Below are 72089 nucleotides of genomic sequence, written 5' to 3'. Positions count from 1 at the left end.
ATCGCCCCATGATTCCCTAGGTATCACTGATAGTGCCTGCAAGAACCAGTAGATTTTGGTTAGCGTAAAGTACGGTCCCTTCATCCATATATCCCGATCGAATCAACAACCATTGGTACAACGAGAGTCATTCGAGATTCGATAACTATGCAATGCATCTTGAAGATCAAATAGTGACATCGCATGTGATACTAGGAAACTAAGTAACCTAAAACACATCATGTACTCTGGCCAGAGATTCGTCACACTAATATCTCCTCAGATTGCATAGGATATCCACACTCGCAAGTGTGCGGTGAATCCTTGACAACAAAGCATCGACTCCTATATGTGTCGTAACTGTACCCAATCCCGACACCTGATGACCCTAATAAAGTCGGTAAACGAGTCAAAGCACAGTACTAGCATATAGAGTCTCAATGATGTTTCAAGTAATAAGGACTAATGGTGTATAACAAAAACCGCAGACTATATCCACTCGATAAGTGATAACCACTTGGAAAGTCCGAATAGGGTAGTTCGATCATTCATCATATGAATATCCATTTGCATGCTTCGAACATCTCTATGTTCCATACCAATGAAACATGGTACTCGGCATCGCAAATGCTAGTCTCAATCTCGAGCGATCCTTATCCTTATTTGTGGACGGCTCAATTGACTAGGAGCTGTTTAGAATATACAGTGAACATAAGATGTGTTTCATGACAGTGATCTCTCTATATTCACTATCTCATCTTACTTTAGTATATTCAAGGTCTTTATCAAAATAGCAATAGTATATCATTATATAATAATAAGATAAAGTGAACGCCATTTAAAGAACGTATATTATATTAAACAAAGATTTTTTACAAAAAAAGACTCTCAAAGCCCTTAGCCAAAAGTTGGCTAACGGGGCATCAACTCTTTCACGAGTTGTTTTTCTTTGTCATGTAATTTCAGGAGATGGTATTTCAGTGGATCCGAGTAAGGTTGAAGCTGTGATCAGTTGGCAGAGACCGACACCTGTGCCAGAAATTCGAAGTTTTATGGGCTTGACAGGTTATTACCGTCGATTCATTCGAGATTTTTCCTCGATAGCTAAGCCTATTACACAGCTTACACAGAAGAATGCACCATTTATTTGGTCTGAAGCATGTGAAAGGAGTTTTATCGAACTTAAGAAGAGATTGACTACAACGCCGATTTTAATAATCCCTACAGGTACTGGTGATTTTGTTGTTTATTGTGATGCTTCTCACCAGGGTCTGGGATGTATTTTAATGCAGAAAGGACATGTTGTCGCTTATGCTTCTCGACAACTAAAACCACATGAAGTCAGGTATCCGATTCATGATCTTGAATTGGCTGCAATTGTCTTTGCATTGAAGATCTGGAGATATTACTTATACGGCGAGAAGTTTGAAATCTTTTCTGATCACAAAAGTTTGAATTATCTGTTCTCACAATCTGAATTGAATATGAGACAATGACGATGGCTTGATTTGTTGAAGGATTTTGATTGTGAAATCAAATACTATCCGGGAAAATCTAATGCAGCGGATGCCCTGAGTAGAAAGGTATGTGCTTTATCCTTGTCTATGATAGGTGTATCTAATTTGATTGAAGATTGTTGTATTTTGGGGTATGTATTTGAGACAGATAGAAGGCCGATGAGAGTGTATGCAATCAGTGCTGAGCCAGAGTTATTGATTCGTATCAAAGAAGCACAAAAATCCGATCAGAATGTGCAGAAATCGATTGAAATGATCCGATCAGGACATCAGTCTGAGTACAAGGTTAGTGATGATGATATCTTGTATGTGAATGGCCGAATAGTTGTTCCCGATATTGCAGACTTAAGACAGAATATTTTGAAAGAAGCCCATTGTAGTCGCTTCAGTGTTCACCCTTGAGGCAGAAAGATGTACAACGACTTGAAGAGTCAGTACTGGTGGAAACAAATGAAGTCTGATGTGACTGAATTTGTATCTAAATGTTTGAATTGCCAACTGGTGAAGGCTGAAAGAAAGAAACCAGGTGTCTTATTACAGAGTTTATCGATTCTTGAATGGAAATGGGATCACATTCCCATGGACTTTGTAATTAAATTGTCATGATCATCTCGAGGATGCGATGCTGTTTGGGTGATCATCGACAGATTGACGAAATCTACGTGCTTTATTCCTTATCGAATGACTTATCGTCATGATCAAATGGCGGATCTCTATATTCGAGAAGTGGTAAGACTACACGGTGTACCAAAGTCGATTGTATCTGACCGAGATCCGAGGTTTACTTCGCACTTTTGGCATAGCCTACAGGAAGCTCTAGGTACGCGTTTACATTTGAGTACCGCTTATCATCCTCAAACTGACGGTCAATCTGAATGAACTATTCAGACGCTTGAGGATATGCTTAGAGCTATAGTACTTGATTTTGGGGTTACATGGCAAAATTCTATACCACTTGTGGAATTTTCTTATAACAACAGTTATCAGACGAGTATAGAGATGACACCATTTGAAGCATTATATGGAAAGAAGTGTCGATCGCCTTTGTATTGGGATGATGTTTCTGAGGTACCTGAGTTAGGGTCAGACATGATCAGACAAATGACTGAGAAAGTGAAATTGATACAGCAGAGAATGAGAACAGCGCAGCATAGACAGACGAGATATGAAAATGTACGACGGCCGTTATCTTTTGATCAGAGAGATAGAGTGTTCCTGAAGATTTCACCGTTCAGGGGCACAGTTCGATTTGGCAAACGAGGAAAATTATCTCCGAGGTATATTGGGCCGTATGAGATTCTCGAGAAGATAGACAATCTTGCTTATCGACTCGCTCTTCCTATGTATTTATCTGGGATACATGATGTCTTTCAAATATCGATGTTGAGGAAGTACATATCTGATGCATCTCATGTAATTCGCTCCGACGAAGCTGAGTTGGATGACACTCTTAGCTATTTCGAGCAACCTATTCAGATTCTTGATAGGAAGACAAAGCAACTCCGAACGAAGACTATTCCATTGGTGAAGATTCAATGGAGTAGACACGGAGTTGAAGAAGCGACGTGGGAAGTTGAAGATGATATGAATCAACGATTTCCTTATCTATTCCACTGATGTGAGTTCTTATTCAGTTTTCAGTTATTCTTTATTCTTATGAGCATGTAGTCTGCTTATCTATACTGTTTATGAATTTGAGGACGAACTCATGTTTTAGTGGGGGAGAAATGTAAGGCCCGGATTAATTAATATTAATCCGAATTTATTTAATTTTAATCCGAGTATATTTAATTTGGGAATATTTAGAGTTTCGATTTAAATTCTAATATTCTTAAATTATTTAGTATTGAAATTGAATTAAAATAAGGGCCGAGGACCGAATTGCAATTATTGAAGACTTAAGGGACTAACTGCAATTATGCTTGAAAGTTGTCAGATTCTAATTCTAACACTCAGCATGAATACGTGTTATTATCTAAGGAATTCACAATTTGAGCAGAGAAGTCGATTTCCTTCGCTTTGGTTTGATTTCATGATTTTGAATTGCCGTAACTTTTGCTCCGGTTATCCGATTTCGATTCCGTAAAGTGTTCTGGAATCCTTACGACGAGGGCTTTGATCTCGTGTAAGTTTTATGTTGTGTTATATGGATTTCGAAATCAATAAAGGGCAGATATCAGATTTTGAATCATTGATCATGTTTTTGAGTTTGTATCGTTTCTATTTTCGAAACCGGATGAAGAGCTTATGTTATTATGTTGAATCTTGATGCTAGCATGTTTTATGATTATTATGGCTGTTTGTGCTGAGGTTTTGAAGATTATATCAGCTGGTTTTCTTGATTGAGAGCACGTACACATGGTTTGAATAAAAGAAAGGATTTCGGGATTACGTTGGTTACCAATTTTGAATCGCTACGCCGTTGATTCGAGTTTTTGGATCGTTTTGATAGCCTATATCTGAGCTGAAGTTGTTATCTTGATGATGTGAATGTTATAGCATTTTTATTCTTCAATTTCATTTGAGTTTGAAGGCTAAACGACACAAGACGCCGACTTAAACTAACGAAGAAAGAGTTGAGGTTTGAAATGCGATTGATTGATGAATTCTTAATGGTTTTGACTCGTTTCTGAAATGATAGATTGATTTGAAGTTTGATATATGTATTTTGTTTATATCTCACAGATTTGAAGAGTTCAGAACCTCAATAAACGAAGGTATAATGACGACATCGCGAAGTAGGGACTTTGAAACTCAAGAATGACTAATCTTGAGTTGGCCCGCAAAAACCACATACTTGTTTATGTTTTTGATTTGATTGTGATGTTGTCGATCCATCTCAGGTAGTGGATCTTTATATTAGAGTTGATATGATGCTATATTGAATTGATTCTATGCCAAGGTTGCTGTTAACCTTATTTGCGAGTCGGTTACGAACTCGTTAGATGGATATCCATGTCAAGATCAGTTATGAATCTTGATGGCCTCGAAGTTATGTGAATCAATTCGTATTTGAAGCGTTAATTTACTCTATTTGTTGAGTCGAGTTAAATAGAGTCGATATGATGTATTTAACGCTTTCTATATATTTATTATACTGAGAATTGTTTCTCACCGGAGTTTATCTGGCTGTTGTCTTGTTTTGTATGTGTGCATGACAACAGATGGGGCAGGAGCTAGTCATCGACGTCATTGACAGCTGGGAGAGAGTCTAGCACGTGAGGACTCGGGTTGTAGATGATGTCTTGAACTTTAGAAGCACTAAACCTTAGTTATGTTGGTTTGGATTACATGTATGACACTTGAGATAATTGTTGTCGTTTATCGATCTTTAACGACTTGTGGATGTAATAAAATGCATGTATAAATGCTTGAGACCTTGTTTGTTTGTAGATGCAAGTTCCAGATCTTTTAAACCATGTTTTGCATTGATGTTGGTGATAGGAATTGATGGTGCACGGTTTGACAGCAAAATGTGATCTGCAGATTTTCTGGAAATTTGGAGGCCGCTCGATCCGCAGAAGTTGACGGATCGAGCGAGCCTTGTAATTTTGCAAACAGAGATTTTAGTTTTTGGCTCGCTCGATCCGTAGAAGTTGACGGATCGAGCGAGGCCAAATTGTGTTTCATCCGAGAGCTGAGAAATTGTGCTCGCTCGATCGGGTGTTTTTCCCCGATCGAGCGAGACACTGAATTTTAAAAAAAAATTTTTTTTTTTTACTTGGCTCTTGGTTTCTTAATTAATGTTTAATGAATGTTAATTGTTCATTAATTGCCCTAAGATGAGATTAGCAACCAGAGGTCCCCACAAGTTTAGAAGTCGATTTCAGTATGTCAACCTAGATATGTTAGAACATGTTTAGATATCGAACTTCGTCGTTATGTTGTTGTTGCTTGTCCTTTACTGTTGAACAGTTGTTGAACTCCAGAATTTTATGTATTAGTTTGAGGTTTTGAGTTGTAATGCATGTTTATGTTTTGAAGCATTGATTAGCTTGAATGGCTTGAATGGTATTGGATTGCCTAGCCTTTGGTTCTGTTCTCTTTTTCTGGGCAGCAACTTGGAAGTTTTGCGTGCGCTCGATCGCACGAGTTCGCTGCGATCGAGCGCAGCTTTTATTTTCCCCGGGCAGAACTTTGCACTCTTGGGCTCCGATCGATCGCACGAGTTCGCTGCGATCGAGCGGAGCACTATTCATTCAAAAAAAAAAAAAATTTCTTTGCTTTTTATCTTGGATATTGTATGTCTAATTGTTGTTTAATCCCGAGATTAGTTGTTTAGAACCGAGGTCTCACACGCATATTACAACGGTTTCGAACCGTTTTTATAGTTTTGTATTTAGGAACAGTTTCAGAGCGTTTAAAATGCGTGATGTATAAGAACGGTCTTACACCACTCCTACATGCCTTGAAAATAAGAGCGATTTAAAACCGCTATTAATATTAGAAATTCAAGAACGGTTTGAAACCGATTGTGCATATTGGACATATTACAACGGTTTTGTAACGCTCCTATAGTTGTGCATCTAGGAGCCACTTCAAAAGCGTTCTAAAATTAATAAGGTGTAAGAACGGTCATCTACTGCTCCTACACGCCATTCATTTAAGAGTGATTATCGAGCAGTGTTGATGGTAGCAATTAAAGAGCGGTTTGAAACCGATCGTACACTTCATGCATATCACAATGGTTTTAAAACGTTTCTATTATTTTTCCTTTAGGATCACTTTCAAAGTGCACTAAACATTGTGAGGTGTAAGAACAGTCTTACACCACTCCTACATGTCATAGATATGAATGCAATTTGCAACCGCTGCTGATGTTAGTTGTGTAAAAACGATTTCAAATGACTCCTATATTCCATCAATATAGGAACGAAAAATATATGAATGGTGTCAAATCACTTTAAAAACCGTTGGTTGTAAGAATGGTTTCCGTTGCTCCTATACGTTGTAGATATAGGAGCGATTTAAGACCGATCTTTAAGCTTTAAATATATAAGTTATTTTAAATCGTTCGTAAAATAACAAATATAAAAGCAAGGTTTTAGCTCACAATTTAGAACGGTTTAAATGAAATTATTTTAAATTGCTCTTAAATCTAATTTAGCAATCATTAAGTCTTTTATTGTATTTTTTAAAACAAATATACATTATTTCGAAATAATTCCTCAACCAATAAAATAGATAAATAATGCATATCAAATAAAAAATAAAAATCCCGATAAAAATAAATTAAATTGTTTCAAATTCATAAATAATACTCCAAATCCTAATAAAAAAATGAAAATGTTTCAAATTCATCAATAATACTCCAAATCCTAATAAAATTAAATGACAATTTTTCAAATTCAATGAATAAAATATAAAATGTTTTCACATTTCATCTAATCGTTGTCCGACTCTGTCCCTGGTGGATATCTTCGACTTTCATTGGCATTTTGTGAAGTATTTGTCTGTTGATGAATAACTTCTGCCATGATAGTTGCCATCTAGAAAAAAAATTTAATTTAATATTATGCAATTATACAAGTAATTTTGAATCAATTCATTAATATTCGATATGGGGCTACCTGCGCAGGTAATAATTCAGGCCCACGAGATCCTCCAGCAGTTCCAGCTATCATACTTTGAAGGACTCTTGTAAAATTTTGGAGTTGATGTTCATGCGTCCGTCTCATCCGCTCAATTTCTTCTTGACTTTTTTCTTCCATACTTTTCATTTTATCTTCCATTTCTCGTAACTTATTAGTAACATCAGATGGAGGAAGATTGCTCTGTGTTAAAAATAGTCTGGGCTTATACCGATCTGGAAATAATTGACTAGGTAATGCACCAGCTCCTAGACATCGTACTCGACCAAAATGTTCTGGTCCAAATATGTCACTGAAAAATATATGTATAATAAGTATTGTACAATGTATAATTATATTTAAAAATGAAATAAAGTATATGTACCAAAATGCTTTCTCATGCACTTCTGTTGGTTGTGTTCCCTCAGGCTTGTCCTGGAGGTGATGTTGCACTGCATTATTTAGCAAAGCATAAAAAAAATCTTGTCAATAAATAAAAAGAATATTGAGAAGCTATTTGAAAATGTTGAAACAATTATAACCTCAACTCGTATTGCTTCATCATCAACAAGAGCACCTCCTTTCTTTTTACTTTGACGGCTCAAATGTAATATTTCAATACGAGTTGGTTTTCTACCATTTTCTTGAAACTAAACATGGAAAAAAAACACTTTCAGATTAAATATTATGCAGGTTATGATAGCCCAAGACTCACATATTTAATTAGAATGACAAAAAATTGACAATATTTCCAAATAAGTATGAAAATTTCTTAACAAAATTGACTACCTAAATCATATATATATATATATATATATATATATATATATTCAACAATCACTCCCTTATATCTTCTTAATACATTCCATAAGAACAAAATAAAATAAATACATAATACAATAAATCAATAGTATGAAATTATTCGTGAAGAAATATTATGATCTAAAACTTACAAACTTATATTCCAAAGATGCAATATTTGTCTGTCCTTGTGCATGTATCCCTTTTTTTTACTCCCATTTTCTCGATTTATTTTTGAAGTATCCTGAAAAAAAATAATTATATCAAATTTATGCATTAAAACAATATTTAAAATAAACAATAAATACGAACCTCATTAGACTTCCAGTATCGACACAAAGTTTGCCAAACTTCTGGAGTAAGATCATGGGGAATGGGACGAATTGACACAAGCTCACTTAATGCAATATTTGAATCATAAGAAGTAGCTTTAACTTCGGCCTTCCATCGCCTCCATGAAACTCCCATCATCTGCATCACACTAGTTCTGTGTTGTTCGAGGGTATCAAAACTTGCCTGTAAACATTAAATAAGTTGTAATAATGTTTTAAATTAAGTGTTAAATATAATATTATCAATTTACTGTTACACATTCCCATGCATTATCCAAGCAACACTTATCCATTTTCCTCCAATCTAAGAAATCAAGGGGCAAGACATTTCCATTACGGGCAATAGTGCCCACAAAATTGGCAAGCGTCGGCTGCATTTCTCCATATGGTTGACCTCTTTCATTAAATGTTACTACTAAATGCTCACCGGGTGCCAATGAATGAACATCCTTCATAATAGTTTTCCCACGTGTCTTTCGTTGGACTTGGGATGAATGTATGATCTCGTTGTGACCTAAAAACATTTGTAAAACATAAATTTTATTTCAAGCTATAAGGATAACCAACAATTCATACCCAAAAAATTTCTTTACCTCCTTGATTATGCTCTTCGGTCTGTCTTGACTCCATTGTATTGTTTGGTGTTGCATTGTTTCGTGCGTCAAGTTCATCTTCACGTCCTCTGTTACTTGTGTCATCTCTACGAGATCGTTCACTTATATTTTGAAGCAACTTTCGCATTCTTTTGTTTGCCTTATTAAATATCAAACCTGAAAAACCATTGCATTAGTGCATTCAAAGATACAATTTAATACTCAAATCCAAAAAAATTCGGCGTCGCACCGAAAGACAAAAAGGTCAAAAAAATCCAATCTGATGACGAGTAAATTTGAAGAACTAAACAGTGAAGCAAACTCTTAGAAAAAATCTACATTGGACATAAATTCAAAACTAAACAAAATGTGTTTTTTTTAATATTTTATAGAATGTAGTACTTCTGCTATATATGCTTATAAATTCAAAACTAAAAATATAGAGGTAAATATATCTAAAGGGATGCATGGTCTGGTACATCAAAACCAACATGTTGAATTTAATGAAATTAATAAAACCTTTGGTAAAATTATTTTGTACACAAATTAATAAGGTTGGAAATGCAAGGATAAAAAAATGAAAGAACCAAGAATTTATCCGTAGAAAAATACTCTTTGGCAGTCAATATATATATTTACTGGAAGGCTAAAATATAGGAACTGACGCGGTTTGGATCGAGATTGAAGATGCCTATCCAGAAACCAATAACCAAGGTAAAATCTTGATCATAGGTATTGATGTCGTTGCTTGGGAATTTGGTTGTAGTGGATTTCTAGGTTCGATGGATATGTGTTGGTGGGCTTCGCTCAAGGGAAGAGCAGTACATATCTGAATGATATGAATGAACTGGCGACAATGTGTTCCTAAATGACTCGCGACGAACGAATATGAAACAATTTACATTACAATAATCTATAAATTTCAACCGATCAAGATTCAAAAAACCATAAAACCATGTAAAGAGTGTTCTACAAATTTTGATAGTGCAAGGAAGTAACCACATGTTGAAAAATAAATTACGTAAAAAAGGCGATAGAAAAAGCAGTGTCAGTGAAAGAGTAAATGACAGAATCTGAGAAAAGGACCGCCTTTATCTTTGCTTACGGCACTTGAATTGAATATGAAGGAAAAAGTTTAATAGAGATTAACTGATTAAGTCACTTTAAAATTTTAAATGGATGTTTATCTTTTTAGATTTTTTTGATTTGAAAAATTAAACTTTGATGGATTATCTTTTATCACTACAATTTTAATGTGGAGGGTACTTTTGGCGGAAATATTTTTGTAATTCAATTGGTGATGAAAATTTTGGAGGTAATTAAATATTTTAACGCCAAATTTTTTGTATTTATATGAAATTTAATATACTGTTGAATAGAAAAATTAAAGAAACAAACATATTATCTAATCAACTAAAAAAATTCAGATTGTACCGTGAAGAATGAGCTATATAAATTTATTATATCATTTTCAGATTTTATAAAATTTTCAGATTGCGAAAAAAAAAATTTATACCAAAAAATTAAAATTACATCCTATACAAAGCACCTTCTAGAATATTCATAAACAATTCAGATTTATTTGTACAGATTTAATAAATTATAATTAAATTTCCATATTACTAAAGAATATATTGTTTGTATTTTTTTTATTTGTGGATCATTTCAGTTTTGATTTTGGATTTTCATTCTCCTTTTTAAGCATTATATATATTTAGTAAGGTTAAAAAATATATATTTACTTGAAAATATTTTTAAGACCATGCTTTTAAAATGAATAGGAAAAAAATAAAAAAATTGAGTGGCAAAATGATATTTTGGGAATTATATATATATATATGTGTGTGTATAATAGTGAATAGAGTAGTTTTATTAAAAAATAAAATAAAATGAAAATCAATATAGAACGGAGAAAATAGAATTGAAATTGAAACATAAAATATGAAAACATTGTGTGATAAAATGGTGTTTATGGAATTATAAAAATTCTTACAAACATTTAAAAAATTTGTGCATTTGACATTCATTCTCCTTATATATTGTAAAATTATAGCATCCAAGAGAATTAGGATTGTCAAAAATCAATCCAACACGTCAACACGACAAAATCAAGCCGAAAAATATCGGTTAAGATTGAGGGCTTTGAGTTCGGATTGGATCGTGTTGACTTGAAAGCTAACCCGAAAAAATTTATCGAGTTCAGGTAAACCTGGTTTGACCCGAAATGATCCAAAACTTTTTATTATTGTTATTTTATATAAAATTAAGAAATTTTTGTTATATTTTATATGTTCTATTTTTTTAAAAAAATTATTCTATTTTGATATAACATATTTTCGTTATTTAATGTTTATTTCTACAATTATGATTTTTTAAAATAGTTTTTTATTTGTAACAAATATACTTTAACTTTTATATAAATAGACTTTAAATCTAAATTATATGTGAGTTTAATAATAGTATTATGTGAATAATACTATTATTTTTGTGTGTTTTGATTTTTTATTAAATTAATTTGTTAAATTTTTTTTTAAAAAAACAAATTGAGTTGGTTCAGGCTAGCTGGGTTTGAATTTGGGTTGAAAATTTTTGGGTTGGTTTGGATTTGGGTTGAGAATTTGTTAAATAATATCTTCTCCAACCCGAACCAATCCACCTACATTGACACCCTTTAGAGAAGTGAGTGACAAATATATGAAGGGTAGGGAGGTGGATAGGGGTACCAATTTGGGTGGATCAGGAGAGTTCAGGTCAAGTTGACACAAAAAACTAGTAAAAGATGTCTCAACACAAACCCGAATCAACTAGAACCCGGATAACCCAACTAACTCGATTTTATGTTATTTTTTATTTTATTTTTAACAAAATAATGAAATAAAAATAAAAAACACAGTAATATTCGAGGTTCTAAAAAGCCTGAAGTGCATCGAGACGTGAAGATCAAGCTTCAAAAGTTTCAAACGTAGAGAGTTTCGTATGATCTTAATTATGAAAAGATGTTTTTTTTTATTTTTACTATAGTTTTAATTATTTTAAGGCAAACATTAAATAAATTGATAAATTAACTATAAATTTAAGCTTTTAGATATTTCAAGTTATATACTACATGTTACGTCTTAAACACATACAAATCTTGTGTTTTGATATTAATATTTTTAATGCATTAACAAATCTCAAATATTATGTTTTGATGATTATAAAACTAAGTTAATTTGAATTTGAATCAGCTAAGTTCGGAGGCTCTGAATCCCTGATCAGACGGTCCGATCATACCCGATTCAACACTATAAAAAAAAACCTTTTGATTTTTTTAGTGAGTATATTTTAAATTTTCTATAAATAGACTTTTAGAAAATTTAAAATATACTCACTAAAAAAATAAAAAAAATTAAAAAAATCAAATTTTACAAAATAAAAATTAAATTGTGAAAACCTATATTATCAATATACAATAAGGGTTAATTTTCAATCACTCCCTAAACCAATTTATAACTTATTTATAAATCCTTACATAAATAAAACTTACTTTCAACTCCCTGGAGAGAGAAACTTTTGTTTATAAATACCAATTATACCCTTATCTCTTAAAATTCTTAAAAAAAAAAATGAGAGAATGAATCATAAAACAAAACTAATCCAAATAGTATATATAAAAATTCAAATTAAAATCAAAGAACATAAATCATATCATATACATGCTTATGTTGATACAGGAGCAAGTATGTGTTTAGGAAGCAAACATATACTTTCAAATCATTATTGGAAGAAATATGATAAAGGATTAAAAGTTCGAATAGGAGATGGATCAATAATCATGCTTGATACAGTAGCAGAAAAATTAAAAATAGAAATTGTGGAAACAAAATTTGTAATGCCCATTATATACCAAATAGAATCAGGAATGGATATTATAATAGGAAATAACTTTTTAAGAGAATATCTTCCTTTTACACAATTTGAAAATCACATAACTTTAAATAAAGGATCATCAATGATTTATATTCCTAAAATACGAACATCATTTCGTGTAGGAAATGAAGGATTTACAAAGAATTTTCATAAACGAAATACAAATCCAATAGAACTAAAAATAGAAAATATTTTAACAATTAATCATGAAAAAGAAATCATGAAGAAATTTCATGATATTTTTTCTGAAAATCCTCAGGACAAAATTAAGAAAAGAAAACAAGTCATTGCTTCAATAAAACTTAAAGACCCTAATATCACAATCCGTGAAGCACCAAGAAGATGCAACATGGATGATGTAAAAATATTCGAAAAAGAGGTTCAAGAATTACTAAAACTTAAGATAATCATCCCAAGAAAGAGTCCACACTCTTCACCAGCCTTTTATGTCAGTAAGAAAGACATTGATAAGAAAAAAATGGTAATTGATTATCAAAAAATGAATAATGCAACAATTATGGATGGATATTACATCCCAAACAAGAATGATTTACTATCTTATATAGGAGGAATGAAATATTTCTCCAGTTTAGATTGTAAATCAGGATTCTGGCAAATTCAGCTAGACCACAAACACAATTACTTACATCATTCAGTTGTCCAAAAGGACAGTATCAATGGACTGTATTACCTTTCGGACTTAAACAAGCACCAGGTATCTTTCAAAGATATATGGATGAATCTTTTAAATCATATGTAGATTTTTGTTGTGTTTATATAGATGACATATTAATTTATTCAAAAACACTAGATCAATATTATAAAGACCTCATGACAGTTGTCATAAAGATGGAATTATAGTTTCTGAAAAGAAAGCACAATTGTTTAAAAAAAAAATAAATTATTTAGGATTACAAATAGAAGATGGAAAACATTGTTTACAACAGCATATACTCAATAAAATTCACGATTTTCCTAGTGAAATCAAGGATAAAGATCAATTAAGAGGATTTTTAGGATTATTAACTTATTCTGGAAATTACATTAAGAAACTTGCAGAAATCAGAAAACCTCTTCAGGCAAAACTTAAACAAGACTATAAGTGGAAATGGTCTAAAGAAGATACTAATTATATTGACACTATTAAAAAGAAGATAATTAGTAATCTTCCCGAATTATATTTTCCTTCAAATAAAGACATAATAATAATTGAAACAGACGACTCAGATGAATACTTGGGAGCATGTTTAAAAGCTTATACAGGAGAAAGAATTTTAGAAGAATTTACTAAAACAGCTACTAGGAATAATGAAGAATTATGTAATTATACATCAGGAACTTTTCAAGATGCACAACTAAATTATCATTCAAATGAAAAAGAATTATTAGCTTTAATATATACAATTAGAAATTATGAGATTTATCTTATTTCTAAACCGTTTTTAGTAAGAACGGATAATATGAATTTAACATATTTCAAGACAAGAAAAATATCAAAAAATGTAGGGAGAAATGCAGCAAGGTTAATTAGATGGCAATTGGAATTGAACCATTATCAGTTCGAGATCCAGCATGTCAAAGGAACGACAGACAATTCATTACCCGACGCATTAACTAGATAAATTCATCCAAATTATACTATCCGTAGTACCAGAATAACAAAAGAGATCCTAAGTGATCCAGAAAATGACTGCGAGTCATCCGAACATGTCTTAAAAAGCATGGAAAATATAAATTGATGAAATGAGATTTATATTAAAAAACATGAATTATTTTATGACTTCAAGTCATCCGAACATGCCTTAGAAAGCATGGGGAATATAAATTGATGAAATGAGATTTATATTCAGAAACATGAATTACTCTATGAGTAAAATAATCAATCTCATGAAGATTGGTTCAATTCTTGCAAAAGAATTCATAAATGCAATGATACGCATAATAAAACTATCCGAATTACTCACGATAAAGAGTTAAATTTCTAACCATTTTATATATTTATATATATATATATATGTTTCTTGTGCAGGATGGAACAATTAGATCAATTAAAAGAACAATTGATTGAAATAGATGAAGAAATTCAGATTCTTCAACAAAGGAAAAAGAATATAAATGGAAAAATTCAGAGGATAAAAAAAAAGATGACAACCTCGTCATCATCATCCTCACCAAGAACATCAATCAAGTTAGCAACTCCATTTGACAAAATAATGGAGATGAATGAAAAACAATCAGTGGTCACAGCCAACATTGATAACAAAGAAAAAGAAAAAGGAAAAGAAAAAGAAAAGAAGAAAGAACCGGTGGTCACAGCCAACACCGAGAAAAATGAAAAAGAAGAAAGGAAGTTTAAAAGAGCCCTTGAAACAAGAGAAAGAAAGATGGTCAATCTGCGACCACAAAAACCAATTTTTGAAAAAACAAATTTTCCAGAAAAACTCAAACTGAATTCTTTGAAACACTAAACTATTTGAGAATAGTCAAACCATCTGTAGGATCTTGGCTACAAACTTGTGACACACAGAGCATATCAAGAGCAAGAACACTACAAGGTGCTCCAGCGCATGAAGTCTCAAGATTCTTTTCAAATGGATTATTAAGCGGATTAGAAGTCAGTCCCAACAATCAAGAGATAGAACTATTTCCATATCAACTAAGAAATAGTATTATCCAGTTCAAGAAAGCAGTCTTCAAGGACGAACCAGTGTTAACATTAAGTATTCATTCAACCCTTCCAGATTGGGAAAATGACAAATTCTATCAACCGATGATATACATTCAATGTCGAAAAAATAAAGACAAGTTCTTATTTGAAGGATCAAATGAAGAGAAACTAGTAATGGATATCTCAACACTTTCTGAGATAAGAATAAAGACATTGATTGACATGATCTCAAAGACAGGAAAGATTGATGGAAACTCAAAGGTTAAAATAAATTTTGCAACCAGTAAAATTTTATTAACCACTGGACACAAGGAGACAATCCAAAAGAAAGAACAAGCCATGTTAGCTCAATTTGAAGCTCCAATCTATGAAGCAAGAGTTGACATGACCCGAGAAACCCAACAAATGCTATGTCAAAGACTAAGAACAATGATTTCCACTCACAAATGTGGACATTGTCAACCCACTCAGACAGAAGAAGCATCTGTCAAAGAGGACAAACCAGCTGTCAAAGAAGACAAACCAATAAAGAAATGGTCCGAATGTACCAGTGATTCAGAAAGTAACACAATGTAAAAACAAATAAAATCGTGGACCACACCACATGTGAAAGGCATCCACTCAGATGTAAAATGAGCTATTTTCCATTATGTAGTATGGTCCCCCTCTTCCTTTATTTTTACTACTGTATGCGTTTCTCCACACATATAAAAGAAGATGTTTGTGTTGTAAATGAATAAGTGAAGTTTGAGTATCTCTCTCTTCTTAAGTTTCTTACAATCTGGTTAATACAAGACGTATGAAAACTATCAGAAACTAAGAAACAAAAAATCAGAAACAAAATTAAGCCTTATGGCTAATAACTAAACAAGCAGGGCGTAAGGAAGATAAGGTTGGAAGCCAACCATTGAAGATTCATGGTTAGAGTAAACCTGAAAATCCATAAAGCAAGTACCAGTTGATCAAGTGATCATTAAGGAAAAACAAGGATTTGGCCTGTGCTCAAAACCAAGACTCATTAAATCAAGGTAACCTTCCCAAATCTCCTGCAGCCCTTAATTTAAAGAAATAGTCAAAATACATTAATCATGTCATCATCCTTTATAAGAAATGGAAGATTAATAATAAAAAACTGGTTTGAAATAGAAGATGATCATGAATATGATACATTTCATGAATATCGTTTGAATACTTCTGATTTAACCATATTTGAATCAATTTATCAACTAAAATTTGTAATAATAACCTATGAATGGAACCAAATTAATCGGAAAACATTTATCTGTTATAAATGAATCAGATCTGTAAAAACATGAATGAGAAATTCATAGATCTGTAAAACATCATAGAACATGAATGAGAAATTCATAAGAATTCCGCAACCTGGTATCAGAGCGGTTAAATAAAGCAGATTATTAATTCCTGGATTAACTTTAGATATTGAGATTAAAAATTTATTTGATAAAATAATCTTACTAAAAGATTTACGTCAAATAGATCAATTATGGAATAAAATAAAAGATCTCCAAACCATTTATTTCAAAAATCATAAAAAAGAACATTTTTCAAGCAACTGGAAAATGATAATTCAAATTTCTGAAAACGATGAAATTGAAGACATAACAATATGTTATGAATAAGAACAAACTTTGTTATCGAAATCCGATCAACAAAAACAAAATAATAAAAGTAACAATTTTTACTAAATGGAAAATGTATGAAAATACAAAAATGAATATCTTTAATTTATATTCTCAAAATATAAATTTTGATATAGAAAATTGTGAAAACAATTTGAAACATCTTAAGAATTGTCAATCTTCAATTGATAGTTTCGAAGATTTTCAGAATTTATTAGAACAGATAGATTCAACAAAAGGCTTTTAATAGCCTTAAGAAAATTAAGAAGTTCTATCATCTGCTAAAATGACAGAAGTAACAATTCCAAATCAAAATAGTCATATTGATGAATGTAGCGACCCTACTCGGATCCACTACCTAATCAGAGTGATTAGCGCAAGCAACAATAATTAAAGCACTAAATAGCGAATAATTCCAAAGTACAACAAATCCAATCGGCAGAATACAACCGACGATAGAAACAGTGTATAATTCTTTATACAACCAAATCAAAATTAGGGTATCAGAATCCCTAACCAACTACCTCTGCACGGTAGCAACCTCAACCCTGCTGGGAACCACCAGGACCGTCCAGCCTCAGACCTGACCCGCCACAAGGTGTCCCAAAATACGAAACATAAAGGGCGTGAGCGACTACGCTCAATACGGAAGCAATGATATAAATACAAATATGAGCATGCACATGACTTTAAAAATCAGGGTTAAATCATTTTACTCATGGCGCCTGGAATACACAGTACCGGGCAAGAGAGCGACTCCGCGTGGTACTCGTATATTCCCAAGACACGAATCCTCAGGAAGAATCGCCTCGACTGATGGAAACTGTCATGACTCACATCATACCCGATGCAGTCTCCGTAAAAACATATGCATGTGCTAAAAACAGTAAAACATAGCCAATACAGCACATACATCATGCATCACACACATATGTATAAATATCATGCCGGCTATCTCGGTCAGTACTTACGTACCTCTAACACTGCAGGTCAAATCCTAGCACACCCGTCTAGGTCCAAAGCCTACAAGTCTGCTCTACTGCGTCTACACATGCAAAAGTCCATGCATCACTATAAACGCTCTAAAAGCCTTAACTAAGCTATTGCATACTCCTAAATATTTTTAGGAAGCCAAATTATACCTTCGTCCGTCGTCAGCCCGCTGGTGTAGAATCGCCTCAAAACTTAGGCACACCTCCGCTACGACGCCGGGATCGCTAGGCAACTTCCGGATTCCCAATAGGATGCCTAGAACTCCGTAGATCTAAGTAAGAAGGTTTGAAAACCAGAGGAAAAGGAGGGAAATTGATGCACAGAATGAGGGCTCGGACCCCTTATTTATAGACGGTGATCGGAACGTCCGATCCCTCATCGGAACGTCCGATCGCGAACGGAGCGTCCGATATCGGAACATCCGATGTCACCTCATGTGCGTAAGCAGTGACGTCATCTCGCTGACGTCGGTGATGATGCCAGCCCTATCCAGATCGGAACGTCCGATCCTCCAACGGAACGTCCGATCCCGATCGGAGCTTCCGATCCGTGATTCGGAGCTTCCGATCCACTTCGAATAATTTTAGGCAAAATTTAGTAATTAATTTCCTTAATTACCTTGATTAATTGCGGGCCACTACAATGAATCTGAAGAGAACCAAGAGTATAATTTGAATATTATATTTAATCAAAATAAGTTTGCTGAGATACAGAAAACAGGGTTTTCTAATTCAAAAACAAATCTAATAGACCAACCAGGAATATTAAGCAAGATTTCAAATTTTATTAATCTCAAAAAAAATTTAATTTATTATTCGATTCGTACAAAAGAACGATCTTGTAAAATAAATAACGAATCAAGGTCTAATACTCTGAAGTTATTAACAACTCAAGATATTGATGCCACATGGCAAAAGCCAGTGAAAAAGAACGATCTGAACTGAAATATGTTCACATTGGAGGAATCGAAATAATAGTATCAGCCCACTACCGAAAAGGAATAGATACACCAATTGAAATCACAGTTCGTGACAAAAGGATACGTAATTTTGAGGATTCTATCCTTGGAAAAATTGAAGGAAACTTATGTTACAAAAAGATGAAATTTTGTATTTATCCACAATACAATATATCTCTTTTTGATAAAAACATAAATGGCGTTTTAACATTAGATTATTACTTTTATAGAAATAATCTTATGTTAACAGGAAACCATCCGATCAATATAAACTATGTTGTCGATTTAGCAATAAGTAATAATTCTCAAACAGGAATAATTTCAACAAAACAACTATTTCTGTTGAAAGAATGTTTGAAAATATTACAAGAATTGAACACCCTCGAAAAGCATTTATTGAAGAAATAAATCCCTATAAAAGATGGAGTTCAGATGACCTCCAAATCACAAAACAGTCTGTACCAAGAAGATCATTATCATTTGCTAGAAATGATGAAGATATTCTTGAAAAGTTTGGAACCATGAATCAAAATATTCTTAAAATTAAACAAGCTATTGTTAATGAATCAACCTCATCGCATTGACGTCCTTAATAAAATTAGAAAAAGATCTAGGAGATTTAGAAAATAATATCAATAAGATCAATCTATCAATACAAGAATTAGAGAAGAATTTCAAAGAATATATTGATTTAGCAACGACTAGATTAATAATTGAACAGGAAAGACATAGTAATGAAATAATAAACTATCTTAAAGAAGTTCTTCCAATAGATAAAGGAAAAAGGAAAATGGAAGAAGAACCACCGTTCAAAATTGAATCATGGTATAGAAATCCCCTTAGTTATGGCAAACATAAGTATGGAGATGTTTAGTGAAACAGACTCATCCGATTTTGAACAAATAGGAGCAAATACAAAAGAATTATATCATTCACATCAGAAATCAAAAAAATACAGAGATATGGATATTTCAGAATCAGAATCTGAAGATGATTCTAGACCACGATTAAATCTATGAACGAATGTTAGAAGGTAGTGGTGGAAGAGATGATGAAGAATTTAAATATAACAGAGACCAATACTCTGGAGCTTATAAAGATGTTAGAGATATTCTTAGAGAATCAAAAACATCAGGATTTGTGAAACAGAATATCTTAGATTAGGTTGTTCAACAGCCAAATGAAAGAAAATCAAAGATAGATCATTGGGCAAATGAACTATCAGTACAAATTCAATTTAACACCATTACTAGACAAAAGTGAGAATATTCAAGTTTTAATTCATGGGATGATAAAAATGACACTGGTAGGAGCAGTAAGAACTTGGGCTAAAAACCTAGTAATTACTAATCTACCACAAGGAATGACAGGACATCGATATTTCGAACTATTTGTTGATGCCTTGTACCAAGAATTTTTAGGAGTTACTAATAATGACGCTAATTTAGTAGCCAAAAATATAGAACAAAATTGAGCAATTTTTATTCTGGATAATATAAAATTATGTAATCTATGTTATTCTAGAAGAATTTATATGTGATTATGAAACAAACTATTATCAGTTAATAGATGCTGATAAAAAAGAGCATTATAAATTAAGTATTTTTAATAAAATACCTAATATACCAATAAATAGTAAAGATGAATTCTTAACTAGTGCTTATGCCAAAACACTAGGAGGAGCTATTAAATTTATTAAAGACGTTAATAACAAAGAAATGTCATGAAGTAACATTAAATAAAAGAATATCCAAATCTTACCAAACAAAACAATAAACTTTGTTGTGATAAAATGGAATTCACAGTAAAAGAATACTTTGTAAAACAAACATGTCACACAAACATTTAAAACGACAGAAACATAATAAATTAAATAAACCTTATAAATCTCTTAATAGGAAATTTATTCCCTATAAGAAAAAGAAATTTAGAAGGAATTTCTTCAGAAAACCTTATAAAAGAAGATTTTATAAAAAGTTTAATAATAAAAAACCACATTGCCCAAAAGGTAAAGGAAAGAACTGCACATGTTGGTTGTGCAATGAAGAAGGTCATTATGCAAATGAATGTCCAAAACGAAACGAAAAGAAAAATAAAGTTAAACTTCTTGAAGAAATATATACTATTGGATTCTATCCAGTAGAAACAATTGAATTTTTCATCCGACGATGAAAATATTTATTATCTTGATGAATCAAGTGAATCAGATTTTGAATCCGATTCCAAATTTGATAATTCAAGAAATAATAATGATTAAAATAAAGACAAGGGCATTTTCGGAAAGACAAATATAGGAGTAAATTGAAACTTATGTTTGATTTAGGGAGTTATCTACAAGTTGCCCATACAATAACTGTTTCAGTATATAAAAATGATGTCAATATTTCTTAATTCTATATGTTAAATAATAATAATAATAATAATAACAATAATAATAATAATAATAATAATAATAAAAATAAGATTGTTAAATAATAATAATAATAATAATAATAAGATTGTTAAATAATAATAATAATAATTAGATTGTGAAATAATAATAATAATAATAATAATAATAATAATAATAATAATAATAATAATAATAATAATAATAATAATAATAATAAGATTGGTTGACGACCGTATTGATACGAACCCAACTAGAACTCGACGTTCCAAATAAATCATCATAAGATAACTACACGAAAATTTGTCAATAAATATGATCTCAATAATAATAATAATAATAATACGGCCACACTACGTAGGCCCGCAGATATATTAATGTTATTAGCAAGTGAACACAAACATTTTGTATATAAAATAATGTATAAATATATATCACACGTATTTTAGTTTTGATTTACGATTTTCATATATTATCTCGTACTATTTTAATTAACACAAAAATCTAATTAGATAATTAAAAATGTTCCATTTGAATTTTAAATGTGAGTACTCCACCGGTTGGAGGAATGTTTACGGCTTTTCATATTCTTTCGGGCCAAGCTCGAATACGCATTGAAGTACTCTTGAAAAACCACTCCTAAAAACCTTTTTTTTTGTAGTGTCAATTCTCTCTATCAACACTTTTTTGGACTAGTCTGTCCATACAGGGCTTGCCTAGTGTGGTTTATCTGGCTAGCGTAGTTTGCAGGCATATTATGTTAGTTCGTGGGGTTTACGGAAAGTGGCGCTACTCGAAAAGATAGTAGGCTGCGGGTTCCCACGTAATAAAAAATAAAATAAAATAAAATAAAATAAAAATTATAAAAGTTTTGTATGTTGATAATAAGAAACGTTATTTTTTTGGTCTTATATGTTTGTCACTTATATCCATATTTTCAGATTCAAGAATTTTAGGTTTTGCTTATCATTTGTTTTTTTTTTTTCGGAAATTTTTAGTTATTTTTTTCGAGCGTAACGCTGATGTGACACTTATGAGCCCAGGATGGTGATTGTGCGACGTTGACGTACATAATGTTCCTGCCACATAAACATTTTCGAAAAAAAATATTAAAATTATCAAATTGGAACATGTCACAGATTAAAAAATTGAAATCTGAGAAACACAAAATACCAAAATTATAAAAGTGACATAATTATCGAACCAATAATTGTAATTTTTCCCATTGATATTTAAAATGTAAAATTTAATAAATCAGAAAATTCTATAATTTTAGGCATATTCATGTATAAATCTGTTTCACATCATAATCTTGAAGTTGTCCACTCATCAAAAGGTATGTTTTAGATGTATTCAGAAGCTCCAAATAGACATAAATAATATTGTGGACGAAGGGTTTTTTTTTATATTTAATTTTTAAAAAAAAATTAAATTACAAAAGTAATTCTGCAATCAGGGGCGTTTATGCAAATATACATGCAAATACGCCAAACCTGCTAACTTGCGCGACGCTAAGGAATTTTAAATTCCCAGCGTGCGCTAAGCAGAGCAATGGACCGCGCGTGCCACACTAAGCAGCGGCCGCTGTGTCAAACATGGGGACTTTGCAATTCGCCCCCATGTGCATTCCTTTGTCTTTTTGTTAAAAAAAAAAATTAATTACTTTAGATTAATTAATATTTTATAAAAATAGTATTTATTTAGTATTAGTATAAATAGTTTTTTTCCAAAAATATAAAGTTTTTAATTTGTAATTTTTTGTAATTTGATGAACTACGTTTGAAAAAATTTATAAAAAAAAAAAAAGCAAAACCAAAAAATTATACAGTCTTAAAAAAATTAGATTGATCAAATAAATTTATTTTAATCAAATATATTTATAAAAACTTTAGTTAATTTAAAATTACATATTTACATAAAAGGGTTTATTTTATATTATATTTTTTAAATTGTAAATTTTATTATTTCAATTTAAAATTTTAGTTAGCAATAGTTCAATATATTTACTTTTTAATTCGTTATGAATTTTTGTGACAGGTTTCCTCGGTATCTCTAGATTAAACCTATAGACAGAAGATTTCAATTCAGATTCTTTTCTGGGCCAGAATTGATGCAAAAAGGCTATGGGTTTTCGTCCTTGAATACTTATCTATATATAATTAATGTTGTTTTTTTATTTATATCTGATCCAAAATAAAATTTATTTAATCAAGATAATTTTTTTAACTGTAAATTTTTTTGGGTTTTTTAAAAATTTTTCAACAGGGTCCATCAAGAAATTTAGAAAATAAAAATTAAAATTTAGATTTTTGAGAAAAAATTATCATACTAATACTAAATAAATAATACTTTTATAAAATATTATTAATTTTCTATATATCTTTAATAAACAAAAATTATATTTTAATAAAAAATTTCCTCCTCAAAAAAATAAATTTTCTTTAACAAAAAAATTAGTTAAACTAATGATTTTTTATAAATATAGCTGATCAAAATTGATTTCCATTTTAATCTCAAATTTAGATTTTTTTAACTATTAATTTTTTGTGGGGCCTCGGGTTTGCCTAATCTTCAATGATCTTAAGGCGGCAAATTAATGAATAAGCTTTCATTAATCTAAATAAGGAAAGAATAAGGATCAATACAAATTTTTATTTTTTTTTTCAAAGGGGGGTGGGCTCGTGTCTCGGTCATAAAACTACCGCCGGTGCGCCCCTGATTTTTCCTAAAACAGAATGGCTCGAGCTCCGGGCTGCTAAAAACTGCAGCTCGGGCGCTTCTTGGGCAGTAATTTTCACCCTGTTTTTCTAGCAGCCATTCTTGATCCATTTCCAATCACATTCCAATCTATCAAATTCAAGTCTAAAACGATGGTATTATAAGGTCCAAATCCATGTATATAAAAACTAAACAAGGTCTCGAAACATTATAACCATGTTATATTTGTTACATCGAAACACAGTCGCTAAAATAACGCAATTAAACGTCCATTAAACCGAATCTCAAGTTCATATCATGCAATACCGAAAACCTGAACAAGCTTCTAAGGTTTGAAGAACTTTTAGATCTCAAGACTTCAATCTACAACCCGACTTCCTCACGTGACTAGAACTCTCTCCCAGCTGTCAATAACATCGATGACCAGCTTCTTGCCCCATCTGTTGTCCGTGTCACACATACAAAAAACAAGGACAATCAGCCGTATAAACTCCGGTGAGAAGATCAATCTCAGTTATAACCAACATATAGAAAGCGTTAAATAAATCGTATCAACTCTATTTAAACTCGAAATCAACAAATAGAGTAAATTAATGCTTCGCATAAGAACTGATTCATATAACTTCGAGGCCATCAAGATTCATAATTGATCTTGACATGGATATCCATCTAACGAGTTCATAACCGTCTCGCAAATAAGGTTAACAGCAACCTTGGCATAGAATCAATTCAATATAGCATCTTATCAACTCAAATCTAAAGATCCACTACCTGAGATGGATCGACAACATCACAATCAAATCAAAAAACATAAACTAGTATGTGGTTTTTACGGGCCAACTCAAAAATAGTCGTTCTTGAGTTTCAAAGTCCCTACTTTGCGATGTCGTCATTATACCTTCGTTTAGCTCGATTCTGAACTCTTAAAATCTGAAAGATACAATCATAACACATATATCAAACTTCATTTCAATCTATCGTATCAAAAACGAGTCGAAAACACATAAGATTGTCAATCAATCGCATTTCAAACCTCACTCCTCTTTCTTCGGTTCAAAGTCGTTGTCTCGAGTCGTTGGCCTTCCAAACTCAACTGAAACTGAAGAATAAAATTTTATAACATCACATCATCAAGATAAGTGTTTCAGCTTAGTTATCGAATATCAAAACTGTCCAAAAAACTCGATTAAACGTTGTAGCGATTGAAAATCGGTAACCAACGTAATCCCGACTTTGAACTTGTAACTCAAATTTATATATCAGCATATACCTTATAAAACTCAGTAACATAACATCATATCAGCAGCTATACTCATCGATATACATGATAGAAGTCATATCCACAAAATTCCATCATCCAACTTTGATCCGGTACGAAAATAGAAGCGATACAAATGCAAGAACACAATCAATAACCAAAAATCTGTTATCTGCTCCATATTGATTTCGAAATCTAAATAACACAACATAAAACTTACACAAGATCGAAGCCCTCGTTGTAAGGATTCCAGAACAATTTACGGAATCAAAATCGGACAACCGGTTCAAAAGTTACGGCAAATTGAATCTCAACGTTCCAAAGGAAAAAGAAAAAGAAAGGCTCTCTGCTTCAAAACATCTGAAATACTAAGGCATGTACACGTATCATGCTGATAATAGAATTAACATCTGATAACTTTCAATAAAAATTGCACTTTTGTCCCTCAATTCTTCAATCTTTTCAATTTGGTCCTCGACCCTTATTTTAATTCAATTTCAATCCTAAATAATTTAAGAATATTAGAATTTAAATCGAAACTCTAAATATTCCAAATTAAATATACTCGGATTAAAATTAAATAAATTCGGATTAATATTAATTAATCCCGGGCCTTACATTTCTCCCACTAAGACATGAGTTCGTCCTCGAATTCATAAACAGTATAGATATGCAGACTGCATGCTCATAAGAATAAAGAATAACTGAAAACTGAATAAGAACTCACATCAGTGGAATAGATAAGGAAATCGTTGCTTCATATCTTCTTCAACTTCCCACGTCGATTCTTCAACTCCGTGCCGACTACATTGAATCTTCACCAATGGAATGGTCTTCGATCGGAGTTGTTTTGTCTTTCCTATCAAGAATCTGAATAGGTCGCTCTAAGTAGCAAAGAGTGTCATCCAACTCATCTTCATCAGATCGAATTACATGAGATGCATCAGATATATACTTCCTCAACATCGATACATGAAAGACATCATGTATTCCAGATAAAGACATAGGAAGAGCGAGGTCGAAAAGCTTAGAATTGCCTATCTTCTCGAGATATCTCATTACGGCCCAATTCTATCACTTCGGAGATAATTTTCACTCGTTTTCCAAATCGAACTGTGCCCCTGAACGGTGAATCTTCAGAAAACAATTTTTCTCCCTGATCAAAGATAATTGGCCGTCGTCTATTATATCTGTCCATATCTGGACTGTCTGTGCTGTGCTGTTCTCCATTCTCTGCTGTATCAGTTTTCACCTTCTCAGTCATCTGTCTGATTCATGATCTGGCCCCCTAACTTCAGGTACCTCAGAAGAAAACATTCATCCCAAATACAAAGGCGATCGACAATCTAGTTTTATCCATATATATGCTTCAAATGGTGTCGATCTCCTATACTAGTCTGATAAACTGTTGTTATAAGATAAATTCCACACAGTGGTATAGAATTCTTGCCATGTTGTAACAACCAAAATTTTCAAGTAACCTATCAGCTCTAAGCATATCCTCAAGCGTCTGAATAGTTCGGTTCAGATTATGTCCGTCAGTCTTGAGTCGATGGTGATAAGCGGTACTCAACATCTGTAAACGGCGTTAACTAGAGCTTCCCTGTAGGGCTATGCCAAAAAGTGAGAAAGTAAAACCTCGGATCTCGGTTCAAGCATACAGAATCGACCTTTTGGCACACCGTGTAGTCTTACCACTTCTCGAAATATAGAGATCCGCCATTTGAATTCATGACGATAAGTTCATTCGGTATAGGAAATAATTTAAAGCACGCAGATTTCGGGTCTCAATTCTGTCAATGGCCATCACTCCAAACAGCTATCAAATACCTCGAGATGATCGTGGTAATCTTCGCTTACAAAGTCCATGGATATATGTGATCTCCATTTCCAGTTCATGGAATCGACTAAATAAACTATCCTGTAATAAATGCACACACGGTTTCTTTCTTTCAGCCTTTCACCTGTTGGCAATTCAAATCATTTAGATTACAAATTCAGTCACATCAGACTTCAATTTGTTTCCACCAGTACTGATCTTCAAGTCGTTGTACATCTTTCTGCCTACCAGGGTGAACACTATAGCGAGACTGCATATGGGCTTCTTTCAAAATATTCTGTCTCATAGTCTGCAATATTGGGAACAATTATTCGGTCTTTTCACATACAAGAATATCATCGATCATCTAACCTTGTACTCAGATCTGATGTCCTGATACGGATTCATTTCAATCGATTTTTGTACATTCTGATCAGCCTAATTACTGTGCTTCTTTGATACGAATTAGCAATTCTGGCTCAGCACTGTTTGCATACACTCTCATCGGTCTTTTATCTGTCTCAAATACATACCCAGAACTACAACAATCTTCAATAAAATTAGATATACCTACCGTAGACAAGGATAAAGCACATACCTTTCTACTCAGGGCATCCGCTGCTGCATTAGATTTTCCCAGATAGTATTTGATTTCACAATCAAAATCCTTCAATAAATCAAGCCATCGTCGTTGTCTCATATTCAGTTCGGATTGTGAGAACAGATACTTCAGACTTTTGTGATCAGAAAAGATTTCAAACTTCTCGTCGTATAAGTAATGTCTCCAGATCTTTAATGCAAAGACGATTGCAGCCAATTCAAGATCATGAATCGGATACCTGACTTTATGTGGTTTTCAGTTGTCGAGAAGCATAAGCGACAACATGTCCTTTCTGCATTAAAATACATCCCAAACCCTGGTGAGAAACATCACAATAAACAACAAAATCACCAGTACCTGTAGGGATTTTCAAAACCGACGCTGTAGTCAATCTCTTCTTTAGTTCGATAAAACTCCTTTCACACGCTTCAGACCAAATAAATGATGCATTCTTCTGTGTAAGCTGTGTAATAGGCTTCGCTATCGATGAAAAATCTCGAATGAATCGACGGTAATAACCAGCTAAGCCCATAAAACTTCGAATTTTTGGCACAGATGTCGGTCTCTGCCAACTAATCACAGCTTCAACTTTACTCGGATCAACCGAAATGCCATCTCCTGAAATTATATGAACAAGAAAAACAAACTCTCTGCAACCAAAATTCACATTTTGGATAACTTGGCATACAATTTCTCTTCTCTTAATGTTCTCAGTACAATTCGAAGATGATCAGCATGTTCACACAGATTCTTAGAGTATATCAAAATATCATCGATAAAGATAATCACAAAGTCATCTAAATATCTTTGAAATACTCTATTCATCAATCCCATAAAAACTGCTGGTGCATTTGTTAGACCAAAAGGCATGACTATGAATTCATAATGGCCATACCTGGTTCTAAATGCAGTCTTAGGAATATCCTCATCTCTAACCCCCAACTGATGATAACCGGATCGTAGATCAATCTTCGAATATACCGACGATCCCTGAAATTGATCAAATAAATCATCGATACGAGGTAAAGGATAATGATTCTTTACCGTTGCTTTGTTCAATTGCCGGTAGTCAATACATAATCTCATCGATCCGTCTTTCTTCCTAACAAATAATACCGGAGTACCCCATGGGGATACACTCGGTCTGATATATCCTTTGGCCAACAAATCTTCGAGTTGGTCTTTCAGTTCTTTCAGTTCAATTGGTGTCATTCGGTAAGGTGCTTTAGAAATCGGTTGTGTGCCTGGCATCAATTCAATACCGAAGTCTACCTCTCTGTACGGTGGCAATCCTGGAATCTTGTCAGGGAATACATCCGCAAACTCATTCACCACTGGTAGATCAGTCAATTTCGGACTAGTCCTCAGTATATCGACTGCATAGATCAAAAATCTCTCTGCTCCCTTCTGTAACAAATCAGTCATAGCAATAACAGATATCAAAGGAATTCTGGCTCGTGATCCCTTACCATAGAATTTTCATTCATCAGTCATATCAGGTTTGAACTTCACGATCTTCTGAAAATAGTCAACTGTTGCTCTGTACTTGGTTAACATATCGATACCGATTATACAGTAAAAATCAGACAAACCAAGAACGATATAGTCAAGCTCAACTTCATTACCTTCGTACTGTAGTACACAGTTTCTAACAGATTTCACTGACACTATACCTTTTCCCAACGGTGAAGATATAGACACTACAATATTTAATGACTCAACAGGCAATGAATACAACGTAGCAAAGTGTTCAGATATGAAGGTATGTGATGCACCCGTATCGAATAAGACATAGGTAGGATAACCATAAAGAGAACAGTTACCTGCAATCACATCGTCTGGTGCCGCTTGTGCTTTCTCTTCAGTCAATGCAAACACTCTTGCTTGTTGCCTCGAAGGTTGATTCACTGACTGACCTCCTCCTCCTCCTGTTCTACCCTGTGCTGCTGGTTGTGACTGAAATGAATGCACAGAAGATCCTGATTGAACCACTGGTCTCAATGATCCAGCACCCTGTGCACCTCCAGAACCGCGTTGTGGGCAGACTCGTGCAAAATGACCTGTCTGATTGCAAATGTGACAAGTACCAAAAACTCCTCGGCATTGTTCACTGGTATGTCGACCTCCACACTTGGTGCAATATACATCGGACCTCTGTCCAGCTTGAGACTGTCGAGATCCACTGGAACTAGAAGAACTACCACCAGGACGTTTAAATTGTTTCCCTTTGCCCTTGAAGAAATTTTTCTTTCCACTACTACTTCCTCCAGCTTCAAATCGAGGTGGTGGTGGAATCTGTGGCTGCTCTTGCGGCTGTCTCACTGGCTGTGGCACAAACTGTGCTCCTCTTTGTCTCAGTATCCCTGCTTCAGCTCCCTTTGCACGATTCAGAGCATCGGCAAAGGTATTCAGTCTTCCCGAATTTACAAGTGTGAACACATCAGGATTCAAGCCATTGATAAATTGATCGGCTTGAGATTCATCACTAACAGCAATATGTGGAGCAAACTTCAACAGGCTAGTAACTTTGCAACACATTCCTCAATATTTAACTGTCCCTGTTGCAAACTCGCAAACTCTGCTCCTTTGTCCTTGCGATAAGACACAGGAAAGAAACGCTGATAGAAAGCAGTTCGAAATACAGACCAGGTAATAACAGTACCTTGGTTTTCCAATGCTCTCTTCGTCTCTATCCACAAACTCTTGGCAAGGCCATGTAATTGATGAATCACAAGTCTGACACGACGATCATCTATATAGTCGAGGGACTCAAATAACTGCTCAATATCTTCCAACCAATTTTCACATTCCACAGCATTCTCAGTTCCTTTCAATTTCGGTGGTTTGAATGATTGGAATCGTTTCAAAAGTTTTTCCATCGGATTAGCATCACTGAACTCATCAGTAGAAGTACTACCCTGTCCATGTTCAGTTGCTGTCACTGGGACCTGTGCAGCATTGGTCTGTTCTGGTTCATTCACTGCCAATGTATGTCTAACTCTCGGTGCTGGTCGGGGAGGCATATCTAATAATCAAATATATTAGTGTACAGTTCAATCTCAGATAGAACAAGTCTGTTTCAGTCCACAATGCCTTCTCAAAAGATTGAATCTGATTCAGTCTTAGTCATTCATGCTTCCAATCATATCAGATAATAGATAGCATGCAATTCTTAAAGCTGTAAAACAAGTCAGATAATAAACATGCTTCAAGAAGAACTAAATCAGAATAAAAGACTCGATCTACCCCGCTCATCTATTCTCAGTCCGAGAAACTTATGCTTTGATACCACCTGTTGTGGGGCCTTGGGTTGCTAATCTCAAATCTTAAGGGGCAATTAATGAATAAGCATCATTAATCTAATAAGGAAAGAATAAGGATCAATAATTTTTTTTTTTCAAAAGGGGGTGGGCTCGGGCGGTCAAAAACTACCGCCCGGGCGCCCCTGATTTTTTCTAAAACAGAAGGCTCGCGCTCGGGCTGCTAAAAACTGCAGCTCGGGCGCTTCTTGGGCAGAATTTCACCCTGTTTTTCAGCAGCCATTCTTGATCCTTTCCATCCATTCCAAGCTATCAAATTCAAGTCTAAAACATGTATATAAGGTCCAAATCATGCATATAACATACAAGGTCTCAAACATCTATACATGTATTTGATACATCGAACAAGTCGCTAAATAACGATAAATGACATAAACTATCTCAAGTTTCATACATGCATTCCAAACCAACAAGTTCTAAGGTTTGATGCTTTTAGATCTCAAGATTTCATCTACAACCCGAGTCCTCACGTGCTAGACTCTCTCCCAGCTGTCAATAACGTCGATGACCAGCTTCTACCCATCTGTTGTTATGCACACATACAAAACAAGACAACAGCCGGATAAACTCGGTGAGAAATCAATCTCAGTATAACCAACATATAGAAAGCATTAAATAAATCATATCGACTTTATTTAAACTCGACTCAACAAATAGAGTAAATTAACGCTTCACATAAGAACTGATTCATATAACTTCGAGGCCATCAAGATTCATAAATGATCTTGACATGGATATCCATCTATCGTAGCCATTCCGGGCTAGAAATAAGGTTAACAGCAACCTTGGCATATAATCAATTCAATATAGCATCATATCAACTCAAATTTAAAGATCCACTACCTGGGATGGATCGACAACATCACAATCAAATCAAAAACATAAACAAGTATGTGGTTTTTACGGGCCAACTCAAAAATAGTCGTTCTTGTGTTTCAAAATCCCTACTTCGCGATGTCGTCATTATACCTTCTAATATCTCGGTTCTGAACTCTTCAATCTGAAATATAACAACCAAAATACTCATATCAAACTTCATTCAAGACTATTATTTCATAAACGAATCAAAACCATTAATCGATCGTCAATCAAACTCATTTCAAACCTCAGCTCTTTCTTCTTCGGTTTAACTCGGCGTCTTGAATCGTTGGCCTTCAAACTCGACTGAAATTGAAGAATAAAAATGCCATAACATTCATAAAATCTAAATAACAACTTCAATTCAGATATAGACTATCAAAACGGTCCAAAAACTTGAATCGACGGCGTAGCGATTGAAAATCGGTAACCGACGTAATCCCGAAATCAGTTCTAACTTCAACACCAGTTATACGTGTATTCAATTCAACAAACCAGCTGATATATCATTCCAAACCTCATCTCAATAGCTATAACAATTGATATACATGCTGAAATCAAAGTTGAATACAAATAACACAAATTCATCAATCCGGTTTCGCAATAGAATCGCATAAACGTCGATATACATAATCAAGAACTCAAAATCTGTTATCTGCCATTTACTGATTTCTAAATCCGTATAACACAACATAAAACTTACACGAGATCGAAGCCTTCGTTGCAAGGATTCCAGAACACTTTTCGGAATCAAAAAACGGACGATCGAATCAAAAGATACGAGGATTTGAAAATCAAAACTCAAAAGAAAAGAAAAGATCTCGGCTCCTCTGTTCTTATTTCTGAATTCCTTAGACAATAACACGTTGACATGCTGAGTATTCAATTAAAATCTGATAACTTTAGCCAAAATTGCACTTTGGCCCCTCAATTCCTCATAATTGCAATTCAGTCCTCGGCCCTTATTTTAATTCAATTTCAATCCTAAATAATTTAAGAATATTACAATTTAAATCGAAACTCTAAATATTCCCAAATTAAATATACTCGGATAAAATTAAATAAGTTCGGATTAATATTAATTAATCCCGGGTCTTACACAAATAAATAAATAATTGAAAAACACATTAATTATGCACTATTAATGAAAAATGGTAGTCATGTAAATTCACAAATAAACTCACATATTTATAATATAATAAATTAAAATAAATTACTTAATTATTTTAATAGTCAAATAAATAAATAATTGAAAAACGCATTAATTATGCAGTATTAATGAAAAAGCGTAGTCATATAAATTCACAAATACACTCACATATTTATAATATAATAAATAATAATAATATAATATAATATAATATAATATAATATAATATAATATAATATAATATAATATAATATAATATAATATAATATAATGATAATAATAGATATGTAATAGATAATTAGTTGAATAGTCACATAAATAAATTATTGAAAAACCATATTAATTATGTAGTATTAATGAAAAAGGGTAGCTATGTAAATTCACAAATAAACTCAAAGTGCATATCAAATAAGAGAAAAATCAAATAATAAATAGTAGGTAGATAAAATTTTAATTTTTTATTTGAAATAATGCATTATATACTTTTTTAAATAAATTATTTAATTATTTGAATAGTCAAATAAATAAATAATTGAAAAATCACATTAATTATGTAGTATTAATAGAAAAAGGTAGTCATGTAAATTCACAAATAAACTAGCATATTTATATGTGTGTACGTAATAGAATAATATAATAAAATATATAATATATTTATATAAATAATATATATTAGATATATTATATTTATACTATATATAATAGTTGAGAACCTTAGAGTGAGAACACAATTTGTTTTTCAAAATTATCCTTAACACTATATAAAGAGGTAAAACTGATTTTATTTATATATATTAAGGAAAATAAGTTTTTTGGTCCAATAAATTTATCACCTTTGGGTTTTGGTCCATTAACTTTTTCGATGTGTGTTTTGGTACACTAACTTAGCATTTTCAATGTTTGAGTTATTTGCTCCAAACACCCTTGTGAAATATTGAAAATGCACATTTCTCCCCTGTGAAATTTTAATAGGCATTTTCAACCTTAATCTTTTAAAAAATTAGCACACTCGCCCCTTCAAATGATGATTGTTGCGCACGCGCCCCTCATGCGATTGGGCAAAAATTTTGATATTTTTTTTGCACCAAATACTCCTGTGAAATATTTAAAAAGCATATTTGAACCCTGTAAAAATAATTTTTAAATCTATTCGACTAATAATACACGGTTTTTATTAAAATCTAATTATAAAATATTTAGCAAATATTTTTGTTTTATTAATTTTATTTTTATTTTAATTTATTATGATTATATAATTGTTTTCTAAAAAATATTATTATTTTTTCTTGTTATCATTATTTTATTAAACTTTCTTCTTGTTTTCAACTTCTCTATTAAAAATGCATTCATAAACGAGATTTAAATACCTAAAGTATCAAAATATTAAATCAAAATGATAAGTGCATGATAAGTACCAAAAATTTTTATTTTTATTTTTATTTATTTTTATTTTTTATTTTAAATTTTTAATTAATTTATTTCTAAAAAAATTATTACTTTATCTCGGTATCATTATTTTAAGAAATCACTTCGTGTTTTCAACTTTTCCATTAAACATGATTTATAAATAAGGATTTAAATATCTAAAAATACCAAAATATTGAACCAAATGATAAGTTCATGAATGTTACTTTTTCGATTTAGAATTATATAAGCATGTTATTTGTTTATTATTTATTACAAATTGTGCAATGTATATTATCGAAAAATTTAAATTTTGGTTCAATAATATATAGTCCTAAATCGAAAAATCAATATGTTTAAACCTATCAGTTTAGTTCAATATTTTCGTACTTGAAATTATTTAAATACTTGTTTATGAATGCATGTTTAATGGAAAAGTTAAAAATACGAAGTGAGTTTAATAAAATAATGATAACAGGATAAAGTAATAATATTTTTTTGAAAATAATTAATTAATAATAATACATTTAAAATAAAAAATAATAAATAATAAAACAAAAAATGTTTTCTAAATATTTATAATTGGATTTTATTAAAAATTATGTATTATGGGCTGAATAGATTTAAAAATTATTTTCACAGGAATCAAATATGCATTTTTAATATTTCACAGGGGTATTTGGTCCAAAAAAAATATCAAAATCTTTGCCTAGTCGCATGAGAGGCGCGCGCGCAACATTCACTCATCTGAAAGGGCGAGTGTGCTAATTTTTTAAAAGGTCAGGGTTGAAGATGCCTATCAAAATTTCACAGGAAAAAAATGTGCATTTTCAATATTTCACAGGGGTGGTTGGTGCAAATAACTCTTCAGTGTTTTTTGGTCCAACTGCATACGTGTCAGCTTCTGATTGGTCCACGTCATCATTTTGGACCAATCAGAAGTTGACACGTATGCAGTTGGACCAACAAACACTAAAAATGCTAAGTTAGTGTAGCAAAACTCACATCGAAAAAGTTTTGGACCAAAACCAAAACATGGACAAGTTAATAGACCAAAAAAATTATTTTTCCTAATATTTACATATTTTTTTCGACTAACTATTATATATCGGATATAATGATAAATAACTTTTAAATTTATTTTATATTATTTTAGAAATTGAAAAAAAAATTATTTATAACATATGATACAAATATATTATATAATTTTATATACACACAGCACATATGTGCGGTTATGCTAGTAATATATATAGAGAGAGAGCTGCACACTACTAGAGTAATTATATTTGGATCACGTGCATATGTATTTTCGATCGATTTTCCGAAAATATTCAAAAAAAAATACAAAAAATATATATAGAAAGCATTGACTAAAACCCACTAGGGTGCATGTTTTAGTTGTTTTGTTTTTCAGAAACCTCTCAAGCAAAATAATAATAATAAGTACACCAAATTAAATTGACAACTTAATTGACATATATATATATATATATAAAAAACAAATAATAGATAGATTTTTGCGGTATGCCTATGTACATACACATGTTACATGTATGAACATTTATCACAAGTTAAACATGCATATTTATTTTCGATTATTTTCCCAAAAAAAAATATAAAGCATTGACTAATAGTGTACTTCCCTAATTTAAACATATACGTCTCAACATACTTCTTTAAACATGATGTACATCTCTCTATATATATTAATATTAGCACCCAAGAAAACTCTAGCATATCACAAAGGGTAATGCTACATGTACACGGAGGGTTACACTTTGGGTTACACAATACACTTAAAATTACATGATTATCCCTACACTTTATTTGAAAAAAAATCTTTCAAAAATGCATGTAGGATAATCATGAAATTTCAAGTACATTGTGTAACCCAACGTGTAACCCTCCGTGTAATTGTAGCATTACTCAACCCGAAAAAAGCAGCAAAATCCCGTAATCCGCCATCTCCTCGGGCCTCCCTATCATTGGAAACCGTCACCAATTTGAGTCATGCAATACTCACCTCTATCTATTCAAACTCGCCAAAAAATATGGTCCTCTCATGTCCATGAAGCTAGGCAAAGTTCAAGTTCTCATAGTTTCTTCAGCAAAAATGACAAAAGAAGTTCTAAAAACCCACGACCTCGCCTTCTGCAGCAGGCCGCCATATCTTGGCATGCAGAAATTAAGCTACGGAGGATTGGATATAGGTTTTTCCCCGTACAATGATTCTTGGAGGGAGTTGAGAAAGATCTGTGTTCTTCACCTGTTAAGCAACAAACAGGTCCAATCCTTCCAGTCGATTCGGGAAGAGCAAGTGTTTGCTATGATCAAAAGTATAGCAAACGTCACTAACTCATTAGATGGTGTCAATTTGAGTACCATAATGCTTGAATTGACTAGTACTTTGATCTGTAGGATTGCTTTGGCATGAAATCAGATGAAGATGAATCGAACAAACAGAGATTCATCGATCTTCTATTTCAAATCGAGGCCATGCAGGGAGGGTTCTTTGTTTCTGAATATTTACCTTTATATAGTTGGGTGGATAAGCTATCAGGGATGTTATCCAAGCTTGATAAGGCTTTTAGAGACATGGATGAGTTCAACGCAACCAACGATTGATTGATGAGCATCTGGATACAAGTTATAGGGATAAAATGATAAATCCCAACAATATTCTTGACTAGTTAATCCAACTTAAGGAAGATAAGTCGTGTTCTACTGTGAGGGCCCATGCTCCTGATTAATGTTTAATGACCAAACAACCAGGATTAATTAGTATAAACAGCGAAAACGAGTAAAAATTTTCCTTTTTGGGCCTACAGAACTATCGGCATGACCTCCCCATAAATAGGACATCCCGAAAAATCCAAACAACACAACACAACATTATATACTTGAAAATAGAGTCACATTCAACAAACACAATTCATACAGCCGCACTGGCCAGGACTAAACACAAGCAGAGCCGGCAATGCTCGATCGCTCCACAATCAAATCAAACCAACAATAGAGTATATAATACAACTACTCGGGGAATCTCCCCGAAAAAATACCAAACCAGACACAATACATATAAGTATATCTGGGAACACAACAACTACTAGCCGTCACTGGGCACCGCTACCTGATGCTCCAACAGACGCGTCAAAAGTCCCCGGAAATCCTGTCATGGCATCAAAAACAACCACGACATAAAAGAAAAACAGGGGTCGGACCCCAGTACGACAAACCAGTAAATTGCGATGTGAATAAATGACATGTAATAATACCAAGTAAATGAAATGCAATGCTATGCAATGCTTGAACGGCAACAAATGGAATAACGGATATCAAGTGGATTACTAACAAATAACGTCAACAACAGTGGCCACCCATTCCAGGAATGCAGCATCAAATCGCCGCTCGTCCATGCACGTAGCTCTAGAAATGCGGTTTGCAAGGCCGTTCGTCCCGAGCAGTCATCTGGGAATGTGGCTAAAACTATCCCACTCGTTCCTCTGATGACTCAACATACATCTCAAGAGTCCAACAAAATAGCCGTCAAAGGAGTCAAGGCTCAACATGCTATGCCATTCGATTAATGTGACTAGTTGACGAATATCCTTTTTTAATTTATTTAAAAAGAAAAAATATTATTTATTTAAAAATAAAAACTAGGGATAATTACTCAACTCAGCACATAATCTCAATTTATGTATGAATGCACATATAGTCATCCAAGGCACATAATAGCAATTAATAAGCACTTAATACAATTACATGACTTCATAAACATCGTAAAATACCGTTTTGAGCGTACCTCACTGAACACTTAAATTTACCACAATTCTTAAGGACTTTCTGAAAACTCCAAACCTGTGGCAAATATTTATTTCCAAAATTAACTTATATAAAATTCCAACAATTGACTTATTTAGCCTAAAATTCCAAAATAATTTCTAAGGCTAACATATGACAATCCTAAGGCATAATATGATGGAATAACCAATTTCTACAACCTTAGAATTTTCAAAAACCCAATTCATACTATTCTGAATTTTTCAGAAATTCCACAAAATTCCTAAAATTCATATTTACACTTTCTAATACTTCTAATCATCCAAACACAATTTATTAAGCACTAGAACTCGACAAATCCCAATTAATAAATCTGAAATTTTCGAATTAATGCTTAAATAAATTCCAAAAAATAACCAATACCTCAATTCGGCTCAAATATAGCACTTACAACCAAGAATTAAACTTATATCAATTATAGGAACTCGATTGAGCCAAAATAATCAAATTAAAACCCTAGTTCAAAAATTTTACCTCAAGGCTTCAAACTACAGGTCCAAACACTCGAAACAACCCTCCTCTAGACTCCGGCGGTGGTCGGCGGTAATAGGGGCGAACGGCTCTAGCTGCCCGAAATGGGTTCCGAAAAACAAGCTAAAAAATTGGGGAAATCGGTACCAAAACGAAGATCTCGTCGCGAGGATTCCGAAATTATTTTTGGATTTGAAATCGGGTGACCGACGGCGAAGATATAGCCGGTCAAAGGAACGAAATTGGAAATGGGAAAAGGAAACAGAAACGGGGCGTGAATAATGGAGAAGGAGATAGGAAAGGAATAATATTATCTTGTATGCATATGTGTGTGTCTATTTATTTAATTGAGTCCAGACTTGACCAGTCAATTTTATTCCAACTCCTGTGTGCCATAAAAATTAAATATGTACTTTTATATCGTCTATATTCCGATATTTTTGCTAATACATATTTTTAACACATAATTTATTATTTGGCTTAATTATTCTAATTTAGCACTTTAAAATAATTATTAACAAATCTTGCCAAATAACAGAGTAATTAGCATCGGGTCCTCACAATTCTCCCCCACTAAAATAAATATTTCGTCCTCGAAATCAAACACACACAAGACCACATACAAAGTGGTTTAAGCATCTACCACTGATAATACACGTACAGGAAATTCAGAGTACAAGAAGTAATTCGTCACACTCTCAAATAAATGAGGCCATTCCTGACGCATTCTCGCCTCTAACTCCCAAGTAGCCTCTTCTTTCCATGTCTACTCCACTGAACCAAAACTAAAGGAATCTTCTTGTTCCTCAGTTGTTTCTCCTTGCGATCCAAAATCTGCATTGGCTGCTCAACATAGCTAAGGGAACTGTCTAACTCCACATCTTCGGTCCTCAAAACATGAGATGGATCTGGCTCGTACTTCCGCAACATAGACACGTGAAATACATCATGTATCAAGGACAAACTTTGCGGCAAGTCCAAACGATAAACCAAAATACCAATATTCTCAACAATCGCATAAGGGCCGATATAACGAGGAGCTAACTTCCCTTTATGCCCAAATCTCATGGTACCACGAAACGGTGATACTTTCAAGAAAACAAAATCGCCAACTTGAAATTCTAAAGGTCTGCGCCTTTTATTAGCATAGCTGGCTTGATGATCTTGAGCTGCTTTCATCCTTTTTCTTATTAACTCAATTTTGTCTTTCATCTCTTGAAGAAATTCTGGTCCCGACATTAGTCATTCTCCTATCTCTTCCCAACTTATCGGAGACCTACACTTTCTGCCATATAAAGCTTCAAATGGTGCCATTCCAATTGACACTTGGTAACTATTATTGTAAGAGAATTCTACCAGAGATAAGGATTCTTTCCAACTACCACTAAAATCCATTACAACAGCTCGCAACAAATCTTCGAGTGTTTGGATGGTTCTCTCATACTGACCATCTGTCTGAGGGTGATAAGAAGTACTCATTGCCAACTTCGAACCCAAAGCTGATTGCAAATTACCCCAAAACTTTGAAGTAAATCGAGGATCACGATCTGACACTATAGTCACTGGCACACCATGCAATCTCACTATATGATCAATGTACAAATTGCCATTTTCTTATAGGTACTAGTACGATCATAAGGAATGAAATGGGCTGATTTAGACAATCTATCAACAATCACCCAAATTGCATCACAACCACGACTGGAACGAGGCAGGTGTGTCACAAAATCCATAGAAATGTGTTCTCAATTCCATTGTGGAACTTCCAAACTATGTAACATACCACCAAGTCTCATTCTTTCAGTCTTAACTTGTTGGCACGTCAAACACTTAGCCACAAAATTGGATATCTATTTCTTCATACCTTCCCACCAATAGTGAGATCTCAGGATATGATACATTTTTTTGATTTCTGGGTGAACGCTATGACGACTACAATGTGCTTCACGCAGCAAAGCTTCTTTCAAATCTATCAAATTTGGAACCACAATTCTTCCATTATAGCGCAAACATCCATCTGAAGAAACATTGAACTTGTCTGACTGTCTTGTTTGAGATAATTCTTTCAATCTATGGATGTGAGGATCAGTCCTCTGAGCTTCTTTGATGTTGGAAATTAACTGTGGTTCGACTTGGATAGATGAAACTATAAAGTAGTTACCACTCGGTTGATACGTCCATCCCGAAGTACCCAAATGTTCGTGAACCTTGTAGATGGTAAGAGATGCCATCATAGCATTCTGAACTTTTCTGCTGAGAGCATCTGCAACTTTATTCATTCGCCCTGGCTGATATTGGATCTCACAATCAAAATCCTTAAGTAATTCCATCCATCTACGCTGTCTCATATTCAAATCGGACTGTGTGAAAAGATATTTCAGAATTTTGTGATCAGAATAAATCACAAATTGTTCACCATACAGATAATGACACCATATTTTCAGTGTAAACACAATGGCCGCCAACTCTAAGTCGTGAACTGGATATCTGGTTTCATGTGGCTTTAACTGACGGGATGCATATGCAATCACTCGTCCGTTTTGCATCAATACACAACTCAGTCCAGTAAGAGAAGCATCTATACACACAACAAATCCACCTGAGCCTGAAGGTAAGGCTAACACTGGTGTTGTGGTCAATTTTTCTTTCAAGGTCTGGAAACAAGACTCACACTCCTTAGTCCACACAAAACGACAATCCTTTTGTGTCAGTTGGGTCATAGGCTTGGCTATACTAGAGAATCCTTCAATAAATCGTCTATAAAAACCAGCCAAACCCCAAGAAACTGCGAATTTCAAAAACATTGCTCGGTCTTGGCCAACTGATAACAGCCACAAATTTACTAGGATCAACGGAGACTCCTTGAGCTGATATAACATGACCTAAGAACACCACTCTTTCCAACCAGAATTCACACTTCGAAAACTTTGCATACAACTGAGCTGCCCTAAGCATCTGCAGGACAAGTTTCAAGTGTTCTTTGTGTTCCTTTTTCGACTTTGAATAAATCAAAATGTCATCAATAAAGACGATAACAAATTTGTCGATGAATTCTGGGAACAAATGGTTCATTAAGTCCATAAAAATAGCTGGCGCATTAGTCAATCCAAAAGGCATGACTAAAAACTCAAAATGTCCATAACGGGTACTAAAGGCTGTCTTGGGAATATCTTCTTCTCTAACTCTGAGCTGATGATAACCAGAACGAAGGTCGATTTTGGAATACACCGATGTACCCTGTAACTGATCGAACAGATCATCGATACGTGGCAGAGGATATTTATTTTTCACTGTAGCACCGTTCAACTGCCTGTAATCGATACACATTCGCATTGTTCCATCTTTCTTCTTCACAAACAGGATTGGAGCTCCCCAAGGCGACATACTTGGCCTGATATAGCCCTTATCCATAAGATCCTGCAATTGTTCCTTAAGTTCTTTCAACTCAGCTGGGGCTAAACGGTATGGTGCTATAGAAGTAGGATTCGTTCCTGGCATTAAATCAATGTTGAAATCTATTTCTCTTTGAGGTGGAAAGCCTGGAATATCATCTGGAAACACATCAAGAAAATCTCTAACAACAGGAATGTCTGACACTGTCAATCCTATTTCCTGGGTTGCGTCAAGAGCATAAATCATGAACCCTTCATTCTCAGCTGATAACAATCGGAACATTTCCATTGCTGATACCAATGGTATACGAGACTGCGAATCACTATCATAAAAATTCCATTTACTACCATAGAACGGCCTGAATCTCACAACTCCGTGAAAACAATCAACAGTAGCTCGATAATTAGTCAATGTATCCATACCCAGAATACAATCAAAATCGGACACATATAATTTGATTAGATTAGTTATCATAATATTTTCATCGAATCTAATCATGAAGTTCAAGACTATCTCATGAGACCTCAAATAGACGCCAGCAGGATTAGAAATAGACAAGGTATCCATCAAAGACGTAGTAGCAATCTCATACTCATCGATGAACTTATCAGATAAAAATGAATGAGATGCCCCAGTGTCTACTAAAATACGTGCAAGGTGATCAAAGATATAACAAATACCTGCAATAACACCTCCTACTGCATCTCTAGCTTGGTCTTGCATCAGTGCATGCACTTGAGCCTGTTGTGGCCCTGAAAATTGCTGCTGATAGGGACCACTAGGTGGTGGATGGCTGGACTGATGTGATGACTGAGCATGAACATATGGTCTGACTGTTGGTCCTCTAGGACCCTGACTATACTGTGAAGGCCGAAATTGTTGTTTCTCACCATTAGGACAGGCCCTAGCATAGTGCCCTGTCTGACCACAAACATGACAAGTCCCCTGGACTCCAATACACTGAGCAGTGAAGTGCTTACCACCACAATGGTCACAAAACACATCATTAGTTATTCCAGCTGATCCTCCAAATGAACCTCCTCCACGACCACTAGAGCTTGAGGAACTGCTTTGAGATTTCTTTTTAAACTGTTTCCCTTTGGCTTTGAATTTCTGCTGCCTTGGCTGCTGAGATGGTTGTGAAGGTGAATACGACAATAAAGGTCGGTATAGAGGCGCACCCAACGACATTGGAGCATTGCCCCCAAAGTTCTGAGGATACATATGATTATCCTGGGGTTCTTCCAATAGTAAACCTTCCTCTATTTCCTTTGCACTCTCAACAGCATCAGCATAATTAGTAGGCTTACTGGTCTTCACCAAAGTGTAAATGGTTCGGTTCAGCCCTTGCATAAATTGTGACAACTTGTTCTTGTTATTTGATGCAACATGTGGTACGTAAGCAAGAAGAGATGAGAACTTCGAGTGATACTCCCCCACTATGGAGTTCCCCTGAACTAGTCTGTTAAACTCAGCTTATTTGGAAGAGAAGTAAGACGGTGGTGCAAATTCTTGAACAAACTGAGCACAAAATGATTCCCAATTTATTTCCTGACATGCACCAATCAAGATAGCTTCTGTAGCTTCCCACCATAGCTGGGCTCTGTCCTTGAGTTGACAAATAGCCAAATCCAGCTTCTCCTCGGAGGTATATCCCATCACTCTAAACAGGATTTTCATGCATTTCATCCAACCAGCAGCTTTCTCACCATCTTCAGTACCAAAGAATCGAGCTGGACGCATACTCTGAAATCGTGCCATCATCAACTCCATTCCCCCAATTCTTCTAGTCAAAAGCTCTACATTGTGATCAAGTTCAACATTTCTGACTTCTTGTCTTACTCTTGGGATACGTGGTACTTTCTCAACTTCAGCCTCTTAAATCACAATATGAGCTGCCCCACCAGCTGGGCGACCACGCTTTCCCTTGATGATATCATCCAGTGCCCTAAAGTTATGAGCTCCAGATTCTTGTACCACTCGCTTGCCTTTACCACCTCTCATTCTAGGCGCCATCTAAAAAGATACAATGGTTAATCCTAAAACAGAAACGACTAAAAGCAGATCTTAGTCTAATAAGGCAAAATACTAAACTAAGAATTAAAACTTAAGTCAAATACTAGCTCTGATTATGCTGAGTCAATTAATATATAACAAATAAGCAGTCAAGAGTAAGTAATCAGCCACATGTGCAATCATTTATACGTGTCTAGACTCGAGTGTCTTAGACTCTAATTCGAGCATATCCCAGTTACGCTCTAATACCAAATGAGAGGGCTCGTGCTCCTGATTAATGTTTAATGACCAAATAACCAGGATTAATTAGTATAAACAGCGAAAACGAGTAACAATTTTCCTTTTTGGGCCTACAGAATTTTCGGCATGACCTCCCCGTAAATAGGACATCCCGAAAAATCCAAACAACACAACACAACATTATATACTCGAAAATAGAGTCACATTCAACAAACACAATTCCTACAGCCGCACTGGCCAGGACTAAACACAAGCAGAGCCGGCAAGGCTCGATCGCTCCACAATCAAATCAAACCAACAATAGAGTATACAATACAACTACTCGGGGCATCTCCCCGGAAAAATACCAAACCAGACACAATACATATAAGTATATCTGGGAACACAACAACTACTAGCCGTCACTGGGCACCGCTACCTGACACTCCAACAGACGCATCAGAAGTCCCTGGAAATCCTGTCATGGCATCAAAAACAACCACGACATAAAAGAAAAATAGAGGTCGGACCCCAGTACGACAAACCAGTAAATTGCGATGTAAATAAATGACATGTAATAATACCAAGTAAATGAAATGCAATGCTATTCAATGCTTGAACGGCAAAAAATGAAATAACGGATACCAAGTGGAGTACTAACAAATAACGTCAACAACAGTGGCCAACCATGCCAGGAATGCAGCATCAAATCGCCACTCGTCCATGCACGTAGCTCTAGGAATGCGGTTTGCAAGGTCGCTCGTCCCGAGCAGTCATCTGGGAATGTGGCTAAACCTATCCCACTAGTCCCTCTGATGACTCAACATACATCTCAAGAGTCCAACAAAATAGCCGTCAAAGGAGTCAAGGCTCAACATGCTATGCCATTCGATTAATGTGACTAGTTGACGAATATCCCTTTTTAATTTATTTAAAAAGAAAAAAATATTATTCATTTAAAAATAAAAACTAGGGATAATTACTCAACTCACACATAATCTCAATTTATGCATGAATGCACATATAGTCATTCAAGGCACATAATAGTAATTAATAAGCACTTAATACAATTAAATGACTTCATAAACATCGTAAAATACCGTTTTGAGCGTACCTCACTGAACACTTAAATTTACCACAATTCTTAAGGACTTTCTGAAGACTCCAAACCTGTGGCAAATATTTATTTCCAAAATTAACTTATATAAAATTCCAACAATTCACTTATTTAACCTAAAATTCCAAAATAATTTTTAAGGCTAACATATGACAATCCTAAGGCATAATATGATCGAATAACCAATTTCTACAATCTTAAAATTTTTGAAAACCCAATTCATACTATTCTGAATTTTTCAGAAATTCCACAAAATTCCTAAAATTCATATTTACACTTTCTAATACGTCTAATCATCCAAACACAATTTATTAAGCACTAGAGCTCGACAATTCCAAATTAATAAATCCGAAATTTTCGAATTAATGCTTAAATAAATTCCGAAAAATAACCAATACCTCAATTCGGCTCAAATATAGCACCTACAACCAAGAATTAAACTTATATCAATTATAGGAACTCGATTGAACCAAAATACTCAAATTAAAACCCTAGTTCGAAAATTATACCTCAAGGCTTCAAACTACAGGTCCAAACACCTGAAACAACCCTCCTCTAGACTCAGTGGCGGTCGGCGGCAATAGGGGGGCGAACGGCGCTAGCTGCCTGAAATGGGTTCCGAAAAACGAGCTCAAAAATTGGGGAAATCGGTACCAAAACGAAGATATCATCGCGAGGATTCCGAAACTATTTTTTGATTTGAAATCGGGTGAACAACGGCAAAGATATCGCCGGTCAAAGGAACGCAAATGGAAATAAGGAAAGAAAACAAAAACGGGGCGTGAATTGTGGAGGAGGATAGAGGAAAGTAATAATATTATTTTGTATGCATATGTGTGTCTATTAATTTAATTGAGTCCAGACTTGACCCGATCAATTTTATTCCAACTTCTATGTGCCATAAAAATTAAATATGTATTTTTATATCGTCTATATTCCGATATTTATTAATACATATTTTTAACACGCAATTTATTATTTGGCTTAATTATTCTAATTTAGCACTTTAAAATAATTATTAACAAATCTAGCCAAATAACAGAGTAATTAGCATCGGGTCCTCACATCTATTGACCTGACATGGGATCACATCAAGGTTGTGCTATATGTGAGTTATCCTATCTCATTTGCATCACCATATTCGTAATTCTTTGAAACCCTCAACTGACCATATTTATACTATTACTATTAGGGAAAAGTGCAATTTTAGTCTTTTATGTTTGTCACTTCGCAATTTCGGTCCTCTATATTTTCAAATTTCAGTTTTAGTTCTGTATGTTTCGATTTTTGGCAATTTCAGTCATTTTTATTCAAAAATGCTTACATGGCACTATACACGTCAGCTCCACATCAGCACTACATTGGTGCCACATCAGCGCCACATCAGAAAAATGACTAAAATTGCCAAAAAAATAAAGATAGCGGACTAAAACTGAAATCTGAAGATATAAAGGACCAAAATCGCAAAGTGACAAACATACAGGATTAAAAAATCAATTTTCTCATTACTATTATTTAGAGTTGTTAAAGTAGATTGAGCAGGTTGGGTTGGCCTACCCTGCCCCGCCATGCTATATATATATATAGGTGGGTTGAGTTAAAAATGTTCAACTTGCCCAAATGGTAGGTTGGCCCGCCTCGTCAAGTGGTGGGTTGTGTGTCAACCCACCCCAATCTACCAAATATAACTAAAAATTGGCGGGTCAGTTTCCCCGCACCGTCAAATAGACAGGTTGGGTTGATAATTTCCTAACCCACCTAAATGGAGGCCCGTCCCGCCCCACCAACTTGTTGGTTTTGGTGGGTTACGGGTTAGCCCACACCATCGACCCGTCTTGACAGCTATATTATTATTACTATTATTATTATTGATGAATATATTGGTACGTTATGTCTCATATGACCGACTCAATATTTTTCAAAATTTGTGGAGTAACATAAAATATTTAGCATTGAATTATTTATTTAAATTGAAATTTTTTATCTGAATGATAGTTTGTAAGAAACCTATTCATGTCTACCAATTTCGTACTTCACGAGGGCTGCATCAAACACAACATGTTTTGCTAACATTACTTATACCATACGCATTTGCACTTGTTTAAAAAAATTATAAATTGATGATAATAGTTTCCAGAAAATATGAAAATTACACAAATGAGATTATATAAATGTTTTTGCTAGATGTAATTACTAGTGAGTCCTTAATTATTTAGCAGGAAAACGAGACTGAATCTATTTCTTAAGCTTCATCTCTAGGATGTATTTATCGGTGGAATCGGCACAACTGCAGCTGCAATAACGTATATGGGCAATGACTGCAAATGCGATGAAGAAACTTCAACCGAAATCAGAGGAACCATTGGTGAAAAAGGTTCAGTAAATGAAGACGATTTGTCTCGACTTCCATATCTCAAAGCAGTGGTAAAGGAGACATTGAGATTGTATCCACCGGGTCCACTTCTAATACCTAGAGAAATTTCCAAATAATGCTACATAGAAGGTTGCACGATCCCGCCTAAAACTCTAGTCCACATCAATGCCTGGGCTATTGAAAAAGACCCGAAATATTGGAAAAACCCAGATGAATTCATGCCAGAGAGATTCTTGAATAGTTGTATCGATATAATCGGCCAAGATTTTAAGGCCATGCCTTTTGGTGGGGGAAGAAGGGGGTGTCCTGGGATATCGTTAGGGCTTGCAACTATGGAGCTTGCACTAGCCAATGTTTCAAGAAAGTGGACATAGATGTTGAAGCCTCACATGGGCTGACTTTGCACAAGAAAATTCAACTTTGCCTAATACCAACCAAATATATATATATTTGTGCTTGAACTACAAATATATGCACTTTGAGGTTTACCATGTTGTTCATCTACTTCACCAATCTTAATATTGCTCAACATAATGTGATATGATCATATGCTGGCATCAGTGAGAGAGCGACCAATACCTTTAATAAAGAATAATTGTGATGCATTTGAACTTGTATGTAACGTTGTTCAGGTTTCCTATATTGTAATAATACTACGAGTACTTGAACAAAAAAATGTGAAAGGGAAAATTAATTGAGCAAGTTCTACGTCTCGACACTGAATTTTTTATAACATTTTGAGAAATATAGTTCTACAGCATTTTAATGACGAAGAACGTCGAGCAAGTTAAAAATGGAATAAACAATTTATAAGCAGTTTCATTATATATCATGAGTGGATCTAAAATAATATATTAATTTGTATGCATTATTATTTTGATTGAATTTGTCAATCAAGTTTGTCAAAGTATAGCATTTAATATTTTAGGTTGTGTGAAGTGAGTGAATTGAAAAGTAGCTAGGCACACGCTTCATTTAATGTATTGCATGCGTAGAATTTGTGGTTTAAGTTTAGTGTATTGTAGGTAGAATTAATATATAGTGGTTCAGGTTTATTGAATCTCTCCCATGCTGCATACAATGCTCTCCATATTACTGGGTAAAACTCATGAATACTTGTCAATGGAACATCTCAAAGTATTACACCAGATGAATTCCAGCAAAAATAAAATAGAAAACGGTAGATCATGCAGGAATAAAATAGAATAAAGAAATAAAATAAAAAAATAACTAAAGATAACAAAAAGTAGAAATTGTCTATTCAATTCTCGGTAGCGGCGCCAAAAACTTGATCGAGCAAATACTACCACTGAAAATCAACCTAAATATATATATCAATTAAGCTCGAATATACGCAAATGCACGAGTCAAGTAAAAATATAGTGTATAGAGTACGAGTATCGTCCCACAGAGATTGATTCACGACAAAATTACTCAAGTATACTCTTTAGTTAATTATGATGAAATGGATAATAAAATAATTAATGAGAAAAATAAATATATGAAATAAAAGCAAAACAGATAAATTAAATTCAAAAAATAAATAAACGATTGTTAGGATCTCGGTTCACCTACCATTTTCATTCTCTAATGATTGAATTTCAATTCTAAAGTTGTGCTTTTGACGGAATTCCCTAATCTATCTAACAATATACTCTCTCGAGCTATAGTAATCTAATTAACGAATTGTAATAACCAAGTGTCCTTGTGTTATTTAACAATTATTTGCAATTGCATTAACGTTTTGTGGAATCCTCTAGCCTTCGCCCTATTGGACTATGACTATCAACATGTATCCAACCTCATATCTTTATGCAAGTTGTAGATCCATGGATTATATTACCCGATCATGTCATAAAATCTCTTCTGATCAGTATCAATTATAACACATAAAGTCATGCCAATAAGAAGTTGATCAATCTCCAAAATTACAATAAACACAATAATATTATAATCAAGAACGCTTAAAAACCAAATTCAATCTTCAAAAAGAAATTAAAACATAGTTTTGGGGGTAGGATCCCTTAAATCCCAACAAATAAAAGAAAAGTGAAAGAGAAAACTAGTTTGTGCGGTTCTTGAGTTCTTCAAGTTTTCTCCCTCTTTTCGTTCTTCTCCTTGGATGGCCGCCTCCTTTGTTCATTTTCTGATGATGTCCCCTCCTCAAAACGTAAGTCTTTCATCTATTGAGCGAAGGGGAGTGACGATCGATTGAGCAATTCGGAGAGACGGGCAACGATAGACAAATAAATTAAGAGCATGGATGAGGTTGAGAGAACAGAGAAGGCGTGGAGACTTGAGTGTTAATGGGATTTGGGAAAATGGCGCAATTTTTTTTTAATTTTATTTTAGTATTATTAACAGCGGTCAGAGCAAGCGATAAATAATAATTTTAACATCATTCTTTTAATTCGCTGCGGAAACAATTATTTACAGCGTGCTTTTACTGCATGCTGTTGTTTGTGTGAGATCTAATAATATTAAGAGCGTTCATGTACAAGCACGCCGTAACTAATAACATTAATAGCGTGCTTTTAATGTGTGCCGTAAATATTATGCAGTGAAAACTCATATTTCTTTTAGTGAGTTATTCTTTCCTTTCAAAAAACCAGAGAAAAATCCCATTTCTTCTATGCAAGAGCGCCCGGGCGGTAAGAAGTGGCAGCCCGAGCGCCATGGCACTCTGTCCCGGGGTGAAATTTCTTCGCAGGCGCGCCCGCGCGGCAAGAAATTTCCTCTCGGGCGCGGCCCTGTTTTGTCCCAGAGCGCATCATTTTTGAAAAATTCATAACTTTAGTTCTAACCGTCGGATCGAGCTAAAATTTTGACAGAAGCTTTAAACATCCTAAACTACAATCTGAACAATGGAGATTGGATTTTGTTCACGCTAGAGTCAAAATTAAATTTTGGACCATTAATGTTTTGCGATTCCTACTTGTGTTACTTCTCTGTGCTCAAACTCTTCATTTTCTCCATCTTTTGCCTACAACCAATCAAAAATCATGAGGAGTCATCCGAATACAACAAATATTCAAAGCCTAAATATGAATGACCTTAACAAAACAAAATCATGCAAAACAAATGCAAAATAATGCAATAAAACACGTAAAAACAACTCATTTCAATTGATCAAATAAATAAATTATTGAAAAAAACACATTAATTATGTAGTATTGATGGAAAAAGATAGTCATGTAAATTTACAAATAAACTCACATATGTAAGATGTAATAGATATATAGATAATAGAATAATATAATAAAATATATAGTATATATTACATAAATAATATATATTAGATATATTATATTATACTATATATAATAGTTGAGCACCTTAGAATGAGAACATCAACTTTTTTATTTCAAAATTATCCTTAACACTATATAAATAGGTAAAACTGATATTATTTATATATATTTACATATTTTTCTCGACTAACTATTATATATCGGATAAAATGATAAATGAATTTTAAATTTATTTTATATTATATTTTTAGAAATTGAAAAAAAATTATATATAACATATGAAACTAAATATATTATATGATTTTATATACACGCAGTGCATATATGCAGTTATGCTAGTTATATATATAGAGAGAGAGCTGCTCACTACTAGAGTAATTATATTTCGATCACGTGCATATGTATTTTCGATTTTCTGAAAAACCGAGAAAAATACAAAAAAATATATATAGAAAGCATTGACTAAAACCCACTTGGTTTCATGTTTTAGAGGTTTTGTTTTTCAGAAACCTCTCAAGCACATTGGTCGCTCATGAAAATATAATCTTGCACAAACATTTAATGAGAAAATGCAAAAATAAAATAATAATAATAATAATAATAATAATAATAATAATAATAATAATAATAATAATAATAATAATAATGACACCAAATTAAATTGACAACTTAAACTACATATTTATATATATATATGGAAAATTGATTTTTTTTTTGTCCTGTATGTTTGTCATTTTTCGATTTTAGTTCTTTAGATTTTTATATTTCAGTTTTAGTCTGCTATCTTTATGTTTTTTGCAATTTTAGTCATTTTTCCGGCGTGAAGCTGACGTGGCACAAATTTAGTGTTGATTTGGAGCTGATGTGTACAGTGTCACATAAGCATTTTCGAGTAAAAAAAACCAAAATTGCCAAAAATCGGAATATGGAAGATTAAAACTGAAATATAAAAAAATAAAGGACCAAAATTACAAAAAGACAAACATATAGGACCAAATTTGAAGTTTTCCCTATATATAAATAAATAATAATAGATAGACTTTTGCGGTATGCTTATGTACATATTTATTTTCGATTTTCCCAAAAAAATATAAAGTATTGACTAATAGTGTACCAGCTCCCTACTTCAAACATATACGTCTCAACATACTTTTTTAAACATGATATACATCTCTCTCTATATGAAAATGCTAGCAGATCACAAAACACTAAAGATGGCCGTTCTCCTCGTGACCTTGATCTTGCTCGTTGTCGTCTTCTTCCTCTTGAAAAACCGGCCGAAAAAAGCAGCAAAATCCCGTAATCCGCCATCTCCTCCGGAGCCTCCCAATCATTGGAAACCTTCACCAATTCGAGTCATGCAATACTCACCTCTATCTATTCAAACTCGCCAAAAAAATATGGTCCTCTCATGTTCATGAAGCTAGGCAAAGTTCAAGTTCTCATAGTTTCTTCAGCGAAAATGGCGAAAGAAGTTCTAAAAACCAACGACCTCGCCTTCTGCAGCAGGCCGCCATCTCTTGGCATGCAGAAATTAAGCTACGGAGGATTGGATATAGGTTTTTCCCCGTACAACGATTCTTGGAGGGAGTTGAGAAAGATCTGTGTTCTTCACCTGTTAAGCAACAAACAGGTCCAATCCTTCCAGTCGATACGGGAAGAGCAAAGTATAGCAAACGTCACTAACTCATCAGATGGTGTCAATTTGAGTACCATAATGCTTGAATTGACTAGTACTTTGATCTGTAGGATTGCTTTTGGCATGAAATCAGATGAAGATGAATCGAATAAATGGAGATTCATCGATCTTCTGTTTCAAGTCGAGGCCATGCAGGGAGGGTTCTTTGTTTCTGACTATTTACCTTTATGTAGTTGCGTGGATAAGCTATCAGGGATTTATCCAAGCTTGATAAGGCTTTTAAAGACATGGATGAGTTCAACCAAGGATTGATTGATGAGCATCTGGATTCAAGTTATAGGGATAAAATGATGAATCCCAACAATATTCTTGACTTGTTAATCAAACTTAAGGAACAGAGGATTTGTTCTATTGACCTGACACGGGATCATATTAAGGTGGTGCTATATGTGAGTTATCCTATCTCATGATTTGCATCACCATATTCGTAATTTTTTGAAACCCTCAACTGACCATATTTATACTATTACTATTATTATTGATTGATATATTGCTATCTCCTGCGCTAGTTGTAAAAACCACTTGTAGCTGACTTAGGGCCTCTCCTACGGACACTACACCATGATCCATATAAGGGTGCATGCATGGAGATTTTATCCATTGGAAAAAATAGCGACCTCATGACACGTATTGATAAATCTCCATCCTTAAATATACTTTGGGGGTAGTGTTTGTATAGGTAGCATCTCACTTGGAGGACTTTTGTAAGGCTTGTTGTCAGGGTTACCGATTTTTTCCCCCAAATTTCTAAAGTTAGGCCCCTCGAATAATAGACTATATAGGTCAAAATTGTTTTCATTGAAAATGATATTTTTCAAATTTTGTGTGGTAGAAAGTATAAACACAAAGTCAAAAATATTAATATATAGATCAACACAACAGATTTTATATATGTCTGCTCGTTCGATGTAATTAAGTCGTGGATTTTCGTACTTCACGAGAGTTGCAAGTATTGATCAACACAAAAGATATTGATAACAATTACGTACCTTACATTAATTGTTAGTCAGAGTTGCCAAAGAATAGTCACGTTTGAAAGTTCCCCAAATGTGATTCCATAATGGTTTCGGCGAGATCTAACAAGTACTTGAGACCGTATATAATAATAATAAAAAAAAATAATAGATGTACACTTTGGCTAACCCCCATTTACAATTCCCCTCATTAAATACAAAACTAAACATTTATCTAGTTAGCATAGTTTGCAGGCTATTACGTTAGTTCGGGAATTTATCCAATGCGCACCGAAAGGTAGCGATTGCTGAGTTCCCACGTCATTAAAAAAATGAGATTGATTTATTTCCTAAGCTTTTGAGTTTGATCAACACAACATAATTTCTATATGGAACATATATAATAAAATAATTCAATTTTATTTTTTTATGTTTTTGAAGTTCGAGCCGAGTAACTCGATATATATGTACGAGTCGAGCTCGAGTAACTCGATATGCCAAAGAATAATTACTTTTGGAAATTCCACAAATGGAATTACATAATGGTTTTTGCGAGATCTAACAAGTGAGACCATACAAATTTAGGGAGAAAAACGAGATTGATTTATTTCATAAGCTTCATCTCTAGGATATATTTGTGGCTGGAATCGGCACAAGTGCAGCTGCAATGATATGGGGAATGACTGCCCTCGTGAAATATCCAAATGCGATGAAAAAACTTCAGACCGAAATCAGAGGAACCATTGGTAAAAAAGGTTTAGTAAATGAAGATGATTTGTCTCGACTTCCATATCTCAAAGCATTGGTAAAGGAGACATTGAGATTGTATCCACCGGGTCCACTTCTAATACCTAGAGAAACTTCCAAAGAATGCTACATAGAAAGTTACACGATCCCGCCTAAAACTCGAGTCCACATCAATGCCTGGGCTATTGGAAGAGACCCGCGGGAATATTGGAAAAACCCAGATGAATTCATGCCAGAGAGATTCTTGAATAGTTGTATCGATATAATCGGCCAAGATTTTGAGGCCATCCCTTTTGTTGGGGGAAGAAGGGGGTGTCCCGGGATATCGTTAGGGCTTGCAACTATGGAGTTTGTGCTAGCCAATCTTGTTTACTCTTTCGACTGGGAGCTGCCAGAGGGTTTCAAGAAAGAGGACATAGATGTTGAAGCCTCACATGGGCTGACTTTGCACAAGAAAATTCCACTTTGCCTAATACCAACAAAATATAGATGTTGAGATATATGCACTTTGAGGTTTACCATGTTGTTCATCTACTTCACCAATCTTAATATTATATGATTATATGCTGGCATTAGTGAGAGAGCGACCAATACCATTAATAAAGAATAATTGTGATGCATTTGAACTTGTATATAACGTTGTTCAGGTTTCCTCTATTGTAATAATACTATGAGTACTTGACCAAAAGAATGTGAAAGGGCAAATTAGTTGAGCAAGTTCTACGTCTCGACACTGAATTTTTGGAATAAAAAATTTATAAGCAGTCTCAATATATGAGTCGATGCTGGCCCTAGGTTACTGCCCTAGGCCAGTCATCGCACGACACATGGCGTTGAGTTTTAAAATTTTTTTAAATAAGATAATGCATGAATTTTGGGCTCACTCTTGTCGTATGTCTAACCATGGTTAGGACCAAAAAATTGAAAAGATACGCCCTTCGCGCTCATCTCACCATCATCCTCCAAACGAAAAAATTGAAACAATCTGCTCGTTGCGCTCAACCCACCATCATCGTCCCAGCCCTAAATTTGATATCTTAGAAACGGGAGTAATATTTGGCGAATTACCGACCCTTTATCATGTTTGAGAGATTTCCAGATTTTTTGTGCCACCGAAGGAATTCCCATAGATGAGATGAACGAGAGAGAGTGGAAGAAACACTGGTTCTGGCGTAGGTTCTTCAGGAATGATCAACAAGAAGGTCACCAATCTTGTGTGGAATTTTGATTTAGTTCATTTTTTTAATTTTTTGGTTCCACTGTTTTACATCTTAGGATTTATATTTTGATTTTTTTTCTTAGGATTTATGTTTAGATATTTTTACATAGGATTTATGTTTGTTTTTTATTGGGTTCGGTTGTTTTATAGTTCTTAAGATTAATGTTAGATTATTTTATACGATTAAATATTTTGGATTAACGTTTAGATTTTGCTGTTCTATGCCGAACCTCTCCATCGATTTGATTACTATTTCAATTAAAAATACCATATAATTTTTCATTTGCTCTTTCTTTACAGAATTCATATTCATATCATAGAAACGGGGGTAATTTTTCGAACATTACCGGCCTGTTTGAGGGATTCTCAGATTATGAGAAATTGAGAAACGAAGTGAACAATATTAATCGAATTACTGATCCGCTACGAAGGACATAGAGAGTTCATTTTTGCTTTGAACTCGACTAGTGCACGCCGCAGCTGCTCATTCACGATCCCGCCACATTCGAAAGTTCTGTTCTTGGCACTCAACCCACCTTCATCCTCTATTTCACGATTTAAAAAAAATTTCCGCCAACAAAGATACTTCACCTAAGGTATCTTTCTTTGTAATTTCAGAAGTAATTTAGTTAAATGACGTCGTAATCGATTCGTGAAATTGTTTAATTAGCTTGGAACCACCTTGAAGCAATTTACTCATCACCGTTGAAAGTAAACCTTCATATTTTGACTACCGTTTTGGATATGCCTAGAATGTTAATTATTGGTCTTGCTTCATTGATCACTTTCTTTGAATTTAACATTGAAATATTTTGTTGACCAAGTATTAATTTGATTTTTGCTTCAGTTAGAAATTTTTGCAAATAGAGTATTGGAAAATTGTGAGTTATGACATTTTTTTAACATTTGAAGCGTTGTGAGTAAATTCTTAGAACATTGTTTTTTGGACAAATTATATCTCTTTATTTACTTTGAATCATTTTTCTTTAATTATAGACTTGATGGGAGACAACATTGAAGAGGTTGAAGTTGCAAATTCAGAATATGCGATTCCTGAAAATGTTGAGGTATTATCTACCAACTCTATTGTAGATCAATTGGAGAGTAAACTACTCATTGGTCAAGTAGTCAAAAGCGTCGAAGATGTGTATTTATTCTTTTGCAATTATGCGCATGCTAAAGGGTTCAACCTTAAAAAAGGTGACGAGGGACATAATGATCATAATTGATCTCTTTCACTTTTTTTTCCTAATTTTGGCAGGGACATGATAATTATGCGCATGCTAAAGGGTTCAGCGTTAAAAAAGGTGACGAGGGACATAATGATCATAATTGATTTCTTTCACTTTTTTTTCCTAATTTTGGCAGGGACTTGATGATCATAACCATAGGTAGTTCAGCGTTAAAAAAGGCGCTAACATTTTTTTTCGATCAATTCAAATCATAGGAAAGAAAGTCACATAATTTCAGATTCGAATCTCTTCTCCAACGAAATACTAGAGTTAACGTAACCAACTAGTTGTTGTCTTGGTTACTTCATCGTTGTTTTAGTTGCGGGAGTTGTGTTGGAACCAGTGTTTTCATAACCGGACCGATGATCGAACCGGTTTACTTAAAAAAATGGTCCAACCGGTCGGACCGTTTTAACCGAACGGTCGAACCGGAAAACCGTTTATATAAATTAATATAATAAATAATATATTTTGAAATTTTAAAAACTCAAAAATTATATAAATAGACATAAAATATATATTTAACATAGTTTAAAAGCTAAATAAATATGTAAATATATTTAAAATATCAATTATAGTTATAAATTATTTAAAAAATAAATTATTTATTTTTTAAAAACCAATAATTATTAAAATATATTTTTCAAATGAAGTAGAAGTTTCAAATAATAATTTATTTATATATAAAAATATTAAATCTAAGGTTTAAAAATAAAAAAAATTAAATTTTCAAAAAAAAAATAAAAAAATTTGAAAAACCGGTTCTTGACCGGTTTTGACCGGTTCTGACCGGTTGGACCGGTTTTCCGGTTTTTGGGGTCGGACCGGATCCGGTCCGGTTCCAAAAACACTGGTTGGAACTAGTTGGTTGTGTTAACTCTCGTATTTCTTTGGAACTAGTTGGTTGCTGTCTTGGTTTCTTCCTAGGTCAAGCCCAGGCGCTAACATTTTTTTTTCTTCCCTTCCTTTTCATTTTCCTTTTCCTTTCTGTTTTCAGAGCTTCTCTATGCTTAAATGCTTATCTTGTGATTTTGAAGGTTTTATGGAAACTAAGCCGCAACAAAGTTGAAAAAGGGATTCGTCATTTCAGATCTAATGTCAATGCAAAGCAATGCGAAGGAAGATGGTTTTGCTTGATTGAATCATAAGTTGTATTTATTCCAATTGGATCACTATCAAGTCATGCTTGATGCTTTAGACAGTAGATTATGTATTTTGTTTCTGGCCCTGATGCTTGCCATATCCCGTATTTTCAGTTTCTTATTCAGTTTAAAATTAGCTGGCATTGACAAGGAGTCTATGTATGAAAACCAAATATTTTGCATTGCATTAACATCTTTCATATATTGAAATGGTTAGATATTCTCCTACAATCATGTAAAAAGTTTAGAATTTGTAAGTAAATATCTTTTGCATTGAATAATGGCGTTCCAGTCATTGGTGAGCGGGAGAGGAATGAGGGAGAAGATAGCAGAAGCATGGGAAGTGCAGAAGCAGCGCAGGAGTAAAAATAAAAGAGCCTGCTATTGAGAAACTTAGTGTGTGGGATAAAAATGGAAGAGACTGTTGTTCAGTAGGTGGTTGTGGATTTGTTGCAATTACAAGAATCCGTTTTTATAAAAATTAGTTAGTTGTCGCTCATACAATACAGTGTCTTAAGATTTGCAATGAGAGTTTTAGTTTAAAAAAAAAATTATTATATTTTTTAATAAAACAGTTGAACAATGAAACAGTGGAGAATTTTTCAATTCTTGTTGTGAAAGTTTACTTTTCATAAAATTTAGTGACAAATCTTCGAATAAATGCCAATACACATTTATGATCATCTAAAATCTTCGAATAAATGTCAAATTAATACACATTCACGATAGTCTAATATATTCGAATAAATACCAAATCAATACAAATTTACGATCGTCTAAAATCTTCGAACAAATAGCAAATCTACAACCTAGGAGAAAATACGATGAAGTCTTCAACTTTCTAAACATCGCGATTCAATCGTATCTTTTGAACCAGAAATGCATGAGTATGGTTCTCACTTTCCTCACATTGCACTCGAAACCAGTGTTTTTGGAACCGAACCGGTTCGACCGGGAATCGGTCGCCGGACCGGTCCGGTCCGACCCCAAAAACCGGAAAACCGATCCAACCGGTCAGAACCGGTCAAAACCGGTCAAGAACTGGCTGGACCGGTCAAGAACCGGAAAACCGGTTCAACCGGTTGAACCGCTTTTTCGAATTTTTTTTATTTTTTTTTGAAAATTTAATTTTTTTTACTTTTAAACCTTAGATTTAATATTTTTATATATAAATAAATTATTATTTGAAACTTCTACTTCATTTGAAAAATATATTTTAATAATTATTGGTTTTTTAAAAAATAAATAATTTATTTTTTAAATAATTTATAACTATAATTGATATTTTAAATATATTTACATATTTATTTAGCTTTTAAACTATGTTAAATATATATTTTATGTCTATTTATATAATTTTTGAGTTTTTAAAATTTCAAAAAATATTATTTATTATATTAATTTATATAAACGGTTTTTCGGTTGGACCGTCCGGTTAAAATGGTCCGACCGGTTTGACCATTTTTTTAAGTAAACCGGTTCGATTACCGGTCCGGTTATGAAAACACTGCTCGAAACAAACAATTTCACTACTCCTCCTGCATCAACAATTAAAAAATATAAGGTACAAGTCGAATTAATATTTTTATCTTAAGAAATGCAAATAAATCTTACACAATACCGTACAAACTTTGTATCATAATATACCGAAAAAATCTTAATAATGTGCCTAACAAATTTTAATTAATGCTAACATTATCAATATATATTAAGACGAGACAAAAAAACACAGGAGACTTTTCATTTCTATGATTCAGAAAACCTTGTCCATTAAAATGTTTGTTGCGGATTTGGTTCCTAGATATTCGTTTTCTTATTCGAAAGATTGACAAGCGAGGTTTCGATTAGCAAGACAAACCAATAAATTAGATTCAAGCCCTCATATTACAGAACGTCCGAACAAACAATCATGACATGAGTTAAAAAGCCCTTACCTACATGCTTTCATAAACTAAAAATCAAGAAATGTAACAAACCTTCAAGTTCACAAGGGTTGAAGTCTAAAACAGTGACAAGTTCCAAATTAATACGCTTGCTACGGATTTGGTTACCACATATTCATTTTCTTTTTCGAAATATTGACAAGCAAGATATCGATTAGCAAGCAAGTGAAGAATATCGTTCAAAAAAAAAAATTTGCACCTCTTCGATGGCATGAGTTAAACTGTAAATAAGGGGATAAACAAGCCTTAAACACTAATTCATTCGAAAAATTACCGTTCAGAAATCAGTTGGCCCCCAAAAAATATCTGCATCAAAGAATACGGTAAAAAAAAAAGTCCACCTCTTCGATCTTTCAAACCAATACTATGTAAGAGGCTTTTTTGCACAACCTAAAAGAATATGGTTAGAAAAATACCGACTAATAATGGAGCCCTTGAATATCGATCTGCACCTCTTCGATCTGAGACACTAATCTTCCTCTTTAGATCTGCTATTTCTACTGCCTTCTTTTCCAAAGTAGAGTGGATTGAATAAAAATCAAAAAAATTCGTGAAACCGTTTTTTTCATCGTCGTGATTTTTCTTCCAAAAAAATGGAAAAGAATGTTAGGTAAATTTGAGAGAATGAGAGATGAATCGATTAAAAGATTCTCAGATCTAACCAACGAGTATACCATGGTTAACCATGGTCAAGGTGGATGAGTCTTTTTAATTTAAAAAATCCCCGTTTTATTAAAAGTGAGCCCAAAATTCGAGAATTTTTATTTTTTTAAAAAATTTAATACTCAACGCCACGTGTCGTTCGATTACTAGCCTATGGTAAGCATCGACTCATCAGTAAAAAAATATATTGATTTGTATGCAATATTATTTTGATTGAATTTGTCAATCAAGTTTGTCAAAGTAGCATTTAATATTTTAGGCTGTGTGAAGTGAGTGAATTGAAAAGTAGCTAGGCACATGCTTCATTTAATGTATTGCATGCGTAGAATTTGTTTGTGGTTTAAGTTTCGTATATTTTAGGTTGCATTATTGTAGTGACCCGCAATTAATCAAGGTAATTAAGGAAATTAATTACTAAATTTTGCCTAAAATTATTCGAAGTGGATCGGAAGCTCCGAAGCACGGATCGGAAGCTCCGATCGGGATCGGACGTTCTGTTTGAGAATCGGAGGTTCCGTTCTGGCTAGGGCTGGCGTCATCACTGACGTCAGCAAGATGACGTCACTGCTTACGCACGTGAGGTGACATCGGACGTTCCGATATCACGATCGGACGCTCCGTTCGCGATCGGACGTTCCGATGAGGGATCGGACGTTCCGATCGCCGTCTATAAATAAGGGGTCCGAGCCCTCATTCTGTGCACCGATTTCCCCTCCTTTCCTCTAGTTTTCGAACCTTCTTACTTAGATCTACGGAGTTCTAGGCATCCTATTGGGAATCCGGAAGTTGCCTAGCGATCCCGGCGTCGTAGCGGAGGTGTGCCTAAGTTTTGAGGCGATTCTACACCAGCGGGCTGACGACGGACGAAGGTATAATTTGGCTTCCTAAAAATATTTAGGAGTATGAAATAGCTTAGTTAAGGCTTTTAGAGCGTTTATAGTGATGCATGGACTTTTGCATGTGTAGACGCAGTAGAGCAGACTTGTAGGCTTTGGACCTAGACGGGTGTGCTAGGAGTTGACCTGCAGTGTTAGAGGTACGTAAGTACTGACCGAGATAGCCTGCATGATATTTATACATATGTGTGTGATGCATGATGTATGTGCTGTATTGGCTATGTTTTACTGTTTTTAGCACATGCATATGTTTTTACGGAGACTGCATCGGGTATGATGTGAGTCATGACAGTTTCCATCAGTCGAGGCGATTCTTCCTGAGGATTCGTGTCTTGGGAATATACGAGTACCACGCGGAGTCGCTCTCTTGCCCGATACTGTGTATTTCAGGCGCCATGAGTAAAGTGATTTAACCCTGATTTTTAAAGTCATGTGCATGCTCATATTTGTATTTATATCATTACTTTCGTATTGAGCGTAGTCGCTCACGACCTTTATGTTTCGTGTTTTGAGACACCTTGTGGCGGGTCAGGTCTGAGGCTGGAAAGGTCTCGATGGTTGCCAACAGGGTTGAGGTTGCTACCGTGCAGAGGTAGTTTGTTAGGGATTCTGATACCCTAATTTTGATTTGGTTGTATAAAGAATTATACACTGTTTTTATCGTCGGTTGTATTCTGCCGATTGGATTTGTTGTACTTTGGAATTATCCGCTATTTAACGCTTTAATTATTGTTGCTTGCGCTAATCACACTGATTAGGTAGTGGATCCGGGTAGAGACGCTACATTTATTGGTATCAGAGCGCATTGCAACTGGGAATTAGTAAAGCGGATTTTAAGATTTGTCTGTTGTTATTGACAGATGGCAGATGATGATTACGAGAGTCAGGCTAGCGGTGGTCGTTGGGGTGATCCACCAAGGAGACATCACCGTAGACATCATCATGAGGATCATAGGCATTTTAGTATGAACCGTTTTCTTCAGATGGCTCCTAAGCCATTGGTGGGTGGCGAGGCTCCTGCAGTTGCTGAGGACTGGTTGGAGCATATGGAGAGTTGTTTTCAGGAGTATCAGTGTACTGAAGCCCAGAAGATGGATACTTTAGCTTTTGTTCTAGAGGGAAATGCGAAGAGGTGGTGGAGAGCTACTTCTACTCCGTTTATTGCCGCTAGGGGTACCGCTACTTGGGCTGAGTTTAAGTCTTCCTTTGAGAAGCATTACTTTCCTCCAGCTTTGCGTCAGACGAAGGCGAGCAAGTTGCTGAGTTTGCGACAGGGTACTATGACCATTGATGAGTACCAGCAGAAATTCTTTGAGCTTCTTTCTTTCAGTCCCCATATTGCGAGTAGCTCAGAGACGATGCACGATCTATTTCTTCAGGGCCTTAACCCTGACGTACTTCTTCTTCTTCTTTCGGATCTGGCGGTGTTCATCGTTTTGGTGATTCACGACGTTGTCGTCAGTGCAAACGGAAGCATCACCCAGGACCGTGTCCTCATATCACTGGTGTTTGTTTTCAGTGCGGCCAGGAGGGTCACATGAAGAGATTGTCCCACTTTGGCCGGTACAGTGAGTGGTTCGGGGAGTATTGGTGGTTCTCAGACCACTATCTATCAGCCACCGCAGTATCAGCAGCAGCCTTCGCAGCAGCAACGTCAGCAGTCGCAGCCATCGCAGCGACATCATTCTCAGTCTTCTTCGAGAGGACAGTCATCGCGCCCGCGTGCTCAGGGGCAGGTGTTTGCGCTGAACCAGGAGCAGGCTCAGGCAGACAGTGAGAACATGATTGCAGGTACTTTTAGTTTGTGCGGTTTTCCTGCTTATCTTTTGATCGATACCGGTGCTTCGCATTCATTCATATCAGCTCGGTTTGTTAAGAGGCATAGATTACCTTTTGTTTCTTTAGACGTCTTGTTAGCGGTTTCGACTCCGATGGGTCAGGAAGTCTTAGATAAGCGTCTTGTTTTGGGTTGTATTTTGGGATTTGAGGGACATCTGTTGAGCGCTAACCTGATGGTTTTAGCGATGGATGACTTTGATGGTATCATCGGGATTGATCTTCTGACTTCATATCGAGCGGTAGTGGATTGCTACCAGAGATTTGTCCAGTTTCGCCCCGAGGCTGAGGATGCTTGGTATTTCTATGGTGAGGGAGCGCGACCCCCGATGCCAGTGGTTTCTGCTCTGAAAGCCCGACGTGCTTTAGAGTCTGGCGGGGAAGGCTACCTGATCTATGCGATTGATGCATCCTTAGAGGGTCCGGACATGGAGGAGATACCAGTAGTCAGTGAATTCCCGAATGTGTTTCCCGACGAGATTCCAGGGTTACCACCTGTGCGAGAGATCGAGTTTGGCATTGACTTGTTGCCAGGGACAGCACCGATTTCCCGAGCACCGTACCGATTAGCTCCATCTGAGATGCGAGAGTTGCAGCAGCAGTTGCAGGATCTTCTTGATAAGGGCTACATTCGACCCAGTGTTTCACCTTGGGGAGCCCCGGTTCTATTCGTCAAGAAGAAGGATGGTTCGATGCGTTTGTGCATTGACTATCGTCAGTTGAACAAAGTGACAGTAAAGAACAAGTATCCTCTCCCGCGGATTGACGATCTGTTTGATCAATTGCAGGGTACTTCTGTCTATTCCAAGATCGACTTGCGTTCTGGGTATCATCAGTTGCGAGTTAGAGACGAGGATGTTTCGAAGACAGCATTTCGTACTCGATATGGGCACTATGAGTTCTTAGTGATGCCATTTGGTCTGACGAATGCTCCAGCTGTTTTCATGGATTTGATGAACAGGGTTTTCCGAGAGCTCTTGGATAAGTTCGTTGTAGTGTTCATCGATGACATCCTTGTGTATTCTCGTAGCATGGATGAGCATGCCTTTCATCTTCGTACTATTTTACAGACCTTGCGAGAGCATCAGTTGTATGCTAAGCTCAGCAAGTGTGACTTTTGGATTGACCGAGTTGTATTCCTTGGTCATGTCATTTCTAGAGATGGAGTATCAGTGGATCCTAGCAAGACAGAGGCTATTCTTAATTGGTCGCGCCCAACGACAGCATCTGAGATTCATAGTTTCTTGGGTTTGGCCGGATACTACCGTCGATTCGTGGAGAAATTCTCTCAGATAGTCAGGCCTTTGACACAGTTGACGCGAAAGGATGTTTCTTTTGAGTGGTCTTCCGCGTGCGAAGACAGTTTTTGTGAGTTGAGACGTCGATTGACGACTGCTACAGTACTATCCTTGCCGACTGGATCTGGTGGTTTCGTAGTCCACACCGATGCTTCACTTCAGGGTTTGGGGTGTGTGTTGACTCAAAATGGGCATGTGATTGCCTATGCCTCCAGGCAACTAAAGACTCACGAGGGGAATTATCCCGTACATGATCTAGAGCTTGCAGCCATTGTCTTTGCTCTGAAGATATGGCGTCATTATTTGTACGGTGAACGATTCCAAATTTTTACTGATCATAAGAGTTTGAAGTACCTATTCACTCAGGCAGAGTTGAACATGCGACAACGCCGTTGGATGGACTTGCTGAAGGACTATGATTGCGAAATCAATTACCATCCAGGATCTTCTAATCCGGTTGCTGATGCGCTTAGTCGCAAGATTTATTTGAGTTCCCTTCGTACCAGTGCAGTGTCACGAATGGTCTAAGAGTGTTGTTCCTTGGGTTTCACTTTCCATCATAAGAAGTAACAACAGGGATTTCGTGTTGCATCTGTGCTTGCCGAGCCAGCCTTGTATAGACGTATTCGTGAGGCACAGGGTGTTGATCCCAAGATTCAAAGATTTGCCCGATTCACTGAGGGTGAGAATTCAGCTGGTTTTCATTTTCAGGCAGATGGTTTGTTGTGTCTTTCTGGCCGTGTGGTTGTGCCTGATGATTCCACACTTAGAGATGAGATCTTATCGCAAGCTCATCATAGTAGGTTCTCAGTACATCCTGGCAGCATGAAGATGTACAAGGATCTACGTACTCGATTTTGGTGGAAAGGAATGAAGCGCAGCGTTTATCAGTTCGTGTCCCGATGCCTTGTGTGACAGCAGGTCAAGGCAGACTATCGTCGACCCGGAGGTCTACTTCACAATCTCGATATTCCTGAGTGGAAGTGGGAGCATGTGACGATGAACTTTGTCACCCACTTGCCTATGTCTTCCAGGAATTGAGACGCGATTTGGGTTGTTGTTGACCGATTGTCGAAATCCGCGCATTTCTTACCATATAACCGGGATTTCACCTTCGACAGGATGGCACAGCTGTATATGCAAGAGATTGTCCGTTTGCATGGTATTCCACTGAGTATTGTGAGCGACAGAGATCCTCGTTTTACCTCAAGATTTTGGGGGAGTTTTCAGCGTGCTCTTGGTACCACTTTGAGTTTGAGCACAGCGTATCATCCAGAGACTGATGGGCAATCGGAGACGACTATCCGTACTCTCGAGGACATGCTTCGAGCTACCGTAATGGATTTTGGCCCAGCATGGCACGATCATTTTCCATTGGTGGAGTTCGCTTATAACAATAGCTACCATAGCAGCATTGGCATGGCACCATTTGAGGCCTTTTATGGACGTCGTTGTCGTACACCTTTGTTTTGGGATGAGGTTGGTGAGCGGCAGGTGGAGGGTCCTCAGATGATTCAGCAGATGACTGATGCAGTAGAATTGATCCGACGCAGGATTAAGGCATCCCAGGATCGACAGGCTAGCTACGCGAACACTCACCGCATGCCACTTCATTTTGAAGAAGGAGAGAGTGTATTCTTGCGTGTATCACCTTTCCGGAAGGTGATGAGGTTCGGTCTCAAGGGTAAGTTGTCACCAAGATTTATTGGTCCTTTTGAGATTCTCGAGAAAGTTGAAGACGTGGCTTATCGTCTAGCCTTGCCACCAAATCTTTCGGAGATCCATGATGTGTTCCACGTGTCCTTGTTGAGACAGTACGCGGCGGATCAGTCCCACATCTTGCGTCCGACTGAGGTGCAACTAGACCACAATTTGTCATATGTGGAGAAACCTCTCAGGATTCTCAATAGGAAGGACAAGGTGCTTCGTAACAAGCGCATACCGTTGGTGATGGTACAGTGGCAACGCAGAGGTAAAGAGGAAGCTACTTGGGAGTTGGAGAGTCGGATGTTAGCCGAGCACCCCGAGTTGTTTTAAAATTTTGTACTCTGTTGTATCGAATGTATATTGTTCAGTTGTAATAAGATCATAGATTTTGCGTACTATGTTTTCCTTAAGATGTAATTTTGAGGACGAAATTTCTTAAGTGGGGGAGAATGTAGTGACCCGCAATTAATCAAGGTAATTAAGGAAATTAATTACTAAATTTTGCCTAAAATTATCCGAAGTGGATCGGAAGCTCCGAAGCACGGATCGGAAACTCCGATCGGGATCGGACGTTCCGTTGGAGAATCGGAGGTTCCGTTCTTGCTAGGGCTGGCATCATCACCGACGTCAGCAAGATGACGTCACTGCTTACGCACGTGAGGTGACATCGGACGTTCCAATGTCACGATCGGAAGCTCCGTTCGCGATCGGACGTTCCGATCGCCATCTATAAATAAGGGGTCCGAGCCCTCATTCTGTACACCGATTTCCCCTCCTTTCCTCTGGTTTTCGAACCTTCTTACTTAGATCTACGGAGTTCTAGGCATCCTATTGGGAATCCAGAAGTTGCGTAGCGATCCCGGCGTCATAGCGGAGGTGTGCCTAAGTTTTGAGGCGATTCTACACCAGCGGGCTGACGACGGACGAAGGTATAATTTTGCTTCCTAAAAATATTTAAGAGTATGAAATAGCTTAGTTAAGGCTTTTAGAGCGTTTATAGTGATGCATGGACTTTTACATGTGTAGACGCAGTAGAGCAGACTTGTAGGCTTTGGACCTAGACGGGTGTGCTAGGAGTTGACCTGCAGTGTTAGAGGTACGTAAGTACTAACCGAAATAGCCGGCATGTTATTTATACATATGTGTGTGATGCATGATGTATGTGCTGTATTGGCTATGTTTTACTGTTTTTAGCACATGCATATGTTTTTACGGAGACTGCATCGGGTATGATGTGAGTCATGACAGTTTCCATCAGTCGAGGCGATTCTTCCTGAGGATTCGTGTCTTGGGAATATACGAGTACCACGCGGAGTCGTTCTCTTGCCCGGTACTGTGTATTCCAGGCGTCATGAGTAAAGTGATTTAACCCTGATTTTTAAAGTCATGTGCATGCTCATATTTGTATTTATATCATTGCTTCTATATTGAGCGTAGTCGCTCACGCCCTTTATGTTTCATGTTTTGGGACACCTTGTGGTGGGTCAGGTTTGAGGCTGGACGGTCCCGGTGGTTCCCAGCAAGGTTGAGGTTGCTACCGTGCAGAGGTAGTTTGTTAGAGATTCTGATAACCTAATTTCGATTTGGTTGTATAAAGAATTATACACTGTTTCTATCGTCGGTTGTATTCTGCCGATTGGATTTGTTGTACTTTGGAATTATCCGCTATTTAACGCTTTAATTATTGTTGCTTGCGCTAATCACTCTGATTAGGTAGTGGATCCGGGTAGGGTCGCTACAATTATTGCCTATGAATGGGCTTGATAGAATGAACAAAAACAGATTTTCATTTCCTCATTAAATTTCTAGTCTTACTTGTTCTTCATATTTCTTCTCTTGTTCATTATTCATCCTAATTCAACGTTTCCAACATTATATTATTTACTCGTCATAATATATCTTAATCAATGTCCTTGCATACGGTTGTTACTGGATCCAATACATACAATGATAGATCTAAGATGAAAACGGATCACCACACCAAGAACAACACAACATATAATGAACCGATCAATCACCAAAGGCAAGAAAAGAAAAAGGAGCACAAAACGATATATAGTGGTTCAGGTCTATTAATTGATCCAACAAACACTTGGCCCAAGGCTCATATCCACTAAATCCATGAATAAAAAAATGTTCAATGTTTATATTCACCATTCACTACTTATGCTTCTATCATTTAATTTGCATGCAATGATAAAATTTGGAGATACAAGACTCTCATCATGAAGATCAATCCACTGATCTAATAGCCCTAGGAAGATTACAAAGAAAGGAGAAAATAATGTGAATGCATCTGGTAATCGATCACACATGCAGAGTGTTGCATCATCTCTCTTTTCTCCTCTAATCTTCACCGCAACAGTGCTTCAGGTTTTTATCATGTGGCCATTAGATTAGTTACAATGAGCTCTTATATATCTTCTGCATGCATCCAGTTCCTTGCCTTTCTTGTGCACCTTAGGTAGTCGTCCACTCACGTGAATAATAAATCCAACACATCAAAACTCCACCTTGGATTTCTCATGAACCTTGGGCCTATCTTCCAGCATCTAAGGAACATCTTCAAGTTCTCCAGCATTGATAGGAAATGTTGGAATTTCATGCTAGGGACAGATTTATTTAGCATATCCGCAGGGTTATCTTTAGTTGATATCTTCTCCATCTCAACTTCTCCGTGCTCCACCGGATCCCCAATAAAGTGCAATTTGATGTCTATATGCTTAGTCCTCTCATGATGCATGGGATTCTTAGTCAAGTGTAAAGAAATTTGTCTATTGGTGAAGATTTTATTTCCTACTCTTTCTCCCAGTAGCTCTGTCAAAATCCCTTTCAGCCAAATCCCTTTGTTTGCTGCTTCAAAAATGGAAACATATTCTACCTCTGTGGTGGATAGTGCCACTATGGCTTGTTGTTAAGATATCAAATATCTAAGTTTTAGTGTTTAACAAAAATTAGGTATTTCAGACATCAACTTGATATATAAAAAATTGGAAGCAGTTTGAGAAGAGCAAAAGCAGAAGCAGAAGAGTAGATGCTCTCCATGAAAGAATTAAAGCTATTAACCAAAGGTCTTTAGTACACTGATTAGACTCAGATATACACAGCTAAAGTGTACCTTCTTACAGTGAACTAAAAGACAAGAAAACGACTAGTTACCAACGGATGCATTTGAATAAAAGATGATTGTTATCTTGCAGATATAAATTGAGATCACATCCAAACGGAAGAACTGTCCGGCTCCCAAGAACTCACAATTACTTACAACTTATCAAAGGACTACGGAACACTTTTAGTTGTTCATATCCACAGAAAAAGAGTTCAAATGCTTACATAGAAGATCATACATAAGCCGAAGAACACCAACACACGCATCAAGTCTATCAGATCTTTTGGGATCATATTGTGCTAAGTGTTAAACTGTACAAATATTGTATTTATAACCGTTGAGGTACTGTAAACCTCAGTAACCTAATTTCAGCAAAGGGCCTGAAAACAATAGATTAACTAGGAGTCTCAACAGTAAGAAGTCAGGTAAGTCCTGTCTGAGGTGGGCCGTTGTGTCAAATTCTTCTAGTGATACCTTCTGGAAACAGATGAAGGGGTGACGTAGGAGCAGTTGAATCTCCGAACATCTAAAAACAAATTGTTGTGTTGATTACTTTTCGCTGAACACACAAACACAACCAGTAGAGCCAGCTGATGCAAGTTCAATCTCCTAGTTTACTTTTTTCCGCACATCCGTATAGTTGTTGGTTGACTCTTAGAGATCCAAGAGAAAAGAGAATTTAGCGGCTAACACTACTGAACTCACTAGTAGCAGTCAGGTACTAATTCATGCAACAAGTTCTAGAACAGTAGTAGCTCACTACTCGTTCTACCTCAGTAGCAGTAGCTCATCGATCCTGACACTTGTAAACTTGATTTCCATCACACTTCCAATATAGGTTAATGTGTATCCAAATAGTTTAACTCCATCTGTGGGGACTCGGGTTGCTAATCTCATCTTAGGGCAATTAACGATTAATAAATAATTAATCAAACAATAAAAGAATATTCAAACCAAGAGCTAAATTTTTTTTAAAAAAAAAAAACTGAGCACCTCGCTCGATCGGGTAAATTCACCCGATCAAGCTGGCAAGAAAGTCCAGCTCTCGGGTCTGAAACAATTTTGGCCTCGCTCGATCGGTGGAAATCACCCGATCAAGCGAGCCCAAAAGCTCAATACTCTGTTTTTGCAAACACAGGCCGCGCTCGATCCGTGGAGTTTACCCGATCGAGCGGGCACTCTGTCCAGAAAAATAAAATGAATCTTGTTGCACAAAGTGATTCCAAATCTCATACAAACTTCATATAAACTTCTCAACATAATTCTAGATAATTTACATGCATTCAAACTAATATCAAGTGATCTAGAATACATGAACTCTCAAGTATAAATCAATACTTGACAAAAACAACATATAAAAAAGTTCTTGCTTTCTAACATGTTTACCAAATCATAAATACATGTCATCTGCTTAAAACCCGAATCATCACATGCTATCTCTCTTCTCAAGCTATCCAAGCCAACTCTAGCTTGATCATGCCCCAACCTGATGCAATGCACACATACAAATAAAGCAACAACCGGATAACTCCGATGAGAATAAATCTCAGTATGAATAACATGTATATACATCATTTAAGCATATAACTCATTCATATCATGAACGTTACATAATAACATAACATGCTAGCATTTATAAACGCATATTCTAAACCATAAAAATCTCTAGGTTAATGCATAAATGCAATGCATGTGCCAAGGCTGTAAGAGTGGGTGCCCAGTGAGCCAACCGTGTGGCTCTGGGCTTTGATGACTCTTTGTATAAACAATCTTTTGTTTAATATTATTTACACTTTTATTAATGGCAATGACTTTATATTACTTCATATTGTTATATTGTGATATACTATTGTTGTTTTGATAAAGACCTTGAATATACTATAGTGTATGTAAGATGTGGTAGAACATGGGGATGTCTATCATGAAATACATCTTATAGTCACTGTATATTCTAAAACCGTTCCTAGTCGATTGAGCCGTCCGATAATAAGGATAAGGATCGCTCGAGTTTGAGACTAGCATTTGCGATGCGGAGTACCACGTTTCATTGGTAGGGAACATGGAGATGTTCGAAGCATGCAAATGGATATTCATAGGATGAATAATCGAACTACCCTATCCGGACTTTCCAAGTGGTTATCACTTATCGAGTGGATAAAGTCCGCGGTTTTGGTTGTACACCATTAGTCCTTACGACTTGAAACATCATGGAGACTCTATATGCTAGTGCTGTGCTTTGACTCGTTTACCGACTCTATGGGGGTCATCAGGTGTCGAGATTGGGTACAGTTACGACACATATAGGAGTCAATGCATTGTTGTCAAGGATTCACCACATACTTGCGAGTGTGGATATCCTATGCGATCTGAGGAGATATTAGTGTGACAAATCTCTGGCCAGAGTACTTGATGTGATTTAAGAAATGGTTTCTTAGTAGCACATGCGATGTCACTAATTTGATCTTCAAGATGTATTGCATA

General features: G+C 35.1%; 1 protein-coding gene, 4 long non-coding RNA genes and 2 pseudogenes across 5 annotated transcripts; 3 read left to right on the top strand and 4 right to left on the bottom strand.

Moving 5' to 3' along the window:
• Positions 1-6764: 6764 nt before the first annotated feature.
• LOC140893473 (uncharacterized) lies at positions 6765-9186 on the bottom strand. Its single transcript, XM_073302539.1, has 8 exons — positions 8793-9186; positions 8627-8713; positions 8180-8383; positions 8020-8111; positions 7609-7716; positions 7452-7518; positions 7067-7379; positions 6765-6985 (listed from the first exon to the last, which is right to left on the bottom strand). The coding sequence occupies exons 2-5, from the start codon at positions 8645-8647 to the stop codon at positions 7668-7670; spliced, it is 366 nt and encodes a 121-aa protein (XP_073158640.1). The 5' UTR covers positions 8648-8713; positions 8793-9186; the 3' UTR covers positions 6765-6985; positions 7067-7379; positions 7452-7518; positions 7609-7667.
• A 27159-nt stretch (positions 9187-36345) lies between these two features.
• On the top strand, positions 36346-48373 carry LOC140888996 (6,7,8-trihydroxycoumarin synthase-like; annotated as a pseudogene).
• LOC140886236 (uncharacterized) lies at positions 37574-38950 on the bottom strand. Its single transcript, XR_012151485.1, has 3 exons — positions 38798-38950; positions 38286-38341; positions 37574-37649 (listed from the first exon to the last, which is right to left on the bottom strand). It is a non-coding gene; the product is annotated as an uncharacterized lncRNA (long non-coding RNA).
• On the bottom strand, positions 44918-46328 carry LOC140893298 (uncharacterized). Its single transcript, XR_012153091.1, has 3 exons — positions 46049-46328; positions 45938-45961; positions 44918-45592 (listed from the first exon to the last, which is right to left on the bottom strand). It is a non-coding gene; the product is annotated as an uncharacterized lncRNA (long non-coding RNA).
• Positions 48374-52351: 3978 nt separating the features above from the next.
• Positions 52352-55059, top strand: LOC140888995 (6,7,8-trihydroxycoumarin synthase-like; annotated as a pseudogene).
• Positions 55060-56240: 1181 nt separating this feature from the next.
• Positions 56241-58298, top strand: LOC140886326 (uncharacterized). The gene is made up of 4 exons (XR_012151521.1): positions 56241-56378; positions 56779-56849; positions 57044-57089; positions 58052-58298. It is a non-coding gene; the product is annotated as an uncharacterized lncRNA (long non-coding RNA).
• Positions 58299-59578: 1280 nt separating this feature from the next.
• On the bottom strand, positions 59579-60688 carry LOC140886333 (uncharacterized). The gene is made up of 3 exons (XR_012151524.1): positions 60516-60688; positions 60374-60405; positions 59579-59694 (listed from the first exon to the last, which is right to left on the bottom strand). It is a non-coding gene; the product is annotated as an uncharacterized lncRNA (long non-coding RNA).
• Between the last annotated feature and the right edge of the window lie 11401 nt (positions 60689-72089).

Source organism: Henckelia pumila, chromosome 3 (assembly GCF_033568475.1).
Source record: "Henckelia pumila isolate YLH828 chromosome 3, ASM3356847v2, whole genome shotgun sequence".
NCBI classification, from domain to species: Eukaryota; Viridiplantae; Streptophyta; class Magnoliopsida; order Lamiales; family Gesneriaceae; genus Henckelia; species Henckelia pumila.
The sequence above is the reverse complement of the archived record's forward strand: the minus strand, read 5'-3'. Positions and strand labels throughout refer to the sequence as shown.

Coding starts and splice junctions, on each gene's coding strand:
- LOC140893473 (XM_073302539.1), bottom strand. CDS start 8,647: ATGTTCATTCATTGGCACCCG. Junction 8,384..8,626: donor TGTTCATTCATTGGCACCCG/GTGAGCATTTAG, acceptor TAATGTTTACAG/GCAAGTTTTGATACCCTCGA. Junction 8,112..8,179: donor GATACTGGAAGTCTAATGAG/GTTCGTATTTAT, acceptor ATTTTTTTTCAG/GATACTTCAAAAATAAATCG.